The 72,089-nt window shown below is 44.9% G+C and overlaps 2 protein-coding genes, 1 long non-coding RNA gene and 1 pseudogene across 8 annotated transcripts in view; 2 read left to right on the top strand and 2 right to left on the bottom strand.

Annotated features, from left to right (window-relative positions):
- SH3BGRL2 (SH3 domain binding glutamate rich protein like 2) overlaps positions 1-3,175 on the bottom strand; it is a 45,920-nt gene extending 42,745 nt beyond the window's left edge. Inside the window, exon 1 of the mRNA XM_056565945.1 lies at positions 2,888-3,175. Coding sequence (XP_056421920.1) covers positions 2,888-2,932 — 45 coding nt within the window. The 5' untranslated portion in view covers positions 2,933-3,175. The remainder of the gene's footprint in view (positions 1-2,887) is intronic.
- A 17,659-nt stretch (positions 3,176-20,834) lies between these two features.
- On the top strand, positions 20,835-57,378 carry LCA5 (lebercilin LCA5). Of its 6 annotated transcripts, none has more exons than XM_056565935.1 (8): positions 20,835-21,051; positions 23,582-23,943; positions 33,538-34,067; positions 37,010-37,147; positions 52,853-52,949; positions 53,057-53,184; positions 54,506-54,689; positions 56,023-57,378. In XM_056565935.1, exons 2-8 carry the CDS (start codon positions 23,601-23,603, stop codon positions 56,802-56,804), a joined length of 2,202 nt encoding a protein of 733 aa, XP_056421910.1. In that variant the 5' UTR covers positions 20,835-21,051; positions 23,582-23,600; the 3' UTR covers positions 56,805-57,378. The 6 variants fall into 6 exon arrangements, with proteins under 6 accessions (XP_056421910.1, XP_056421906.1, XP_056421908.1 ...); XM_056565931.1 differs by having other exon boundaries at positions 20,835-21,170; XM_056565933.1 differs by having other exon boundaries at positions 20,835-21,269.
- Positions 45,707-45,884, top strand: LOC130363357 (U2 spliceosomal RNA; annotated as a pseudogene).
- On the bottom strand, positions 56,631-59,409 carry LOC130362044 (uncharacterized). The gene is made up of 4 exons (XR_008891256.1): positions 59,326-59,409; positions 59,144-59,215; positions 58,873-59,038; positions 56,631-56,769 (listed from the first exon to the last, which is right to left on the bottom strand). It is a non-coding gene; the product is annotated as an uncharacterized LOC130362044 (long non-coding RNA).
- Between the last annotated feature and the right edge of the window lie 12,680 nt (positions 59,410-72,089).

Here is a 72,089-nt window from a genome sequence, read left to right as displayed (position 1 = left end):
TTTTGTGCGTACGCCATTGACCGTGCGGCTTAATTAATGATATATTTTCATAGTTCGGACATTTACACACGCGGCGATACCACATATGTTAATATTTATTTTTATTGTGTTTTTTTATGGGAAAAGGGGGGTGATTTGAACTTTTATTAAGGAAAGGGTTAAATCACTTATTAACTTTTTTGGTTTTACACTTTTTTTTGCAGTGTTATAGCTCCCATAGAGACCTATAACACTGCACACACTAATCTTATACCCTGTTCACTGCAAAGCCATAGCTTTGCAGTGATCAGGGTTATCGGCGGTCGATTGCTCAAGCCTGAATCTCAGGCTTGGAGCAATCAATCGTCGAGGGGACACACCGGAGGCAGGTAAGAGGACCTCCACTCGTGTCCCAGCTGATCGGGACACCGCATTTTCACTGCTGTAGTCCCGATCAGCCCCATTGAGCAGCTGGGCAGCTTTCACATTTGGTTTAGACGCGGAGTTCAACTTTGAACGCCGTGTCTAAAGGGTTAATAGCGCGCGGCACCGCGATCGCTGCCGCACGCTATTAGCCCCGGGTCCCGGCACCAGATACATGCTGGGACCGACCAGATATGATGCGGGGTCACCGCGTTATATCGCGGGAGCCGGCCAAGGACGTAAATATACCTCCTTGGTCGTTAAGGGGTTAACGGGGTATTCCAAGAAAAAACTTTTTTTCATATATGAACTGGCTCCAGAAAGTTAACCAGATTTGTAAGTTACTTCTATTAAAAAATCTTAATCCTTCCAATAACTATCAGCTGCTGAAGTTGAGTTGTTGTTTGAAGTGCTCTCTGCTGACATCTCTGCTTGTGCCGGGAACTGCACAGAGTAGAAGAGGTTTGCTATGGGGATTTCCTTCTAAACTGGGCGGTCCCTGAGACAGGTGTCATCAGAAAGCACTTAGACAACAACTCAACTTCGGCAGCTCATAAGTACTGAAAGGATTAAGATTTTTTAATAGAAATAATTTACAAATCTGTTTAACTTTCTGGAGCCAGTTGGTATATTAAAAAAAAAAATAAATAAAGTTTTTTCCTGGATAACCCCTTAACGACGCAGGACGTATATTTACGTCCTGCGCCGGCTCCCGCCATATGAAGCGGGGTCGCGCTGCGACCCCGCATCACATCGCGTCGGTCCCGGCGATCATCAACGGCCGGGACCCGCGGCTAATACCACACATAGCGGCAATGTGCGGTATTAACCCTTTAGAAGCGGCGGTCAAAGCTGACCGCCGCTTCTAAAGCGAAAGTGAAAGTATACCGGCTAGTCAGTCGGGCTGTTCGGGACCACCGCGGTGAAATTGCGGCGTCCCGAACAGCTTACAGGACACCGGGAGGGCCCTTACCTGCCTCCTCGGTGTCCCATCGACGAATGACTGCTCCGTGCCTGAGATCCAGGCAGGAGCAGTGAAGCACCGATAACACTGATCACAGGCGTGTTAATACACGCCTGTGATCAGGATGAGAGATCAGTGTGTGCAGTGTTATGGGTCCCTATGGGACCTTTAACACTGCAAAAAAAAAGTTTAAAAAAAAGTGTTAATAAAGGTCATTTAACCCCTTCCCTAATTAAAGTTAGAATCACCCCTTTTCCCATAAAAAAAAATAAAACAGTGTAAATAAAAATAAACATATGTGGTATCGCCGCGTGCGTAAATGTCCGAACTATAAAAATATATCATTAATTAAACCGCACAGTCAATGGCGCATGCGCAAAAAAAATTCCAAAGTCCAAAAAAGCGTATTTTGGTCACTTTTTATACCATTCAAAAATGAATAAAAAGTGATCAAAAAGTCAGATCAAAACAAAAATCATACCGATAAAAACTTCAGATCACGGCGCAAAAAATGAGTCCTCATACCGCCCTGTACGTGGAAAAATAAAAAAGTTATAGGGGTCAGAAGATGACATTTTTAAACGTATAAATTTCCGTGCATGTAGTTATGATTTTTTCCAGAAGTGCGACAAAATCAAACCTATATAAGTAGGGTATCATTTTAACCGTATGGACCTACAGAATAATGATAAGGTGTCGTTTTTACCGAAATATGCACTGCGTAGAAACTGAAGCCCCCAAAAGTTACAAAATGGCATTTTTTCTTCGATTTTGTCGCACAATGATTTTTTTTTCCCGTTTCGTCGTGAATTTTTGGGTAAAATGACTGATGTCACTGCAAATTAGAATTGGTGACGCAAAAAATAAGCCATAATATGGATTTTTAGGTGGAAAATTGAAAGGGTTATGATTTTTAAAAAGGTAAGGAGGAAAAAACGAAAGTGCAAAAACGGAAAAACCCTGAGTCCTTAAGGGGTTAATGTATCCCATTCCTTGTTGGGTGCCATTGTCATAAATGTTATTCACGTCATCTTATGACTGATGTATGTGTGTGAGACTCTAAACAAATATGCCTCTATAAAAAATAAAAAAAAGTCTTTGCCAGCCGGGGTGCATCCAGCTCTTGACAAACTACAACTCCCAGCATGGCCGGACAGCCAACGGCTGTCCGGGCATGCTGGGAGTTGTAGTTTTGCAACAGCTGGAGGCACCCCGTTTGAGAAACAAATATAAAAAAATATATATAAAATCCTGACTAGAAAGGAGCCTGTAGAACCAGTCTAACCAGCTTCATATATGGTTGGGTCCCATAATAAAACATACGTCTCTTTACTGGGTCTCTCTGCACCTTTCACAGTAATAATAGCAGAACTACTACCCCTATCCTCCATGAGTGCACTATGCTCAGGTGTAGGGGATACACTGGATAGACCCCCACACACACATCCAGCATTACTTCTTCTTAAAGTGCTGAATGTTAGGAAAGCAGCAGTAAGGACTGTCTCCAGAGCCGTCACTCACCGTGGTGGAGCAGGAGGAGGATGCTGTGTACACTCGGGTCACCATCTTCACCTGTTACTGCGCACGATTACCGAGCAGACGGATCTCCTCCCGCAGATTACAGATGAGGACACCGGGGTGCGCGTCCCTGGTGCACCGGCCGACACTGCACTTGGCTACCTCCCCCTGCACCGCCCAGACCGGGGAGGAGGAGCCGGCCAAAGGGCGCTGGGCTAGTCACATAGCTGCACATTGCTTCCTGATCCTAACCCATTCTCACGGGAGTCACCGCACGGCTCCGGGAGTGAACGCATAACCGTGCGTCATAAAACGCGGTTATGTACGGCATATATTATGTAATTCAACGATGGCTCATGCGTTACCACCTTGTCATGCGTTAGGATGTAGTGCCACCTGCCGGATATCTCCGGCATTACAGCGCGGTGAGGTATAGGAACAGCACTGGAACGTGACCCTACAAAAAATACTGAAGACTGCACGTATGTTTTTTTTATGCAGTTTTTTGAAGCAAAGCCTGAAGTGAAAATTAGCAAGAAAACTTAGTTTTTGTCCTTCATTTATTTTCTCTCCCCCACCCCTTCATGACCCAGCAATTTTTTTTAGCTCACGTTTTTTTCCTCATCACATTCTTAGGGTGCATGCACACCACGTTTTTGCTGTACAGTTCCCGTATACGGTTTCAAGTCAAAAACCGTATGGAACTGTATAGAAAACTGTATGCATTGACTTAACATTGTAAACTGTATGTCAAACGCATCATCCGGTTAAGGCTGGGTTCACATCATGTTTTCTCCCATACGGGAGCGCATACGGCATGGGAGAGCTAAAACCTTGCGCTCCCGTATGCGCTCCCGTATGTCATTCATTTCAATGAGCCGGCTGGAGTGAAACGTTCGGTCCGGTCGGCTCATTTTTGAGCCATATGCGCTTTTACAACCGGACCTAAAACCATGGTTGACTACAGTTTTAGGTCCGGGAAAAAAAGCGCATACGGCGCAAAAATGAGCCGACCAGACTGAACGTTTCACTCCGGCCGGCTCATTGAAATGAATTTCATACGGGAGCACATATGAGAGCATACGGGAGCGCAGGGTTTTAGCTCCCCCCTGCCGTATGCGCTCCCGTATGGGAGAAAACGTCATGTGAACCCAGCCTAAGGCTGGGTTCACACTACGTTTTTCAACTAAGGTTCCCGCATACGTTTTCTATCAAAAACCGTATGGGGGAAAAACGGATGGAACAGTATGGGAAAAAGTAAACCGTATGGGTTTTTAAACAGTATACTGTTTTTAAAAGTGCATACTGTTCCGTCCGTTTTTGTAGAAAAAAACCCATACGTTTTTGAAAATTTTGTCCATTTTTAATGGGAGGGGTCTTGGGTGGGGACTTTAGGATTCAAATGCGCATGTGCAAAGTAAAAACGTATACGTTTTTCCCGTATGGAACCGTATACATGTGCGTTTCCCATTGACGTCCATGTTAAAAAAACGTATGCGGTTGCAGTACGGTTTTTAAACCGGAGACAAAATCGTGGTCAACCACGGTTTTGACTCCGGTTTAAAAACCGTACTGCAACTGCATACGTTTTTTTTAACATGGACGTCAATGGGAAACGCACATGTATACGGTTCCATACGGGAAAAACGTATACGTTTTTACTTTGCACATGCGCATTTGAATCCTAAAGTCCCCACCCAAGACCCCTCCCATTAAAAATGGACAAAATTTTCAAAAACGTATGGGTTTTTTTCTACAAAAACGGACGGAACAGTATGCACTTTTAAAAACAGTATACTGTTTAAAAACCCATACGGTTTACTTTTTCCCATACTGTTCCATCCGTTTTTCCCCCATACGGTTTTTTGATAGAAAACGTATGCGGGAACCTTAGTTGAAAAACGTAGTGTGAACCCAGCCTAAGACTTGCATCTTAGGCTGCATTCACTATACTAGGGTTTTAGGTCCGGTCACAAAACTGGATACGGGTCAAAAATGAGCCGACCGAAGTCACCGTTTGACTCCGGTCGGCTCATTAAAGTGAATGGAGTTTAGCGCTGGTCCGGCTGGGGAACGGGAGCGCCCGGTTTGCCTCTCCCCCAGCCGTATCCGGCACCCGTAGTGTAAAACCGCGATGTGAATGCAGCCTTATACGGGTTTGTCCGATTTTTTTACCCGTACCCAAAACTGTAGTCTACCACTTTTTTTTTGTCCGGGGGAAAAACTGTATTAAACCGTATTTATTTATTTATTTTTAACATGGGAGTCAATGGGAACCGTATAGAACTGTATGTGCGTATGGTTCCATCCGGTTTTTGAATTTGCACAGTTTTTTTTTCTTGGAATTTCTATCAAACAAGTGAAACTTTATTCAAAATGGAGTGAAAAGTTAAAAACGTATATGTTTTTTTCTTACAAAACGGATGCAACCGGACATCATTTTGCAAACCGTATACGGTTTTTAACTGTATACAGGTTGAAATTTGTACACACGTTTTGATACAGTTTAGTCAGGTTTTGAGGAATCCGTTTTTCGTCAAAAGCCTGATACGGAAACTGTATTGCAAAAACATGTTGTGAATGCGCCCTAAACCGTATGTCAAACGCATCATCCAGTTTAGTCCGTCTTGCATCTCATATGGTTTTGTCTGTTTTTTTTACCCGTACCCAAAACCGTAGTCTACCACGTTTTTTTTTTTTTTTTTGTCCGGGTGAAAAACTGTATTAAACTGTATACGTTTTTTTTTAAAGGGGAGTCAATGGGAACCATACAGAACAGTATGTATGTACGGTTCCATTCCGTTTTCACCATACGGTTTTTGACTTTGCACATTTTTTTTTCTTGGAATTTCAATCAAATAAGTGAAATATTCATAATGAAGTGAAAAGTTAAAAACGTAAACGTTTTTTTTTTCTTAACTCCTTGGGGACGGAGGGCGTATGCATACGCCCCCGTATCCCATCACTTAAGGACGGAGGGCGTCCTTTCCGATCACCACTGCTCGCCGGGCGGTGATCGGACCGGGATGACTGCTGATATTTATCGCTGATATTTATCGCTGCAAATCGCAGGTCAGACTTGCAATTTGCGGCGATCCGGGCCAATCGGGTCACTGGTGACCCGATTGCCCGGAAAATAAGAATGATCGGAGCTGTCAGAGACAGATCCGACCATACTAAAGGATAGGAGCGAGGTGGCAGTATTAATTTCCCCCACTCTGCCCAATGATCGAAGTCTGGCAGAGCGGGGGGGAACACGGGCGGCGAGGTGGGGGAACATGGCCGGCTTACCAGACCGACAGAGGCGGCAACCCGAAGCAGTGGCGGCAGCAGGAGGAGTGCGGCCGGAAAGTGCAGCGCGGTGAAGGCTGCAGCGAAAATAGCGGTAAGTGATCTTCACTGTGGCCTTCTAAAAGCTGCAAAACTACAACTCCCAGCATGCCCACACAGCCAAAGGCTGTGTGGGCATGCTGGGAGTTGTAGTTTTGCAACATTTGGAGGGTCACAGTTTGGAGACCACTGTGTAGTGGTCTCTAAACTGTGATCCTCCAGATGTTGCAAAACTACAACTTTCAGCATGCACTGACACTGTCTGGGCATGCTGGGAGTTGTAGTTTTGCAACATGTGAAGTGGCACAGTTTTGAGACCACTATACAGTGGTCTCCAAACTGTAGCCCTCCAGATGTTGCAAAAGTACAATTCCCAGCATGCCCAGACTGTCCAGGCATGCTGGGAGTTGTAGTTCTGTAACATCTGGCCCTTCAGATGTTGCAGAACTACAACTCCCAGCATACCTGGATAGTCTGGGCATGCTTGGAGTTGTAATTTTGCAACATCTGGAGGGCTACAGTTTGGAGATCACTACTTAGCAGTCTCCAAACTGTTCTTCCCCAGTTGTTGCATAACTACAACTCCTAGCATGCCCAGACTGTCCAGGCATGCTGGGAGTTGTAGTTCTGCATTTCCCTGAAATGCTGGTGTTACCCCAATTTTTTTTCACAAGGGGTAATAGAGAAATTGCCCCCCGAAATTTGTAACCCCATTTCTTCTTAGTTTATAAATACCCCATATGTGGGTGTAAAGTGCTCTGCGGACAAACTACAATGCTCAGAAGAGAAGTGGCGCCATTGGGCTTTTTGAGAGAGAATTAGGCTGGAATTGAAGGCCACGTGTGTTTACAAAGCCCCCATGGTGCCAGAACAGTGGACCCCCCTCCACATGTGACCCCATTTTGGAAACTACACCCCTCACGGAATGTAACAAGGGGTACAGTGAGCATTTACGCCCCACAGGTGTCTGACAGATTGTTTGAACAGTCGTCTGTAAAAAATAAAAATTTTATTTTTCATTTCCATAGCCCACTGTTCCAAAGATCTGTCAAATGCCAGTGGGGGGTAAATGCTCACTGCACCCCTTATTAAATTCCTTGAGGGGTCTAGTTTCCAAAATAGTATGCCATGTGGTGTTTTTTTTTTTTTTTTACTGTTCTGGCATCATGGGGGCATCTTAAATGCGACATGCCCCCAAAAACCATTTCAGCAAAATTCGCTCTCCAAAAGCCCAATGTCGCTCCTTCCCTTCTGAGCCCTCTAGTGCACCCGCAGAGCACTTTACATCCACATATGAGGTATTTCCTTACTCGAGAGAAATGGGGTTACAAATTTTGTGGGGCATTTTCTCTTATTACTCCTTGTGAAAATGAAAAGTTTGGGGTAACACCAGCATTTTAGTGTTAAAAATCAATTTTTAATTTTCATGTCCCAGTTTAACGAAAGTTCGTCAATCACCTCTGGGGTGTTAAGGCTCATTGTACCCCTTGTTACGTTCCTTGAGGGGTGTAGTTTCCAAACTAGTATGCCATGTGAGTATTTATTTATTTTTTTTTTTTACTGTTCTGGCACTATAGGGGCTTCCTAAATGCGACATGCCCCCCATGCCCGCAGAGCATTTTACATCCAAACATGGGGTATTTCCATACTCAGAAGAGATGGGGTTACACATTTTGGTGGGCATTTTCCCCTATTACCCTTTGTAAAAATGATAAATTTGGGGGGGAAATGCACTTTAGTGAAAAAAATTTTTTTCATTTACACATCCGACTTTAACAAAAAGTCGTCAAACCCCTGTGGTGTGATAAGGCTCACTGGACTCCTTGTTATGTGCCTTGAGGGGTGTAGTTTCCAAAATAGTATGCTATGTGTTTTTTTTTTTTTTTTTTAATCACTAAATTTACCACTAACATGAAGTAGAATATGTCAGGACAAAACATTCTCGGAATCAGAATGAAAAGTAAAAGCATTCCAGAGTTATTAATGCTTAAAGTGACAGTGGTCAGAATTGCAAAAAATGGCCGGGTCCTTAGGGTTATAATGGGCTCCGTCCCCAAGGGGTTAAAAAAACGGATGCAATCGGACATCATTTTTCAAACCGTATACAGTTTTCAACCATATACACATAAAAATTTGTAGCCACGTTTTGATACAGTTTAGTCAGGTTTTGAGGAATCTTTTTTTTTTTTATCAAAAACCTGATACGGGAACTGTATAGCAAAAACATGGTGTGAACCCAGCCTAACACACGGTTTGATAAATCTTGTTTAATATGTTCTAAAAGCCAAAGGGTGCCTTTAGTTATGTATGTTATGGCTCACACTTGAAATGCTCAAAGAGTGTGTTTACGGAATTACATTGTTAAAAATGTGATTTATTTATTTTTAATACGAAAACATACAACATTTATTTACATTTATTTATATCTGATAAGTTTAAGAATTTTAATAAATGAATTCTAATTGATATTGCACATTTATCTTTTCTACCATTACACAGGACAAAACTTTGATGACTGCTATCACGACCGCCAGCAAATGGGTGGATGTAAACCAAGCATAATTTCGCGGAGATGTTTTCAAGCCATCATTATTGAACATGAATAATAAAAGTTCAGAGCAGTGCATTTTAGATTATAAATGTAATTCTAATGATGCTGGGAGACAAGAAATCATTGAACCTTTCACATTCATATTAAAAGAAAAGGAAGACATGGAAGTGTTTCTACAGGAGATGAGGGATCAGCAAAAACTGTTTGTCCATGCTTCTCTCTATTAAATGAAAAACCTATTCTCAACAAAATTGTCATGGATAAAAGGCTGCATGGACAGTTTTCCCAGTATTCCATTATTTTTTGCATGTATATATGCACATTTTTATTAAATATCATGTCACTATGTCCCTCTAGTTGCCACAGCTCTCTCAGATGTATTAAATTTAGCTTCCTTGTCTCCTGTCTTAGGTTTGGTATCCTGCCTATAGAAGGATTGTGTCACCTCTGGTTATTTACCAGGACAAATACAGCCACCTCATAATAAAGGACAAGGGAATTAGAGGACTGTGCGGCACTGCGCCATCACCATTGGCGGCTATTCAGTGCTCGCAGACTTCCGCACAAAGAAGGAACATGTTCCTTCTTTGCTCTGAACAATTTCAGCAGCGGAATTGTCCGCTGCTGAAATTCCTCAGTGTGAACAGGTCTCACGGAGACCTGTTAACACTGATACTATGTTCATTGCGCGTAATTAAACTCATGGAATTCAGCAGTGTAAACATACCCTAAATGTACTAACCCATTTTTAGTTTTTTTTCTCATTTCATATCCATGTATCCTGTGGACTACTTAAGATTCAGTGGACAACAGTGACCAGCGTTTTTTTTTTTTAAATAATAATAAAATGGTTACTGAGGGCTGGTGGGGGAGTGTTTTTTTTTAGAATAAAAGTTTTTTAAATGTGTTGAGTTTTTTAAAAATTTTCTTTACAGGCTTAGTAGTGGAAGTCGTCTTATAGAATCCATTACTAAGCAGGGGCTTACGTTAGCCCAAAAAACAGCTAGCACTAACCCCCAATTATTACCCCGTACCCACCACCACAGGGGAACTGGGAATAACCGGTACCAACAGGCCCAGAGCTTCAAAAATGGCACTCATGGACCTAGGCAGTAACAGGCTGGCGTTATTTAGGCTGGAGAGGGGCTGTAACAATGGTCCTCGCCCACCCTGGTAATGGCAGGCTGTTGCTGCTTGGCTGGTATCTGGCTGAGAATAAAAATACAGGGAAGCTTATGTGTTTTATTTTTAGGGTAGGGTTCCCCATGTTTTAATTCTCGTCCATATACCAAAAAAGCAGCAACAGCCTAAATAACGCCAGCCTGTTACCGCCTAGGCCCAGGAGAGCCATTTTTTACGCTCCAGGCCTGTTGGTACTGGCTCTTCCGGGCACCCCTGTGGTGGTGGTTACCCAGGTAATAATTGGGGGTTAGTTTTTGTGGTTAACTCTAAGCCCCCGCTTAGTAATGGACTCCGTCTATAAGACGGCTTCCACTACTAAGCCTGCAAAGGAATAAAAAATTTTAAAAAACGTTTCAAAAATTTTATTCCAAAAACCACTCTTCCACAAGCTCTCATTAACCATTTTATTATCATTAACCAAAAATAAACAAAAAACGCCGGTCATCAATGTAGTCCACCAAATCTGAAATAGTCCACAGAATACACAGATCTGAAATGAGAAGAAAAAAAACGCACAGAAAATAGGTTAGTACATTTATTGTCACCTGTCTGCATATCTCCCACCTGTGCAGCACAACTACAATGCCTTACAGTAAGGGCATGCTGAGAGATGTGCGGGCGGGTGACAAACTTGTCACCCGCCCGCACATCATCTAGTCGAGGAGCACAACTACAACTCCCAGCATGTCCTGCGACTTTTTTTTGACTTTTAAAAATGTTGTCAAAAGCAAGTTTTTTTTAAGCTAGGTCTGACCTTGCTTACACTTGCGACTTTTTAAAGGGGTTTTGCAGCTTTTTTTTGCTTAAGTGTGACTTTTGCACTTGATAAATTCCCGACCACAGCAAAGTGAAAACTGAAAATTGCTTAGGTAGGGCTGATTGGTACATTATGCTTACCCACAAAAGTCGCACAAAAAATTGCTTCGGCACACATGCGACTTTTGTAAGCAAAAAAAAAAAAACTCTCCCTTGCTAAATGTCCCTCATGGAGTTCTTGACATGGAGATTTTTCTCCTTTCCAAAGGAGTAACCAAGGTCGCTTTTAGAGGGTGACAACAAGTGATATTTTGTAACGATACAAAATGGCTTAAGGGGCAAGACAATACCACAGCCACGCTCATGCCCAAGTGGAATGGGGAGGTGTTGGGGCTATACAGTGCAGGCAGATTTGAGCACACTCAATGAAAATTTCTCCTGGTGTAATACAAAGATGCCGTATAACACCAAAAAATAATAGCACTTGTTTTTTGGCCACTACCTTTTTGGATATAACAAAGGGGCCATTATTCTTCTTATTTCTTTCCTCACTTTAGTGACCCAATGGCGTTTAACCCCTTAAAAATCATTAGTTACTTATGAAAGTATTTCTCCCTGGGGATAGCTCTGGGATCATCCTTGACACCGCCACAGGACACGTTTCCACTTCAATCAGCAGGCAAACAACAGCAGTACTTTATGCAAGTTCGGCCCCTCGCCAGCTTTATTGGATAAGTTGCAGGCACACCTGCTGTGTGTCTCGTCCACACTTCTTCTTGGGGCCACTCACAGCTCGGGCTGTGTGTCCCTCACCAGGACCCCTGCCTATCGACCCCCCCCCCACAGAGCCACCTTGCTGTCTTCTGGAAAGAGCCCCAACTATTGGGTCTATCTTCTTTTTAATCTCACTTCCCCTTTCTGCTACCTCATTAATTAGGCCACAAGTAGAGGTTTCTCCAGGGTGAGCTAGGGAAATACACCCTTTCCTTGCCACAGTGTCACACTTATTCAAAATGTAGAAAATGTATTTAGTTGGCAAGGTTGGCACCTGTTTTCCTGCCAATCCACAGTTTGGGCCAGGCTGGATACAGCTAGGTATTATGGAGGGGTCCTTACTCTTTCTATTTCCACCCTTAGGTCAGTGGCCCAACAGCATTTAACCCCTTAAATTCCTCAGTTACTTATTGAAAATGTAGAAAATGTATATAGTTGGCAAGGTTGGCACCAGTTTTCATGCCAATCCACAGATTGAACCAGGCTGGATACAGCTGGGTATTATGGAGGGGTCCTTACTCTTACTATTTTCACCCTTAGGTCAGTGGCCAACAGCGTTTAACCCCTTAAATTTCTCAGTTACTTATTCAAATACTGAAAATGTATATAGTTGGGAAGGTTGGCACCTGTTCTCCTGCCAATCCACTGTTTGGGCCAGGCTGGATACAGTTGGGTATTATGGAGGGGCTTTTACTCTTTCTATTTCCACCCTTAAGTCAGTGACCCAACAGCGTTTAACCCCTTAACCTGTTCAGGACCCAAATCGTACCGGTACGTCATGGGACCCTGGTAGTTAAGGACCCATGACGTACATGTGACGTACATGTACGTCCGTGGGAATTTCGGTCCAGACCGGGGTGACTGCTGATATCGATCAGCAGGCACCCCACGCAAATGCCCCCCCAGGATTGCTGCTATTGGCCGACAGAGGAGGGGTTAACGACCTCTTGTTGCCGCTCTGCCGGCTCACTGAGTTCATTCAGCAGGCAGTTCTGCAAGAGGAAGCCAGGGACCCCCCTCTGCGGTGATCGGAGCCCCTCAGGAGAGAAAAAGCCATATTAGAGCAAGGACAGACTACATAACAGGGACAGGTAGGAGTAAAAAAATAGAAAAAGTTATAAAAAAAAGTAAAAAAAAAAAAATCCCCCTAATACAGTGGTTCTTAACCTTGTTGGAGGTACTGAACCCCACCAGTTTCATATGCGCATTCACCGAACCCCTCTTAATTGGAAAAATAAAATATGATTTTTTCAAATTCAAAACATAGGAGGTATATATTTAAGTATATATTTATACATAGGTGCACAAAATGAGCAAAACCAGTAAAGGGGTACTCCGGTGCTAAGACATATCCAAAGGATAGGGGATAAGATGCCTGATCACCTTATCCACCCAGATCAGGTGGGCTTCGTTCGAGGAAGAGAAGCGAGGGATAACACCCTCCGCACGTTCTCAATCATACACCAGGCCCGAAAGCAAAATACACCTCTTTTCCTGCTGTCGTTAGACGCAGAGAAAGCCTTTGATAGGGTGGACTGGGACTTCATGTCGGCGGCATTGTCTCAAATAGGCATAGGTCCCCTTATGAAATCGAGGATTATGGCACTATACGCAAACCCACAGGCTCACATTAAGCTCAATGGCCAGCTATCCCCCGCATTCATCATCTGCAATGGCACGAGACAGGGCTGCCCCTTATCCCCTTTGTTGTATGTACTATGCATGGAACACCTGCTAACAGCCATAAGGACGAACCCAGATATTAGGGGGCTGCCCACCCCCTCGTGCCATTGCAAATGTGCTGCATTCGCAGACGACCTCTTACTTTACCTATCCTCACCCCTCACATCATTGCCTTCCCTGCTTCGCACCATAAAACACTTCTCTGCCCTTAGTAATTATAAACTAAATATGTCTAAATGTGAAGCCCTGAACATTACTCTCCCCCAACAACTGGTCCAGCAACTCCAATCCGCATACTCATTCAGGTGGCAACCTACCTCTCTTAAATATCTAGGGGTCAGGGTCCCAGCGGATATGACGAACACCTACCGTCTCAATTTTCCCCCACTACTACTCCAGCTGGGAAATGACCTCACTAGATGGGACAAGAGAGACTTTTCCTGGTTAGGGAGAATCAATATCTTCAAAATGAATATTTTACCCCGCCTACTCTACCTCTTCTCCTGCCTGCCAGTCCTTCTCCCTCGCACCTTTTTTAAAGAATTAGTATCACTCCAATCAAAATTCATATGGGCACACAAACACCCCAGACTGGCCAGGCGAATCTTGGTCAGAAAGAAATGCGATGGGGGCCTTGCCCTACCAGAATACACCTCCTACTACCTGGCCTCGGTGCTGACACGCGTCCTAGACTGCTTCCACCATACGCAAGACAAGCAATGGGTACGTCTTGAACATCAGTCAGTGGGATGTGACCCAAGAGCAGTAATATGGAGCCCGAGAACAGCTAATAGCCGTATGACCCTGGACAATCTACCCCCGGTAATATCCTCTATTTGTAAAGCTAGGTCTAGATTCATGTCCCGACTTGAACTGCTTGACCAGAATGGCCCACTCTTACCACTGTTCAATAATCCACTGTTCCCTCCGACATTACACCAGAGCCAATTCCTTACACTCCATAAACAGACGTATACCACCTTATCATCACTCCTCACGCAGACGGGACTGAAGCCGTTACCGGACCTACTTGGAGGTCACCCCCCCTCAACGACTCACTTGTTCCAATATGCACAACTGACCCATTTCTACAACTCTACAAAAACAAAATTGCACCTTCACAGACAGCTTAGTGACTTTGAACGACTCTGTGTATCATCCGCGCCTGTCCAGAACGCAATCAGTATACTCTACCCATTGCTCTTGGCGAAACACTCCACCGGGCCTTTGCCTTTCAGGACGGGCTGGGAGAGGGACATGGGATCCTCGATTTCTGACATAGACTGGAGGAAAGCTCTCTATAATTGTCATAAAACCTCTATATCCTGTAAAGCACAGGAAACTAATTATAAATTGCTCACAAGATGGTACAGAGTTCCTACTTTACTGGCATCCATGTACCCTAATGTCCCGGACTTATGCTGGAGATGTCTCTCAGATAGAGGTACAATGCTACATACGTGGCTCACGTGTCCCTCTCTGGCCCCCTTTTGGTCAAGGGTGCTGGATGTGATCAAACGCATAACAGAAGTACGCTTACAGCGTACACCCGATATTCTACTTCTATCAATCATACCCTCATCGGTCCCCAGACACACGACCCGTTTGATCCTGTTCCTATTATTGGCTGCTAGGGCAGTGATACCAAGGTTATGGAAGACGACTGTCTCACCATCCATTTCATCATGGTTACAGGAGGTTTCTAGACTACACAGGATGGAGGAACTGTTAGCGGAATCCAGTAAGCAACTGACAAAATATCATTTAGTCTGGTCCCCCTGGGTGGCCTTCGCCACTTCCACAGATTATGAAACACTACACCTCAGTAACTGACAACTCTCTATGCCATTACGTCGCGCTGCATCTGCTGACCGTTCCTCACTCTCTGGACATTCTGACGCCTTGATCCCATGACTGACAGACAGCTCAGACCCGGGTGCTCCGGAGTTTCCAGATTGTTCCGGGCTCGGAGGTTAGTTCATAGTTATCTCTCTCTGGTCCTTACACCTTCCAACATATCCCCCCCCCCTCCATCCTCCACCCTTACCCCACACTCCTTCTTTCCTCCCACCCTCTCCCCCTGACATAGCCCCTTCTCTTCTTTTTTTCTTTCTCTCTCTCTCTCTTTTGTTTCTTCTTCTTCTTCTTCTCCCATCCCATTCTTATAGACAATGATGATACGGGAGTCGCCTCCCAGCCGCTTGGCCTTAGGCCACTCTGAACGGAGTGAGACTGCTCTAATACTAGAAATTTATTTTTGTGTGACTTCCTCCTACTAACCAATAGACACTCTGTTTAGACTGTTATTAGTTACCGAGTGAAAGGGCACTCCCTTGCTTACTTCTTGAACTGTTACCCATTTCGTGCTTGTAAAAGTTTATGAAAAACTTCAATAAACCTTTTGATTTGAAAAAAAAAGATGCCTGATCACGGGGGTCCCGCTGTCACGCCCCCTCCATAGGCTTGCATTGAGGGGGCAGAGAGTGACGTCACACGGGGCGGAGCCGTGATGTCACTATGCTCCATCCCCGCGATCGCCAGTAATCAGACCCGGAGCGAGCACGCTCCGGGGGCTGATTCTAATGGGGTGCGGTGTGGATGATCACGGGGTCCAACAGCGGGACCCCCGCGATCAGGCATCTTATCCCCTATCCTTTGGATAGGGGATAAGATGTCTTAGCTCCAGAGTACCCCTTTAAGAACAAAGAACAAAACCATGAAAACATGATTTTCACACAAAAACAATGAATATTTACTGCAAATCAGTGTGACTTCTGCTGTTGTCTTTCAGAGACCAGTTCAGAAATGCGCGGCTTTACCTTGGCAAGTGCCACTCTCATGTCATTTTTGCAACAATGCAGTGCTTCCCCACATTAGGCAGGCAGTGTTCCCCCACATTATGCAGATAGAGTTCCCCCACAATAGCCAGGCAGAGTTCCCCCACATTAGGCGGGCAGTGTTCCCCCACATTAGGCAGGCAGAGTTCCCCCACATTATGTAGGCCAGTGGTCTTCAACCTGCGGACCTCCAGATGTTGCAAAACTACAACTCCCAGCATGCCCGGACAGCCAACAGCTGTCTGGGCATGCTGGGAGTTGTAGTTTTGCAACATCTGGAGGTCCACAGGTTGAAGACCACTGATGTAGGCAGTGTTCTCCCACTGACATACAGCCTCCAGCCATATAAGTCTATGGCTGGAGGCTGTATGCCTGTGTACTGCCCACTTCAGTGCTCCGACCACCGCTTCGGCTATAGCAGTAGGTCTCGGGACCGGTTGTCGGAGCACCGAAGATGAGGTGCCGCTGGTCACTTACCAAGCTGGCCAGCGCGAGTCTTCCTCCTTCTCTATTATCCGGTCCTCGGAGCCTTCTTTCCATGGGCGCACGCACGGGACGTCAGTGATGTCCCGGCGTGCGCTATGTCCCGGCGGCCCTGCGTTTTTAATGTTAACGCGGGGCCGCAGGGAGTTAATAGTGATGGGGGGAATTGCCCCGTCGCTACAGGATGGGCAAACACCGGCTCTGCTCGGGGCCCCGGGCCAGATCAGGGCCCCAAGCAATTGCTTGGTTTGCCTGTCCTGTTGCGACCTCCCCCGCCGAACCCCCGGGACTGACTTACCGAACCCTTGGGGTTCGATCGAACCCAGGTTAAGAACCACTGCCCTAATAGGCCCCCAAATGCCCTCTGCAGTTTTTTCAGTGTGACCTGGGCCCTATTAGAGGTTCAGGGCCCTGCGATTTGCCCCCATTTTTGGCCACAGTGCTTTTTTTCCCCCCTATATAACGGTGTGGGATTTTTAATCACACACCGTTATAGATAAAGTTACACCAAACACACACTACATACTCCCCCACCCCACACACACACCATTGCTGGATAAGGGGTTACCATGTGTACGTGGACAACTTTTATACCAGCATCCCTCTGTTCACATCCCTCGCCGCCAGATCCATGTCCGCTTGTGGGACCGTGCGGAAAAACCAGAGAGGCCTCCCTCTAAATTTGATCCAGACACCTATGCCCAAGGGTGAGTCCCGTGCCCTTATCAGTAAAAACCTGTTGCTGGTCAGGTATAAGGATAAGAGGGATGTCCTATTCATGGTAACGGCAGCTCACCTGTCCCTGTGCGAGGTACCAAAACACCGGTCCTCAAGCCCGATTGTATTCTGGACTACAATCGGTATATGGGGGGAGTTGATCTTTCTGATCAAGTCCTCAAGCCATATAACGCCATGTGGAAAACGGGTATGGTACAAAAAAGTTGCAGTCTACATGGTACAGGTTGCCATGTACAATGCTTTTGTACTGTCCCAGCACGCTGGCAACACAGGTACATTCCTCCAGTAACAAGAAGAAGTTTGCTGACCGGGAAAGATCAGGCCGGACTTCCCAAGGAACTGAAGTTATAAGTGCCAGGATCGTCCCAGGCAAACACTTTTCAGGTGAAGTCCCCACACTGGAAAGAAGGGACGATCCCAAAAAAGATTGTGACAAGAGGGGGATACGGAAGGACACCACCACTCAATGTGACACTTGCCCTGATCATCCGGGCCTCTGCAATAACAACTGCTTCAGGGAGTATCACACTTCCATGCGGTACTAAATTTTCCCTTTTCATTTTAATTTTCCATAATTTGACCCCAATGTACCAAGTCCAGAGTACATTCCAAGTTTAACCCCATAAAACCACTAAATTGCCCAAAAAACTTTTTCATAAAAAAAATAAAAAATAAAAACCTGATAAGACCTCTGGTGGTATTAAAAAAAAAAAATGGGTCATGGGTCACTGAGTCACTATCATCGGGGACTTTTTATGTTGCCTAAAATGCGCAGCGTTCTCTCTCCACCTGAGTGGGGTGCGTATTTGAGGCAACAGGTTAGGGACGGCCACACACATCACATTCCCAGAATGATGATTCAGAGCATAGGGTTTGGGGTGGGCATATTTTTTTGTTTGGCTATACTCAGGGTCATCATTCTGGGAACATAACCTTTTTTATGATTTTACGTCCCACTGTACCCCATTTTAGTTATTTAGTGTACCCCATGTAATGCCCCTTGAGGGGGGGGTCCCACTGTTCTGGCTACATAGGCAGCAATGCAGAAGCTCAAGGCCCCTGAATGCACTCCTGCATCTCAGAGACCAGTATGCACCCTCAGAGCTCCTAAGGTCCAGACATGAGGTATGTCCTTACTCCAAAGAAATGTATTTACAAATTTACAGTGACATTTTTTCCTGTTACCAATTTTGAAAATGAAAAATTTGGGGTAACCCCTGCATTTTATTGAAAAAATATATCAAATTTTTCCTTTTCACATCCCACTTAATGAACATTTATCAAACACCTGTGAGGTATTAAGGCTCACTGTACCCCTTGTTACGTTCCTTGAGGTGTGTAGTTTTCAAAATAGTATGCCATGTGTTTTTTTTTTGCTGTTCTGGCATCATAAGGGCTTCCTAAATGCGACATGCCCCCCCCCCCCCCATTTCAGCAAAATTTGCAAATGTGACTCCTTCTATTCTGAGCATTGTAGTACGCCCGCAGTGCACTTGACGTCCACACATGGGGTATTTCCATACTCAGAAAAGATGGGGTTACACATTTTGGGGGGCATTTCTCCTATTACCCCTTGTAAAAATGTAAAATTTTGTGAAAAACCAGCTTTTAGTAGAAAATAAAACTAAAAAATAATTTACACATCCAAAGTCATCAAACACCTGTGGGGTGTTAAGGCTCCCTGTACCCCTTGTTACGTTCCTTGAGGGGTGTAGTTTCCAAAATAGTAAGCTATGTGGTTTCTTTTTTTGCTTTTCTGGCACCATAGGGCCCCCCCATTTCAGCAAAATTTGCTATTACCCCTTTTAAAAATTTAAAATTTGGGGGAAACCAGCATTTTAGTGAAAAAAAAATCATTTACACTTCCAACTTTAACAAAAAGTCGTCAAACACCTGTTACGTTCCTTGAGGGGTGTAGTTTCCGAAATAGTATGCCATGTGTTTTTTTTTTTTTTTTGCTGCTCTGGCACCATAGGGGCTTCCTAAATGGGACATATTAGCAAAATTTGCTTTCCAAAAGCTAAATGTGACTCCTTCTCTTCTGAGCATTGTAGTGAGCCAGCAGAGCACTTGACATCCACACATGGGGTATTTCCAAACTCAGAAGAGATGGGGTTCCAAATTTTGAGGGGCATTTTCTCCTATTACCCTTTGTAAAAATGTAAAATTTGGGGGAAAACTAGTATTTTAGTAAAAAAAAATAATAATAATTTGCACATCCAACTTTAACGAAAAATCGTGAAACACTTGTGGGGGTGTTAAGGATCACTGTACCCCTTGTTACGTTCCCTGACGGGTGTAGTCTCCAAAATAGTATGCAGTGTGTTTTTTTTATTTTTAGTTTTTTTTTGCTGTTCTGGCACCATAGGGGCTTCCTAAATGTGACATGCCCCCCAAAAACCATTTCAGCAAAATTCACTCTCCAAAATCTCACTGTCGCTCCTTCCCTTCTGAGCCCTCTAGTGCACCCGCCGAACACTTGACATACACATATGAGGTATTTTCTTACTTGAGAGAAATTTGGTTACACATTTTAGGAAGATTTCTCTCCTTTTTCCCCTTGTAAAAATTCAAAAACTGGGTCTACAAGAACATGCGAGTGTAAAAAATGAAGATTTTGCATTTTCTCCTTCAATTTGCTGCTATTCCTGTGAAACACCTAAAGGGTTAACAAACATTTTGAATGTCATTTTGAATACTTTGAGGGGTGCAGGTTTTATAATGGGGTCATTTGGGGTATTTCTAAAAAGAAGGCCCTTCAAATCCACTTCAAAACTGAACTGGTCCCTGAAAAATTTTGATTTTGAAAATGTTGTGAAAAATACGAAAATTGCTGCTGAACTTTGAAGCCCTCTGATGTCTTCCAAAAGTAAAAACACGTCAACTTTATGATGGAAACATAAAGTAGACATATTGTATATGTGAATCAATATATCATTTATTTGGAATATTCATTTTCGGAATCAGAACGAAAGGTAAAAGCATCCCAGAGTTATTAATGCTTAAAGGAAAACTGTCAGATATTTTCTCCCGCACTATCCACAGTACTAGTGGATAGTGCTGGAGACGCTAATTAAAACGAGCCCTACCTTACCCGGATCCGCCGTATATCTTGCTGTAACTGGCACGGGCGGGGCTTCTGCACTGACGTCAGCGCCGCTTATGAATATTCATCCCCCCTCCAGTTAGGAGCGGCGAAGAGAGGGATTGCTGGACGGAGGGGGAGGAATATTCATAAGCGGCGCTGACGTCAGTGCAGGTAGGGCTCGTTTTAATCAGCGTCTCCCGCGCTATCTAGCAGTACTGTGGATAGTGCGGGAGAAAATAGCTGACAGTTTTCCTTTAAAGTGACAGTGGTCAGATGTGCAAAAAATGTCCGGGTCCTACACTGTAAATTGGCTGGATCCTTAAGGGGTTAAATTCCTGTTTTCAAAATGCACATTTTTTTCATCCATGGTTTAATATTGTTTTTTACAGTAAAAACACAAACAATCTAGATTTTTTTTTTTTATTAATCTGATTGTTCCGAAATAATATTTAACATTTATATATATATATAAAACGATTTACTGCAGAGCAATGAGAGGAGAAAAGGTTTATTTGTCATAGTCATCTATAAGAAACTGGCCGAATAAGAAACCACCTTCAGCCTCGTCGGCGCTGACAGGTAAATGCAAGGCCGAGCCAATCACGTGGGCCCTTACATCCTCCAATGGGGAAGGCGTTTGGAAGACCGCCTGGTTGCCTGGAGCTGGTCACGTGAGCGGGATAGCGCTGGACGATGTGGTTGGAGAGCCGTTACCCTGGAGCTGCGTGTAAATAGAATGCGGGCGGTAGGTAGCCTGGGACAAACACGGCACAGCCTGGCAACACGCGACCTACCACACACCGGAGGCTCGGGCACGGCACGGACTGGAGGGAGACCTCGGCAAGAGCAGCGATAAGAAGCGGGGTACGATTACCTGCGGCCCGCCTGCCTGTGCGCGATCACGGTTATACGTGAGTCCCGGGAATGATCGTTTATCACCCGTTCCGATCACTGACAGATGTGGTCGGTGGGGCTCAGCTCTTTCTGTATCTGCTAGAATGTTAAGTGTCTACCTATAGATGGGGCTCTGTAAGTTTTCAGGATAACCTCATAACATTTTTTTTTAAACTAATGGAAAATTAGTTTAAAAAAATATTCTTGCAGGCTTAGACAGGGTTAAAAATCAATCAGTTAACCCTTCAGTTTGCTGCCGCTCTGGGATCTCCTGCAGGAATTGCCATGGTGATGATGTATACATTGGGGAAGATTTAGCAAAACCTGTGCAAAGGAAAAGTTGTGCGTAGCAACCAATCAGATTGCTTCTTTCATTTTACAGAGGCCTTGTTAAAAATGAAAGAAGCAAGCGATTGGTTGCTATGGGCAACTGCACAACTTCTCCTTTGTATAGGTTGTGATAAATCTCCCCCGCTGTGCCTTTTATCACTGGCCTCAGTCATCGCGTGCAAACTGAGGAATCTTTTTTTCTGTATAATGAAAACCTGTAAGGGTGGAAGAGTCGGGAGGCCCCCCGTACACATTGGCGGCTATGCCAACTTTTGCCTAAAGTGCATGGGCACGTGTGGGATTAGAGACATTTAAAGGAGATACAGAGATACACAGTCCTGAAAAACTTATTCTCTATCCTTAGGATAGGGGATAAGTTTCAGATCGTGGGGGGTCTAACCGCTGGGGCCCCCCCGCGATCTCCTGTACAGAACCCTGGCAGCCACTTGGGAAGGGGGCGTGATTACCACCGCACAAAGCGGCAGCCGACACACCCCCTCAATACAACTCTATGGCAGAGCCTGAGTCCTGCCTTCGGCAATCTCCGGCTCTGCCATAGAGTTGTATTGAGGGGGCGTGTCGGCTGCCGCTTTGTGCGGTGGTAATCACGCCCCCTTCCCGCGGACTGCTGGGTCCCCAGCGGTCGGACATTTCCCCGCCCCCCACGATCTAGGTAACTTATTAGGTCATTCAGAATATTTACATGTCTTTTTATGTGTCTAGCTTCTGTATTTGGCTCACAAATCATTCTTTTCTGCTGCTCACTTATTCTGACATCCACTGCTCAGAAACGCGCATGTCCGAGGCAAGCACTCACCATTCGTTCATTTCCTTCCTGAGTCTGCTGTACTGATTCTTTTCAGTAACTGCAGACTGATCTGTTACCCCCTCCTCTCTGTTTTGAGACAGGAGTCTGTTAGGACAGGAGTGAACAGAGAGGAGTGCTAGTCCCACCCTCACTTCCTGGACTTTATCCCAGCCTGTACCTCAGCTGGGACAAAGATGATGCTGCAGCTGGACAGGTTTATGTCCTGGATGGTATGGGGACCCCAAGTGTTTATTTTTTATAAAAAGGAGGAATATTAGAAAGGTTGATGTTTTGCTAAGATGAACAATATATAAAGTGTTTGATTTGGACAATGCTCAATAAAGTGTCCCAGTATTGTCAGCAGTTGTATTCATTGTGCACTTATACTGTTGTCTAAAGAAGGGAATCTACAGCTTATATGGTTACATGAGCTTACAGATTCCCTTTCTAACAGCAGCATGGTATACACTGGGCTTTTATTAAAGGGGTACTCCTCTGCTTAGCGTTTGGAACCAACTGTTCCGAATGCTTGAGCCGGGAGCTTGTGATACCATAGCCCCGCCCACTCATGATGTCACGCCCCCTCAATGCAAGTCTATGGGAAGGGGCGTAACAGTCTCCTCCCATAGACTTGCATTGAGGGTGCTGGGCGTGGCGTCATGAGGGGGCGTGGCTATGACATCATGAGCGCCCAGCGCCGACTCCAGCTTTCAGACCAGTTTGTTCCAGACGCTGAGCAGTGGAGTACCCCTGTAACGGTATCCAGTGATTTATTTAAAAAAAAATTCTATCTAACTGTGCGCAGGGCAGTAGAAAAAAAAAAGAATTTATGCTTACCCTACTGGCTCCCCCGCCATTGCCACCGTCTCCGTCCCTGCTGCAAACACTTCCTTATGTTTCCACAAGGACCTTCCCACTTAGTGGCTGAGGCGGAGCACCGCTGCAGCCCATGGTTGGCTAAGTTGGGAGGTCCTTGTGCTGACACAGGCACAAGTAAGTGCAGTTCAGCAAGGACTGACATAGAGCCAGTGGCGGCAGCAAGGGGGCGAGAAGGGCAAGTACAGTGAAACCTCCCAAATACCATACCTTACCCAGACCCTGCACTCCCAAAATACTTTTTATTTTTTATTTTATTTTTTTTCTTAAACCTTGGGTGGTTATCTCAGAGGTTTTACTTTGTGGTTGTTGGTTTTTGTTAGTTTTTAACTGCACCCTGATCACCCTTTTTTTTTTCCACTGCCAGAAATGCCTAAGTCACTGAAATGAATAGCAGGAGCCCATACTCCCAGGATGATGAGACTGACAGACGAAGAGGAAGGAGCCCTCCATCCCGGCAGGATGGCTTAAGCAGCACACAAAGCTACACTGCAAAAAAAAGCATGAAGGATGACCAGGATATGGCTAGGACAGAGAGAGCACGGACAAAGGGCAACCACCATAGAAGCCCAGATATGGATAAAAGCAGTGACTCTTATTATTCTGATGATTATGATAACACAACGTATGGATCTGATCGATCACCAACACCCAGCTCCAAGGCCTTGTCACCCCGTGTCAAAAAGGCTGGCTACAAAGTCAGATCTGTAACCCCTGTGCATAACAGAGGTAAGTTGTGGTTCTGCTTTTCTACCTTGTGCACCCTATTAAGTCAGTCTAGTTCTGTAGTCACATAACCCCCTTAAAGGGGCTATCCAGGATTAGAAAAACAGCTGGTTTATTAAAACACAGCACCACTATTGTTCTCAGGCTATGTGTGGTATTACAGCTCAGTTCCATAATACCACACAACCTGAGGACAGTTGTTGTGCTGTATTTACTATTCCTGGGTAACCCCTTTTTAAGTGAAATAGATGTTACACAATATTAAGTTTCATTTTTATTCTGTAAAGAAATCAAAATGTTCATTCTAATGTAAGACTTTATATTTTTACTGATGTAAAAAGGATGGGCAGCTATTTTAACCCCTTAAAGGGGTACTCCACCCCTAGACATCTTATCCCCTATCCAAAGGATAGGGGATAAGATGTCTGATCGTGGGGGTCCCACCGCTGGAGACCTCCGCAATATAGCATGCGGTACCCACCTGTTTCTGCTCAGGAAGCGCTGGACGGTCTGGGTCCCGACCACCGGAACGGAAGCCGTGACGTCACGACTCCGCCCCCGTGTGACATCACGCCCCGTCTCCTCAAAGCAAGTCTATGGGAGGGGGCGTGACCCCCGTTTTTTACGCTTTTGGGGGTAAAATGGGAAAAACTGACAATTTAAATTTTTGTGGGAGAAGATTTTTCACTTTTTTTACTTTTATTTTTTTTTCAACTTTTTTTTCAACTTTATATGTCAATATATCATTTGATTGCTAATACTGTGCAGTGCTATGTATAGGACACAGCACTGCTCAGTATTATCGGTCATCTTCTGCTCTGGTCTGCTCGATCTCAGACCAGAGCAGAAGACCCGGGAGACGGCCGGAGCCAGGTGAGGGGACCTCCGGCCGCCATGCTGGATGATCGGATCGCTGCAGCAGCGCTGCGGGCGATCCGATCATCCATTTAAAGTACCGCACTGCCGTAGATGCCGAGATCTGTATTGATCACGGCATCTGAGGGGTTAATGGCGGACATCTGCGCGATCGCGGATGTCGGCCATTACCGGCGGGTCCCCTGCTGCTGATAGCAGCTGGAACCTTCCATGTATGACGCGCACACCGTTCTTATGCTCGCGGTCATACATAGGATGTAAATGTACGTCCTGGTGCGCAAAGTCCCACCAAACCATGACGTACATTTACGTCCGTGGTCGTTAAGGGGTTAAAATTGTCATCTTCTGACATCTTTTTTTTCACCGTGAACTGTAGTTTTTATCGGTACCATTTCTGTTTTGATAGGAATTTTTGATTGCTTTTTATACATTTTATGGTATATGACGTGACTAAAAATGCACAATTTTGGACTTTGGTATTTTTTTTATGTGTACACCATCTACCGTGCGGTTTAACTACCCTTGTATTTTAATAGATATGCATGCGGCAATACCACATATGATTTTGTTTATTTTTGATTATATTATTTTATTTAAAAAATGGGAAAAGGGGGGGGGGGTGATTCAAACTTTTATTAGGGGAGGGGCTTATTAATATTTTCCCATATTTACTTTAATTTTTGACACCACAATCAACTTTGATCGCGGCATCAAAAGGGTTAATGCAGGGCAATGGTCCGATCAGTGATGCCCAGCATTAACCCTGGGTCCTGGTTGCTGATAGCAGTCGGGACCCACCAAGTTTGAAGCACCCTCAGTCTGTCAGTGTGCTTTAACCCCTTAAGGACCACTTTTCTTATTTTTTTTTTTATTTTTTTTTTTCACTTTTGTGTTTTTTCCTCCTCACCTTCTAAAAATCATACACTTTCAATATTCCAAATACAGACCCATATGAGGGCTTGTTTTTTGCGCCACCAATTTTACTGTGCAATGACATCAATAATTTCGCCACAAAATCTACAGCGAAACCAGAAAAAAAAATATTTGTGGGTCAAATTGGAAAAAAAAACATTTTGTGATTTAGGGGGCTTCCAATTCTATGCAGAGCACTTTTTAATATTTATATTCTGTAGGTCCATACGATTAAAATGATACCCAAATTATATACCGTATATACTCGAGTATAAGCCGAGTTTTTCAGCACGATTTTTCGTGCTGAAAACGCCCCCCTCGGCTTATACTCGCGTGAACTCTCCGCCTGTCAATCCCTTCTCAGTGGTCTCCAACCTGCGTACTTCCAGATGTTGCAAAACTACAACTCCCAGCATGCCCGGACACACATCGGCTGTCCGGGCATGCTGGGTGTTGTTGAAACCTCTGGAGCTCCTCATGTTGAAGACCACTGTGGCCTTTGTCATCATCCAGCCCCCCCCCCCCTCCCCTTTTTGTTTTGTACTCACCTCCCCTCGGTTAGGGTGAGCTGGTCCGGGCCATCTATGCTGCAGGGACTGTCCGGTGGGCATAGTTAGTTGTTCCGGGATGTCCCTTTTCACCCGGGGGGGCCTCTTCTCCTCTCCAGGCTAGCGACGTTGCCTTGCCGACGACGCACAGGGACGTTGCGCATGAATGTCCTTGTGCGTCGTCATCAAGGCAATGTCACTAGCCCGGGGCAGGCCCGAAGCGCGGAGAAGAGGGCCCTCCGGTGAAAATGGACAGCCCGGAACGACTAATCCTCCCCACCGGACGGTCCTAGCAGCATAGATGGCCCGGACCAGCTCACCCTAACTTCACGCCGAGAGGAGGTGAGTACAAAACAAAGGGGGGGGGGGGGGGGCTGGATGATGACTAAGGCTGCAGTGGTCTTCAACCTGCGGACATCCAGAGGTTTCAAAACACTGGGAGTTGTAGTTTGCAACATCTGGAGGTCCGCAGGTTGAAGACCACTGATGAGGGGATTGACAGGCGGAAATGATGAAGGGGGGGGATGATGATGACGGGGGTCTGGATGATTACATGGGGGGATGATGTATTTCCCACCCTAGGCTTATTTAGTATGTTTTACATTTATTCCATATTTTTTATATGGAATTTGGAAAAAGGGTAGTGATTTAAACTTTTAATGTGGAAGTGGTCAATTATTTTATTTATTTATTTATTTAACCCCTTAAGGACACAGCCCATTTTCACCTCTAGGACGCAGCCCTTTTTTGCACATCTGACCACTGTCACTTTAAACATTTATAACTCTGGAATGCTTTTACTTATCAATCTGATTCCGAGATTGTTTTTTCGTGACATATTCTACTTTAACATAGTGGTAAATTTTTGTGGTAACTTGCATCCTTTCTTGGTGAAAAATCCCAAAATTTGATGAAAAAATTGAAAATTTTGCATTTTTCTAACTTTGAAGCTCTCTGTTTGTAAGGAAAATGGATATTCCAAATATTATTTTTTTTTGATTCACATATACAATATGTCTACTTTATATTTTCATCATAAAATTGACAAGTGTTTACTTTTGGAAGACACCAGAGGGCTTCAAAGTTCAGCAGCAATTTTACAATTTTTCACAAAATTTTCAAACTCGCTATTTTTCATGGACCAGTTCAGGTTTGAAGTGGATTTGAAGGGTCTTCATATTAGAAATACCCCATAAATTACCCCATTACAAAAACTGCACCCCCCAAAGTATTCAAAATGACATTCAGTAAGTGTTTTAACCCTTTAGGTGTTTCACAGGAAAAGCAGCAAAGTGAAGGAGAAAATTCAAAATCTTCATTTTTTACACTTGCATGTTCTTGTAGACCCAATTTTTGAATTTTTACAAGGGGTAAAAGGATAAAATTTATACTTGAATTTGTAGCCCAATTTCTCTTGAGTAAGCACATACCTCATATGTCTATGTAAATTGTTCGGCGGGCGCAGTAGAGGGCTCAGAAGCGAAGGAGCGACAAGGGGATTTTGGAGAGTAAGTTTTTCCGAAATGGTTTTTTGGGGGCATGTTGCTTTTAGGAAGCCCCTATGGTGCCAAAACAGCAAAAAAAAAAAAAAACATGGCATACCATTTTGGAAACTAGACCCCTTGAGGAACGTAATAAGGAATTAAGTGAGCCAAATTTTGCTCTGGGGGCATGCCGCATTTAGGAAGCACCTATGGTGCCAGGACAGCAAATAAAAAAAACATGGCATACCATTTTGGAAACTAGACCCCTTGAGGAACGTAAAAAGGAATTAAGTGAGCCTTAATACCCCACAGGTGTTTCATGACTTTTGCATATGTAAAAAAAAAAAAATAATAATTTTTCACTAAAATGTGTGTTTCCCCCCCAAATTTCACATTTTTGCAAGGGTTAATAGCAGAAAATACCCCCCAAAATTTGTAACCCCATCTCTTCTGAGTATGGAGGTACCCCATAAGTTGACCTGAAGTGCATTACGGGCGAACTACAATGCTCAGAAGAGAAGGAGTCATATTTGGCTTTTTGAGAGCAAATTTTGCTCGGGGGGCATGTCTCATTTAGGAAGCCCCTATGGTGCCAGGACAGCAAAAAAAAATTACATGGCATACCATTTTGGAAACTAGACTCCTTGAGGAACGTAACAAGGGATAAAGTGAACCTTAATACCCCACAGGTGTTTCACGACTTTTGCATATGTAAAAAAAATAATTTTTTTTTTTTACCAAAAATGCTTGGTAAAATTTTACATTTTTAAAAAAGGTAATAGCAGAAAATACCCCCCAACATTTGAAGCCCAATTTCTCCCGATTCAGAAGACACCCAATATGGGGATGAAAAGTGCTCTGCTGGCGCACTACAGGTCTCAGAAGAGAAGGAGTCACATTTGGCTTTTTGGAAGCAAATTTTGCTCTGGGGGCATGCCGCATTTAGGAAGCACCTATGGTGCCAGGACAGAAAAAAAAAACACATGGCATACCATTTTGGAAACTAGACCCCTTGGGGAACGTAACAAGGGGTAAAGTGAACCTTAATACCCCACAGGTGTTTCACGAGTTTTGCATATGTAAAAAAAAAAATATTTTTTTTACACTAAAATGCTTGTTTTCCCCAAAATTTTACATTTTTACAAGGGATAATAGCAGAAAATACCCCCCAAAATTTGTAATCCCATCTCTTCTGAGTATGGAAATACCCAATAAGTGGACGTGAAGTGCACTGGGGGCGAACTACAATGCTCAGAAGAGAAGGAGCATCATTGAGCTTTTGGAGAGAGAATTTGGCCATGTGCATTTCCAAAGCCCCCCGTGGTGCCAGAAGAGTGGACCCCCCACATGTGACCCCATTTTTAAAACTACACCCCTCACGGAAGGTAATAAGGGGTGCAGGGAGAATTTACACCCCACTGGCATTTGACGGATCTTTGGAACAGTGGGCTGTGTAAATTAAAAATTTTATTTTTCATTTTCACAGACCCCTGTTTCAAAGATCTGTCAGACACCTGTGGGGCGTAAATGCTCACTGTACCCCTTGTTACATTCCGTGAGGGGTGTAGTTTCCAAAATGGGGTCATATGTGGGTATTTATCGTTTTGCACTTATGTCAGAACCGCTGTAAAATCAGCCACCCCTGTGCAAATCACCAATTTAGACCTCAAATTTACATGGTGCACTCTCCCTTCTGAGCCTTGTTGTGCGTCCCCAGAACACTTTGCGCCCACATATGGGGTATCTCCGTCCTCAGGAGAAATTGCGTTACAAATTTTGGAGGCTTTTTTTCTTTTACCGCTTGTGAAATTTTAAAGTATGGGGCAACACCAGTATGTTAGTGTAAAAAAATGTTTTTTCTTACACTAACATGCTGGTGTAGACCCCAACTTTACCTTTTCATAAGGGGTAAAAGGTGAAAAAGCCCCCCAAAATTTGTTAGGCAATTTCTCCCGAGTACGGCGATACCCCATGTGTGGCCCTAAACTGTTGCCTTGAAATACGCCAGGGCTCCAAAGTGAGAGAGCGCCATGCGCATTTGAGGCCTAAATTAGGGATTTGCATAGGGGTGGACATAGGGGTATTTTACACCAGTGATTCTCAAACAGGGTGCCTCCAGCTGTTGCTAAACTCCCAGCATGCTTGGACAGTCACTGGCTGTCCGGAAATGCTGGGAGTTTTTGTTTTGCAACAGCTGGAGGCTCCGTTTTGGAAACACTGCTGTAGGATACGTTTTTCATTTTTATTGGGGGGGAAGGGGTGGTGGGGGGGGCAGTGTACGTGTGTATATGTAGTGTTTTACTCTTTATTTTATGTTAGTGTAGTGTTTTTAGGTTACATTCACACTGACGGCGGATTACACTGAGTCTCCCGCTAGGAGTTTGAGCTGCGGCTGCTGCAGCTCAAACCTGAAGCAGGGAATTCACTGTAATCCGCCGCCAGTGTGAGTGTAACCTGTACATTCACATGGGAGGGGGGGGGGGGGCAAAACTACAACTCCCAGCATGCACTGACAGAACGTGCATGCTGGGAGTTGTAGTTTTGCAACAGCTGGAGGCACACTTGTTGGAAAATACTGAGTTAGGTAATAGAACCTATTACCTAACTCGGTATTTCCCAACCAGTGTGCCTCCAGCTGTTGCAGAACTACAACTCTCAGCATGTACTGATTGCCAAAGAGAATGCTGGGAGATGTAGTTATGCAACAGCTGGATGCACGCAAGTACAACTCCCAGCATGCCGAGACAGCCATTTGCTGTTCCTGAATGCTGGGAGTTGTAGTTTTGCAAGATTTAGAGGGGTTCAGGCTGGAGATCACTGACAGTGGTCTCTAAACTGTGTGCCTCCAGATGTTGCAAAACTACAAATCTCAGCATGCTAAGACAGCAAACTGCTGTCTGAGCATGCTGGGAGTTGTAGTTTTGTAATATCTGGAGGGCTACAGTTTAGAGACCACTGTCAGTGATCTCTAGCCTGAACCCCTCTAAATCTTGCAAAACTACAACTCCCAGCATGCCAACACAGCAAACAGCTGTCAAGGCATGGTGGGAGTTGTAGTTTTGCAACATCTGGAGGGCGACAGTTTAGAGACCACTCTCTAAACTGTCGCCCTGCAGATGTTGCTAGGCAACAGACTATGGACACGCGGCGTCATACTTACCTCCACCGCCGCCGTGATCACAGCCGCCGCCGCCGGGTAAGTGATCGCCGCCGCCGCTACTACACGGTTCCCCCCGCTGTGCCCGGACACCGATGGGCGGGCATAGCGCGGGGAACCGAACTTTAACCCCCCCGCCCCCAGTCTGCTATTGGTCGGCCGCTCCGCCGATCAATAGCAGGGATAGGAGGGGTGGCAACCCTGCCACCTCACTCCTATCTCTTCAAGGGGGATCGAGGGTGTCTTGGACACCCCCGATCCCCCTTATTTTATCGCGGCGCCGCGATTGATGGGCAGGGGGAGAGCGCTCCCCCTGCAAACACCATAGATGCCGTGATCCGACTGATCACGGCATCTATGGGGTTAATGCTGCCGGGACCAGCGCGATCGTGGCCCCGGCAGCTGCGGTGGGACTCCGGCTGTGATTGACAGCTGAGTCCCACCCGCGATCTCCTGCGCTGCCCGCGGCAGAGCAGGAGATCGCTTGGACGTATGCATACGTCCATTTGCGCGAACGTGTAATTCGCCTGGACGTATGCATACGTCCAATAGCGGGAAGGGGTTAAAACTTTTATTCAACCACAAAACTACATTGATCTGTGTGCTGTGCGCTCTATTCATAAAGCCTGGTCCAGCCAGGCGCTATCAATTACAGAGCCTCAGCCAGCACAGGATGAGAGGTAAGCCCTCCGGCTCCCTCAGAAGTGGATCGCTCCCCTGCAGTCACGCTGCAGGGGGTGATCGACCACCAGGGACTATCTAAAGGTTTAATAGCCGCCTGCGACGCTTGCCTCATGTCGGCTATTAGTAGCGGCTCTCGGCTACAGGAATTGGCTGAGGGCCACCCGCTATGGCACGGGCTCAAGTCAGGAGCCCACGCCATACACTGTTAACGGCACAAGGACATGTATACACATCCTTCTTCAGTAACAGGTTAAACACCAGTAACAGGACTAGGGCGTACAGGTACGCCTTTGGTCCTTAAAGGGGTACTCCGGTGGCCAATGTGTTTTTTTCAGTCTCTACTTACCCTTGCAGGTGAGTTTTCTCCTGGTCTGGTGCTTGTCTTTCTTTTCCTTTTTTTTTGCACAAGTGTGTCCATGTAGTGTAGCATATATTTCTGTTTTGCCATTGATTTAGAAACTACAGCTCCCAGCATGCCTCGTTGCCTGTCTCCTCTTTCAGTGCCTTGCCCAACTTGTTTTGCATTGCCGCCCAGCCCTGTTTGTGGCCAGCTTTTTTTTATAAAAAATTTTTTTCCCTTTAGCACGCCCTTTCCCTGCCTTGCTCATTAGTATACTTTGCATCTTCCTCTTCCTTTTTTTTTTTTCTATCTGGTCTGGATGTGTGCTTATCATTGGTTGTGAGGCAAGCATATTGTCAGCCCAATCATCTGGGTCCGTGACATGTGACCAGGATGTTGGCCAGTCAGCGTCGGTTACCATGCTTGGCTGTGACCTATCAGACTTGTCCTTGCCATCTAACTGTGTTTACACAAGATGACAGCGGGAGGATGGATGTCTCCTCCCGCTGTCAGGCAGCCCTGTGCCTGCGGCTCACAAAACATTCCCCGACGTCGGGAGAATATACAGCGGGGACATTGCTTTTTTTTTTTTTTTGGTGGGGGGGAAGAAGCAGAGCAGCATCCATGGGCCACATATGATTAGTTCCCCGTTGTGGGGACAGCGCACTGTGGCTGACAATTCATTCATTCCCTGATGTGGGGACTGTGGGGTGAGAAGCTGACAGTGCACCCGCAGGGGGAATCATGATAGCGCTGCGGCAGACATGCTACTAATCCCACCGCCATGGGGACCGTGCGCCTGCGGGGGGAATCATGATAGCCGATTCCCCTGATTATGCCCCACACACGGGCTCACGGTACCGATGGCGGGGAAGGGGTTACATGTCAGCCGCAGCGCTGATACAGGGTATTCAGTATACTGTGATCCGTGGGCACAGGGCTGGCTGATAGCGGGAGGAGACATCCATCCTCCCACTGCCATCTTGTACTGTTCGAAAAAGGAAGGGAGAGAATGGAACTCGCAACCAATCACAGAACAACAACAATTCAATGAATATTCATTACAGGGGGGGGTGTAAAAAGGGGCAAAACCATTTTAGAAGAAAAAAAAACAGCAACGCCTGCAGCACAGACTTCTTGTCCACAACAGTGAACAAACATGGCCATGAATGTGGAAGACAATAAAAAGCAACCAGAAAAACTACTGAACTTCCCTCACAGAAAAGAGGTCTGTAAAAATAAATTAAATAAAAAAGACATGCTGTGGACAGATGTAGAACATGTGAATTATAAAAGTGCTCAGCTCGTTACAAATACGCTAGATAACCAAAAAGCTGTGGTACCAGTAAGTACTAGGACACAAGGGCGTACCCATATGCCCATCATCCTTAACAGGTTAAGAACACTGTTTTGGCCTTGTGGACACGGCCATTTTCTATTTTTACTCCTTGCCTTTTAAGAGACCACAACTTTTTTTTTTTTTTCTCCAGCCATATGAGGGATTGTTATTTGCGCAACCAATTGGTAACATCTTTCATTTTACCATAAAATGTATGGCGAAACCTAAAAGAAAATGATTGTTTCTTGTTATTCTAGGTGTAAGAAAAATGAACACCAAATTATCATCAAATAAAAAGGCGCCACGATGGGGATTTCGTTCTCAGAGCCTGAACAAAGAGTCTCCACCCAAGGACATTGATGTGGTCACTAAGAGAGTTCTTTCTGCTCGGCTTTTGAAAATAAATGAACTAAGAAATGAGTTAACCGAGCTTCAGATGAAACTAGAAGAGAGTCAGAAGGAAAACAAGGCCCTAAAGAGGTTGCAGTTCAGACAGGAAAAGGCCTTAAATAAGTTTGAGGATACAGAAAATGAGGTGTCTCAACTTCTATCCCGACATAATAATGAGATGCGGACACTGAAAGAACGATTGCGCAAATCCCAGGAAAGGGAGAGGAATGCAGAAAAGAGGCTGAAGGACACAGAAGAAGAGCTGTACAGGGCAAATGTTGCATTAAAGAAGTTAAAGCAGCTTTCTGAAAATAAACATCTTGCTGAGCGTGAGGAGCTAACAAAGAAAGTGGATCTTCTAGAAAGCCGGCTGGATGATCGAGACAGAAGAGTCAGGGTATTCCACCTTCTCATGTTTGCTTTTTCAATTAAATTTAAGTGTTATTTATAGTGTATTTAGTTTGGCGGATGTAAATGAGCATTCTGGGTGCATACATTTTTTTTTTTTTTTTTTTTTTTTATTTAGTGGTAAGGCTGCTTTAAAAGTACAAAAGAAGAAAAATCACCTGGGTTTCCCTGCATGTGGTCACTCTTCTACTACTTCTGAGACGCTCTCGTCTGTCCTATGACAGACCTCTCAGCCAAAAAGCAGGCCACAGTGATGTCCCGCCTCAGTCAGTGGTTTCCATCACTGCATTGACAAGTCCCTTGCTGAAGTAGGAAGCAGAGTGTGGTGTTTTTATTTTTTTTTAATTTTTTTTTTTTAATAAATTAAATAGCAGCCCCAGAAAATAGTGTCAGTCTTCTAAAACTAGAGCTACATGTTGATGGTCATTTTTACAGCTAAAAAAACATCCCAAACAGGCAGTTTTAATCACTTGTTTTATTCTGTTGAACTGAATGGAAAAACAGCTGATAATTTTTAGGGTACGTTCTAGGGATCAACTGATTATTATCGGCCGATATTCACGATTTTGGACATTATCGGTATCTTCAATTATCATGCCGATAATGCCCCGCCCCCCGGCCAGAGACCGCCGCCGCCGCTGCCCCATTGCCTCCCCTATCCTCGGTTTTATAATTACCTGTTCCCGGGGTCCGCGCTACTTCTGGCTCCTGCGGCGACCTGCGCTATTGCTGTGCGCTGCGCAATGACGAGTGACGTCCTCAACTCGACATCACCGTCAGTGTGCACAGTGACAGCTCAGGACGCCACCGGAGCCAGAAGTAACGCGGACCCCGGGAACAGGTAACTATAAAACCGGGGATGAGGGAGGCAATGGGGCAGCGGCGGTGGTTGGACTCAGGACTGGCAGGGGTAGAGGAGCGGGCGGCGGCGGTCTCTGGCCAGAGGAGCGGGCGGGGGGGGGTTGGCGGCGGCAGCAGCGGCGGTGGTTGGACTCTGGAGGGCCCCAGGACAGGCAAGGGGAGAGAAGCGGGTGGTGGTGGCGGTCTCTGGCCCCGCAAAAGCTGCTGCAGTTCATTGATTTAAAGCGCACGCTTTAAATCATTGATCTGTGGCGGCTTCTGTCGGGCCAGGGGGGGGGGGGGGGGGGGCGGGGAGAAATAGCCAATAACTTATACCGGAATATCGGTATAAATTATCGGTTATCAGCCTGAAAGTTCACAGATTATTGGTATTGGCCCTAAAAAATTTATATCGGTTGATCCCTAGTACGTTCACACATACAGGATCCTGCGCAGATTTGATGCGCAGGATTTGTAAGTGCCGATTAGTAGCTGTGCTCAATCATTTAGTTTACATTGAAATCTGCAGCAGATTCTGGGCATCAAATCTGCGTACATGTGATCGTTCCCTAAGGGTACGTTCGCACGCGCGGATTTTTAGCGGGTTTTCCAGTGCGTATTTGAAAGTGGGCGGCTCTTCTCGGCTGTCCGCAGCAGATTTTCCGTGGCGGAATTTACGCTGCGGAAAATCTGCCACAGTGGGGCTTGCTGTGGATTTTCCGCAGTGTACATTCCGCCGCGGAAAATCTGCTGCGGACAGCCGAGAAGAGCCCGCCCACTTTCAAATACGCAGTGGAAAACCCGCAAAAAATCCGCGCGTGTGAACGTACCCTTAAGGTCTATTCCCACGTACACTATTCTGTGCAGATTTGATGCGCAGGATTTTCTTCTGTAGATTTCTATGTAAAGTGAATGACTGAACACAGCTTGAAATCCTGCACATCAAATCTGTACATGTGAATAGACCCTTAATCAGTAAAATGTTATGGGTAATTTTAGTGCTATAGCTTAGGTGCAAGGAGTGTTTACGGCTCCAAAACATTTTGAGACTGTATTGTTCCCCCAAAAATGGCCAGTTTTCGAGTTTCATGATAACATTTGCTATAGCAGATAAAATGGACGAAAAAACTTTTAAAAAATTGCCTTTAGAAAAAAAATATTTTTGTACGTAAAAATATATATATTTTTTTAAACGTGGACCAGAAAGCTCTAGCACATAGCCTAAAAGTAAAAAATACTGCAGGTACACTGTAAGGACATGTCAAGAATGAATCTAAAATGTAGCTCAACAATGTCTTTTTAGTTTGCCATATGATCCTGAGACTTTGAAGATATAGATTAACCATTTGCGCTTACCTCACAGCAGTACATTATTACTGTATACTGAGTGTGCACGTACCCTCCCACTTATTTTATGGTAGGAAAATGTATGTTTAGATGGGATCCAGTGGTTATGTACAAAGATCAGAGTGCAGCAATTAAAGTACTTTAATGTGTAGAGGAAAACATTGTAAAGATATTAAAAAAAGAGTTTCTTTAAAATATTAAAGAGTACGATCAAGGAAAAAACATATCCTGCACTCACCGCACAGTACTGGTATCGCGGCCTCGGGTTCCGGACCTCCTCGGATGGCGTGGGAGTAGCAGCCGCCGCTGACAGCGCTCAGAAATGGGCAACAGCCGGCGGTTTCGCGTTAAGGGCCGGAAGAAGCGTTGATTGTAACGCGAAACCGCCGGCTGTTGCCCATTTCTGAGCGCTGTCAGCGGCGGCTGCTACTCCCACGCCATCCGAGGAGGTCCGGAATCCGAGGCCGCGATACCCGTACTGTGCGGTGAGTGCAGGATATGTTTTTTCCTTGATCGTACTATTTACTGAAACTTACTCTCTGTCCTAGCACCGCCGCGGGTTGTTGAACTTAGACTCCTATAGCTGCCCTTGGTCCATAGGTGGATTCAGATATGGTTTGCTGGTGCCGCTTATCCTTTTGTTCTCTGGAATAGTCTTTGTTTAAAATATTAAAGACCTGTTTGTTTCTTCATGAAACACTGACCATAGTTCTGACCTTAATAACCAGATGTTCTGTCCTATAGGAGCTGGAGAAGAACATTGAACTGACACACAGCAGTTTTCAGAGGCAGTTAGTAGTTGAGAAAAAGAAAGTCCATGAAGTTCAAGAGGAAAACAAAATGCTGAAAGAAGAGCTTCAACGGTTGACTCAAAAATTAAGGGTATGTGTCCTTTTTCCCCATCTGCAGTGAATAACAATTTTGAAGCTAGTGCTCTGTAAATCGAGGTGGTATCTACATGATGCTGCTGAAAAGATGAACTTGAAAAATGTATAGATTGTTGTCTGTATGTCCCCATATTGTAAGCCGCTGAACTGGATGGCTGGGAGCCTTCATTTTCCAATCCACATTACATATAACAGACTGATTAACCTCTTAATTATTGTGATATGCCTTTTTATGGCGCTTGGAAGTCCTTTTTAATATAGAGAGGGCTCACAAGCTGAGATGGCCCTATATGAGGCGGGTATCAGCAGTATCTTACAGCTGACACCTGCCTGTATTTACCATTATCAGACTTTTTCTCGGAAGTTTAACCCACTGCATACTTCAATCAGTAGCGATCACGACATGTAGAAGGTAAACTAACAGGTGCTACACCTGTCAGGGGTCCGATCGGCAACCCTGTAAAACAGTCACAGGGTGCCAGTTACCACGACAGCTAAAGGCCTCTGTGCCTGCCATAGGGAGATCTGCTTGTACTGTCTGTTTCATTTGTATGACGGTGAACTGCAAAAGCAATCTAAAAGTCCCATAGAGGGACTAACAGATGTAAATAAATGTAAAAAATAAATAAAAATTAGGGTGGGTTCACACTACGATTGTAATGTGCGGGTGCTGGATTCGGTTTTAGGTCCGGTCAGAAAACCGTATACTGGGCAAAAATGAGACAACTGGAATCAGCGTTTGACTCCCGTCGGCTCATTGAAATGAATGGGGTTCGGGCCGGATCCAGCTGGGATACGGGAGCGGACGGTTTTCGCCCCTCCCAACCGGATCCAGCACCCGTACACTACAAACGTAGTGTGAACCCACCCTTAAAAAAAAAAAAAAAAAAAAAAAAGTTATAAAAATATTGAATCATTCCCCACTCCCTTTTCCATTTTTCACATAAGAGTGTAAACTTCCCAAAAATTAACACATACATGGTATCGCCACATGCGGAAATGTCCGAACTATTTTAAATATCACTTTATTAAAAAATAATAAAAAAATGCAAATTACTAGTTTTTGATCACATCCCATAAAAATGTAAAAGAGAGATCAAAAAGTCCAATTGACATCAAAATGGTACTGATAAAAAGTACAAGAGGAAAAAATTAGCTATCATCTAGCTCCTTAGACAAAACAGAAAAGAAATTTAGGGGTCAGAATATGGCGATTCAAAGCATTTTTATTTATTTTTTGTAGTAAAACATAAAAAAAATAATATAAATTGGGTATAGCTGTAATCATACCAACCTGCAGAATAAAGATAACATAATCAGTTTTACTGCAAAGGGAATGGTGCAAAAGCTCAATTCCTCAAAAGTTGCAGAATTGATTATTTTCTTCTTTATTTATTCTTTTTCTTTTTCAGCACAAATATTTTTTTCAGTTTTACAGTAAATTTTATGACAAAATGAAAGCCGTCTCTGGAAAAGTACAATTGGTTCTGCCAAAAAATACAAGCCCTCATATTTTTTATGTATGTAAAAAAAAAAATAAGTTATTGCTTTTACAAGATGAGGAGTTACAAACATGGCAAAAGTCTGTGCTGGAGGAAGCAGTTATGTATTAAGCCTGAGTATTCCCCTCCCCCTGCACTTCTAGGTGGGGCGTTAAATAGTTGCGGGTAGGGGGCGGGGGGTATATAAAACGCCCCTGCACCTATTGGTGGGGCGTACGTGATGTTTTGCATTTGTTGGCAGGGAACTGTCGGCGTTTGAATTCCCCACCGTTTTTCGGAGCTCTGGTTGCTCAAGCTACTGCAAGATCGCGGTTTGTGAGTCCAAGTCGGGTAGCGCAGTCTCTGCATCCATTGTAGCCTACAGGCTGCCTCACGGGGGGATGCGTGACTGCCCACTACTAGTGTAGTAAGGTATTGGGGTATGCACTGCGGCAGGATGGCTCTGCCAGTGGCACTAGCGGGTCGTAGCCGGAAGGCCGTTAGTGTGGGACATTGTGCAGCATGTTAAGGTCGAGGAACGGCACTGCGTACCGCAGCGGGATCAGGTCCGGTGGGACTGGTTTAAGTGAGGCCGTTTCTTGCCGCCCGTCGGCTATGCCTGCAGCGCTGAGCACTGCCCGTGGTAGGTTTAGTATTCGGGCAGTTTGTACTGATATGGACACGAGTCCTGATTTATAATTGAGGCCAGAGGTCAATATCAGTGCCGCGCTATCAGGCTCAGCTGGGCTGCTCAGTGCGGAGGCACCAGCAGTCATTAGCAGGCTGCGTTTCATCAAGTGCTGACAAACACTTCGGCACCATGCTGATTCTGCTAAGCTGCCATTTCTAATCTTCCTGTTGGTATTAAATCACGGTCTCTACCTCTAGTGACATAGGCTTTCGCTCTGGGCAATTTTACAGGTCATGATGTTGAGACCTTTTGAGACCTTCCTTTTGTGTGCATGTTTCATACCACTAATATTGTGCATTCCAAGTATTTATACTGTGCGTGACCAAGCGGAGAAGCCGCGAAACGGGACCGTCATTGCACGAGCTTGGCCGAGCTCAACTTTCTTCCTCTCCCCGACCCGAACCTTTGTATTCCATGCCACTTTGGCATGAAACCGGGTGAGTGTGTTTATGTACCTTCTTCCTCGCTGTATATGTTATACTACATGTTTCATGTAAGCGCACCCCCCGACACCACTGCCGCATCACCCGTCCACACGCACACAGTCTAGCTTCAGCATTCACAGGACTGCTAGAATACACTACAGTGCCAGCTCTCTATCTATTGCTACCCACAGTATTTATAGTGCTTACAGTCATAACATCTTCAGTGTATACGGTCATAGTATTCTTAGTGTTTACGGTGTTATTATACAGTACATGTGGTCATAGCATTTATACAGGACTTACAATAGTGTTCATATACACTTATAGTATTTATATGCAGTGCATACGGTCATAGTTTTACATGCAGTACGGTTATAGTTTATATGCAGTGCATACAGTTATAGTCATACATACGGTCACAGTAATTGTATACAGTGCATGCGGTCATAGTATCTATCTTTATGCAGTACATACGGTCATACGGGGGGGGGTTGGTACGGGGGGGGGGGGGGGGTTGGTGTGTGGGGGGGATAATTAGCCGCTAACTTATACCGAAATATCGGTATGTTATCGGCTGTCGGCCTGAAAGGTCACAGATTATCGGTATCAGCATTTATACTGTTCTAACGCGTATAGTATTTATACTGTTCACACGCTCATACCATCTCTACTGTTCTTACGCTCATGGCTTATACTGATCATACGTTCCTGGCATTTATAATTTTCACACGCTCATTGCGTTTATACCATCGATATGCTTATGACCTTTATTCTGGTCCTACGCTAATGGCATTTATTTAGTTCATACGCCTATCGTATTCATACTGTTTATACGCCAATGGCATTTTTCTCGGTCGCTCTTCATTGGGGGACACCTAACTGATGAGTATATGCTCTTGCCACTAAGAGGCGCTGACACTAGGAAGAAAAAAAGTCGGCTCCTCTCTGGCAGGATATACCCGCCCACTGGAAGTGAAGTAATCAGTTTTAGCTAGTGTCAGCAGGAGGCCAGACCTGGTTGTTTTTCTTATTTTCTAGTAAGGGCTCTTTAGTTAGGTTCTTTACTCCCTTTTGTTTTACATAGTTACATAGTTAGTATGGTTGAAAAAAGACATACGTCCATCAAGTCCAACCAGGGGATTGAAGGGAAGGATGTAAGGGGATAAGGGAAAGGGATGTAGTTTTATAATTTTGCATAAGCATTAATGTTATTTTGTTCCAGGAATGTATCTAACCCTGTTTTAAAGCTGTTAATTGTTCCTGCTGTGACCAGTTCCTGAGGTAGACTGTTCCATAAATTCACAGTCCTCACGGTAAAGAAGGCGTGCCGCCCCTTTAGACTAAACCTTTTCTTCTCCAGACGGAGGGAGTGCCCCCTCGTCCTTTGGGGGGGTTTAACCTGGAACAGTTTTTCTCCATATTTTTTGTATGGGCCATTTATATACTTATAAACGTTTATCATATCCCCCCTTAAACGTCTCTTCTCAAGACTAAACAATTGTAACTCCTTTAATCGCTCCTCATAGCTAAGATGTTCCATGCCCCATATTAGTTTAGTCGCGCGTCTCTGCACCCTTTCCAACTCCGCAGTGTCCCTTTTATGAACAGGCGACCAAAACTGAACAGCATATTCCAGGTGAGGCCGTACCAATGCTTTATAAAGGGGGAGTATTATGTCCCTGCCCCTCGAGTCCATGCCTCTTTTTATACATGACAATATCCTGCCGGCTTTGGAAGCAGCAGCCTGACATTGCATGCTATTTTGTAGTCTGTGATCTACAAGTACACCCAGATCCTTCTCTACCAGTGACTCTGCCAGTTTAATCCCCCCTAAGACATACGACGCATGCAGGTTATTAGTACCCAGATGCATAACTTTACATTTATCCACATTGAACCTCATTTGCCAAGTGGATGCCCAGACACTTAGTCTATCCAAGTCATCTTGTAACTTATGCACATCCTCTATAGACTGTACCGTGCTACAAAGCTTGGTGTCATCTGCAAAGATAGAAACAGAGCTGTTAATACCATCCTCTATATCATTGATAAATAAATTAAACAGCAGCGGGCCCAGTACTGAACCTTGGGGTACACCACTAATAACCGGGGACCAATCAGAGTACGAATCATTGACCACCACTCTCTGGGTACGATCCATGAGCCAGTGTTCAATCCAGTTACAAACTAAAGTTTCCAAGCCCAAGGACCTTAACTTACATGTCAGACGTCTGTGAGGGACAGTATCAAACGCTTTGGCAAAATCCAGAAACACTATATCCACAGCCATTCCTCTGTCAAGGCTTCTACTCACCTCTTCATAAAAGCAAATTAGATTGGTTTGACAACTTCTATCCTTAGTTAAACCCATGCTGGCTATCACTTATAATACTATTATCCCCTATGTATTCCTGTATGTAATCCCTTATAAGTCCTTCAAACAATTTACCCACAATGCACGTTAGACTTACCGGTCTATAATTGCCTGGCGAAGACCTAGAGCCCTTCTTGAAGATTGGTACCACATTAGCTTTGCGCCAGTCCCTTGGCACAATACCAGACACCAGAGAATCTCTAAATATCATGAACAAGGGTACAGATATTACTGAACTTACCTCTCTAAGAACTCTTGGGTGTAGTCCATCCGGCCCTGGAGATTTGCTTACATTTACTTTACTTAACTTACCTTGTACCATCTCTACATTAAGCCAGTTCAATACATTATATGATGTGTTACCAGCACTGACCTGGCCAATGTCAGCTCCTTCTTCCATAGTATATACAGAACTAAAGAACCCATTCAGTAGCTCCGCCTTCTCTTGATCGCCCGTGACAACCTCCCCATTATCATTATTAAGGGGTCCTACATGCTCTGTCCTTGTTTTTTTTGTATTTATATATCTAAAAAAATATTTAGGATTAGTTTTGCTTTCTTTGGCCACCTGTCTCTCATTTTGAATTTTTGCTGTTTTTATTACATTTTTACAGATTTTATTAAGCTCCTTGTACTGTTTAAATGTTATAGCTGACCCATCAGATTTGTATTTTTTGAAGGCTATTTTTTTGTTGTTTATTGCTCTTTTAACCTCATTTGTCAGCCATGTAGGATTTAGTTTTAATCGTTTATATTTGTTCCCCTTTGGTATATATTTAGCTGTATAGTTATTTAGAGTTGATTTAAAGATGTCCCATTTACCTTCTGTATCAGTATTTGAGAACACCTCCCCCCAGTCTATGTCCTGTAGTGCAGCCCTCAACCCAGGGAAGTTTGCCTTTTTAAAGTTATATGTTTTTGCTTTCCCCGTCTGTCTTTGTTTTCTACATTTTAAGTCAAAAGTAACTATATTGTGGTCGCTATTACCAAGGTTTTCCCTCACAGTTACATTACCAACCAGCTCTGCGTTGTTGGAAATGATCAGATCCAACAAGGCATCACTTCTTGTTGGGTCCTCCACAAACTGGCCCATAAAATTATCCTGCAATAAATTTAGGAATTTTCTCCCCTTTGTAGTTTTAGCCAACCCCCGACCCCAATCTATATCTGGATAGTTAAAATCTCCCATTATTACCACTGTACCTGCCCGGGCGGCCCTCTCTATTTGTTTATACAGCCGACCTTCTATCTCTTCAGTGATATTAGGGGGTCTGTAGATTACACCAAATATTATTTTTTCAGTATTTCCCTCCTTTTGTAATTCTACCCACAGTGATTCCACATCCTCAGAATCATCACACACTATGGCATCGTTCACACTGACTTTCATACCACTTCTTACATACAGACAGACTCCACCACCTTTTCTGTTCATTCTATCCTTGCGAAACAATGTAAACCCCTGCAGATTAACAGCCCAGTCATGCGAGGAGTCCAGCCATGTCTCAGTGACCCCAACTATATCAATATGTTCCTCCAGTATCAAGGCCTCAAGCTCCCCCATTTTATTTGCTAGGCTTCTGGCATTTGTGAACATACACTTTACATTTCCATTAAGTTTTACACATATAGTCTCACTAATGGGATTTTAAGAGTTATTGGGGTTAATGTCATTTTTTGAGTTGTAAGGGCTAATTGTACTATTTAAGTTATTGGGGCTAATGGGATTTTTTGAGTTATTGGGTCTAACGTTATTATTTGTTATTGGGGCTAATGGGATTTTTTGCGTTATTGCGTCTAACGTTGTTATTTAAGTTATTGGGGCTAACTGTATTTTTTGAGTTAATGGGGCTTATTGTAGTTATTGAGTTATTGGGGCTAACAGAATTTTTTGAATTATTGGGATTACAATTTTTGGGGCTACATTTATTTTTACAGCTGGTTTGTAACGCATGAATCTCCTTATCCACTGCTCTTAACCTCCCCCCACAGGACTCCTCTCCACCCGCCATTATGTCCTGACCCCTCTCTAACCTATCCATCCCACTGTCTGCTTTCTTTGCTTTATTATCCTCCCCCCCACTCACCTAGTTTAAATACTCAGCCACCCCTTCCAGGATTCTCTCCCCCAGCACAGCAGACCCCCTTCCATTCAGGTGCAAATTATCCGTAGAATAGAGTTTGTACCCCAATGAAAAGTCAGCCCAGTGCTCTAAAAACCCAAACCCTTCCCCCTCACACCACGACTTAAGCCATGCATTTAACTCCCTAAGCTCCCACTGTCTTTCCTGCGATGCGCATGGCACAGGAAGTATTCCAGAGAACACAACCTTAGAGGTCCTTCCCTTCAGCTTGGCACCTAGTTCCTTGTAATTATTCTTCAAGGACCTCCACCTACCATGTATTCTGTCGTTGGTTCCCACATGGACCACGACAGCTGGGTCATCCCCAGCCCCCCCTAGTAATTTGTCCACCCTTTCCACCTTTTTTAGGTGGGGGTTCAGGAGAATGGGGCTACCTGTTCCCCCATATGCGGCTAAGGGGCACAGGACATAAAAGTATGCACCTTTAACCCCTTCCCGCCAACGGCCAGCGCCTGGGGTTGCACCTTGGGTCCAAGTCCCCCTATCTTCCCTGCTCGACCTGTCTGTCGCAGCATGACGTGATGCAGGTGACTTGAGGTGAGTATAAGAAGACAGGTGAATACATTCCCCCCCCCCCCCCACACACACACCTTTGTCATGCAGAGAGACTCTGTCCTTTATTGGGAAATTATGTTGGGGCTCCCTCAGGTCCCCTAGGGGCGGCTGTGTTTCTGTGTACTTGGTCACTCTCTCCACAGGAGTTCCTTTCCGGCTCTCCTCTGAACAGCCTTGCTGTTCCTACTTCTGCCGGCAATGATTTTCCCCAATGGGAGTCTGCAGGGCGCTGAGGGCTCAGCCGGCAGGGTCCAGGGCCCTGGCGGCACATGGCCACCCTTCTTTTGGCCCTGAGCCAGCGTGCCCTAGGAGGCAGACTACATCTCATCTACATTTTTCAGGGGGCTATGGCAGTACATGGCTCCGCCCCTTCTCCCCGGGAGGCCAGGCAGCACCTCCTCTCCTAGTTCGCGGGTCACACACTTCATGCCTGATAGCCCGCAGATCCTGTAGATCTATGGTGGGTTCCTCTGGCGGCATCTGGCTCCGCCCCTCCACCGGCATTTTTGCTCCGCCCTTCCACTGGCATTTTTGCTCCGCCCCCTCCTTCCTTGCATGGGTCAGCGGCGCTCCGTTGCCCTGGATCCGGCCCGCTCTGATCCCCTGCCTCGGACCCTGCAGCATGAATATTCCTAGTTTCCCTGCATGAGGGACATTGTGTGGGCTTCCTAGTCCCTTCTACCTTCGGGGATCTCTAGATTAGGGCAAGGCTCCTTGTTTCCAGCACTTACTGTGTGCATAAAAAAAAAAAAAAAATCTCTGCTGCTGGTCTCTCAGACTGGTTAACGGTGTTTGGCGCCCTCTTGTGGACTATAGTTAAATTGTGCCTTATTTTTATGCAGCCTGGTGACCTCTAGGGCACATCATTTTAGCCTGTACTATTTATCGCTTCTTGGCCTTTTGGCTAAGATCAAGTGTACTCAAGTGAACTCATAAGTGATCTTATGAGTTTTTTATCTCTCTTTTTTTTCTAGGATTGTATACTGGGGCCCCCTTATTGCCTCTATCACCATGTACGGGACCTGATATGACATTGCATTAAGTCGACCGAGGTATGCCTCTGGCATACCTGCTTTCGCCAAGCAACATGTGTGACTAGCTGTGGCGGGTCATGCCGAGAATGTTATGACCACTTAGAAGATACCGGGGTTACAGTCAGGACTGTTTCTCCCTACTCCACAAGCTGCCACATCCACGGCTGCTGTACCAGATCCCCTTGTCCAGGGAGAGTTCTCCATGGAAGTGTCCCTGCGTGGCCATGGATTGCACCTGCTCTCATTAGGTCAGACAGAAGTCTCACCTATCGCTCACTTCTCCACTGCCACGGCTTCGGCTGGATTGCGGTACCCCACTATTGTGCGAGGTGACCGCTGGAGTGCCCTGGTTTGCATGGTTTTCGCTACCACCTGCCAACTTCTTTGAGGGCTAGAGTATTTTTGGCTAAAGTTCCGGTACCCCCCTGCCAGTGCGAGGTGTCCGCCAGAGTGCCCCGTTTTCTAAATGGACCCATACCAGTAAGCCAGACAGTGGTCTGCATGGTTTTCTCTGCTGCTTGTCAACTTTTCCAAGGGCTGAAGCTGTGGCTGAAGTTCCGGTACCCCACTGCTAGTGAGCGGTGTCCGGTGGAGTGACCCGACGTGTCCTTTGGACCTTAGGAAGGGCGAGGGGGGGGATACATTCCACTGCTCCTAAGCCTCCCCCGATCTCTCAGGGTGACGGGGTCATGGTTCCCAGACTTCACTGTCCTGCTGCATGCATCAAGGGGCACAGTTATTGCCTATCTGACTGTGTCCCCTTATCACCAGCGCATGAGGGGGCTCTCATTGCACCAAACCGTTGTATGCTCTGTTTCCGCCGCTGTCCGTCCTCCGTCTCTGGCCTGCTGCGCTCATGGCTGTGGTTCCCTGTACCTCACTGTTGGTGTGAGGACTCTGTCAGAGGGTTCCTGCAGGCACGAAGGACTGCTGCCAGTCAGCCAGGCATTTGTCTTCACGGTCTCCTACATATCCGGATTGCCCATGAGATTGGCCGCACTCCGTGCCCCACTTTCGGTAGGAGGGTTCGAAGGAGTGTCATTTGCGTTCAGGAATACTCCAGCAGTCAGCCGGATCGCCGTTCCTGCGGTTTACTGCTACATTGGGTCAACTGACATACACTTCCCACAGCGTGGTGGAAGTTTAGGTAACCCACTGCCAAGTAGTTCCGAGGGGGTCTCTCCATGTTGGGCCCTCTGCAATGTGCCACATGCTGGTTTGTGGGGTTTCCTACTTTACCAGGTCCCTCTCCACAGGCCTGCCATTCTCTTGGCTTAAGGCTGGTAGCCAGTTTTTTTTTTTTGTGTGTGGTTCTGTATGCGGGACCAGGGTGCATGTCCCTATGCCAGATAGTCAGACTGTGTCTGCATGGCTTTCTAGTACACCAGGTCTCCTCCCCCATTCCTGCCGCTTCTGCGACGGCAGTCCGGTGACTCCTTCCCTATGGGGTTCCACAAAGTGTGCCTCTATGGGTTCATGGGCCCTCTTCTCTGTCTGCATGTTTCCGGCCCCACATGCATCCCTCGTCTTTTGCATCTGCGCCTGCAGCCCTGGTGTGTAGCACCATTAGGTGATGGGGTGTGGGCATCTCCTGCAGTGCCCATGATTTTTCAGGACTACAGCTGCACTCTGTTCCTTTTTTCCTGAGTGCCACATTGGTCTGCTAGGGGCATGGTTTTGACACACCGTTGGGTGCTGAGTCTGTCTTCCATTCTGCCAGACTCTTGGATGCCTGTGGTTTCCTTCATGTCTGGGTCCTTACGTATGCTAGGTCCTCTGCACCTGTAGACTCCACCCTCCCTTCTTTCGGCTTGGTGTACCTCGGGCTTTCCTGTGACCTTGTTCTAAAGAACTGTGACAGTGGAGCACCTCTCCAGTTCTGGCAGGGGGCCGGTTGGGGAGACAGTCAGTTCCGCCCCCTCTGCTTCCAGGGATTTTCCTGGTTTCCTGTGCTGGGTGTCTCGGGCATCTTCTCTGTTGCCTTGAACACATCTAGGATGGCTCAGTTGGCACACATCTGGTCCAGGGTTTCACCCCGATGGGGTGTTCCTCTCAACGCTGTTGGTTGCTGTGTGCGTGGGTTTCTTACTCGCATTCATAGCTATGTCTTAGTTTCTTGTCCAGCACCTGTATCTGGGTTTCCGATCCCTCCATGTCTCTAGATGTTGTCATAGGGTCCCTGGGGGACTCCTTCTGCCCAGTACTTTGTCCTGTCGCCATAGGGCGGTATTTCCTTGTTTCAACGGTCCTTGGCGCACTGTCAATCCATCTTCCAGGGGGTTCGGGGATCAGGGTGCTGCTGTGGGCGGTGCCTTGGTTTTCTCTTGACCATCCCTTACTTTTTCCGCTCCACTGGGGGACTATTTCGCTGAGCGCTCTCTTCTGCCAAGATGGAGCCATCTCTTTCTTCCCACTATATAGGTGGGGTGTCTGGCTGGGCCCTTGTTTTTTTGCTAAAAGCATTTAGTTGAGCTTTTTCCTTGTCTGTGCTTGTGAGCTTACTGCCCACCATTTCAGCCTGGCTCTCTTCCTGTATTTTTCTTTTTTTTTGTTATCTTCTGCTCATGGAGCCTTGGGATTCTCCTCTGTTGGAGGAGTTTACGCACTCATGTATGACTCATGACGGCCAGTCTAGCCACTGTCTGTTATTTGTGTCCTGCCTTTGCTCTTTTCCTCCCTTGGCGCAATCTCCCTGGAAGGGTGTGTTTTTATCCTTCCCTTGGCAGGTTGTGCGACACTGACACCACTGTCTTTTTTTTTTTTTTTTTTTTTTTTTAGGGTGCCCTTCCTGTGCCCCGTATCTGGGAGTCTCTGCTGACGAATTGCTTAGGAATGCTCTGATCTTCTCGGACCGTTGGGGTCCAACTCTGGTGTCTCCTTGGCTGGGACACTATCCTAGACTGTGGTGGCATACCTTCCTTTTTTTTGGTTGGCCCTACGGGTTCTTCAGGCCCTAGTGATGGTTGGGGTCTCGGGCATAGGTAGTGATCCTGCCCAGGTTTCTCCGCGATCCCTTGGTGGAGTGGTCTTTCTGTACCCCTCTTCTTCTTGGCCATTTATCCTGCTGTGTCAGCCTTCCAGGTGACTCGGGAGCCTCCAGTTCCCATGTCTGTCGCTCCAGCTTTCGGGAAGCCGCTTTTTTTTCGGGGCGTTCAGTTTCCTTTTTTGGCTGTTATTGCTTCAGTCTCCTCCTTCGGGCTTCATCTACTCCCGAGAGGAAGGGCGTTCAGGTCTACCAGATTACACCAGTAATGCAAATTTTGCCTTCTGGGTGCCCGCGGGGGCCCCGGAGACAGTGGTTTTGGGTCTCCAGATGTTCAGGTCATTGATCTTATGCGCCAGACCTGTCTAGAGCCGGGTCCGTCTTTCTTTTTTCCAATGGGGTTCTGGTCTCCACCTTCGGTGATTGCCTTCTGTTCAGGCGTACGCTGCTCTCTCTGACTTTGGCCTCCTCTCCTTCCTACCACCTTCCGAGATGGTTCTGGCCCATCTGTCTTCCTAGTTGACTTTTTCTTGTCTCCATATATGGACCGTAGGTTAGTGTATCGACGAAGGACGGTCTCTTACTTTTGGCGTCCTGGTCCATCTCCATGGATGGGAGATCTTTCAGTTGCTCAGTTTCTGGGCCCAGGTGGTCTCTGTCCTGGGGTCTTGTTCGCAAGCTTCACAGGCGAATGGGTTTGGTCTCTGTTTCCCTTTCTCTAGTGGTTGTTATTCCCACTCTAGGGGACTGCTTTGGTACGTCCAACGGCTGTCCGGACATGATGGGAGTTGTAGTTTTGCAACATCTGGAGGTGCGCAGGTTGAAGACCACTGTATTCTTCCCCTCCCTCATCATTCCCCCTTTTCCCTGCTTTTCATAGTTTTTTTTTAATTTTTCTTACCTGGCTGCGCTTCGGCTGTCTTGTGGGCTGCGGTCAGTGAAGCAGATGAGTGATGTCCTCTCCCGGCTCCTCTGTGCGGCATCAGGGTTGTCACACTTCGTCGGCGACTACAGGAAATGAAAAGTGACATCACTGATGCTGCGCAGAGAAGCCGGCAGAGGACGTCATTCATCTGCTTCTCTGCCCTCAAGACCCCCCACCTGACCTGACCTGCCGAAGCGCAGCCAGGTAAGGAAAATAAAAAAAACCTATCAAAAGCGGGGAAAAGGGGGAATGATGAGGGAGGGGGAGGTAAGAAAGATTAAAAGTAAAACTGTCACTTGTTTTCTCCCGCACTATCCACAGGTACTGGTGGATAGTGCGGGAGACGCTGATTAAAAGGTAGGGCAGATCCGGACAAGGTAGGGCTCATTTTAATCAGCGTCTCCCTCACTATCCACCAGTAGCTGTGGATAGTGCGTGAGAAAACAAGTGACAGTTTTCCAGAGCGGGGAGGAGACGGCGCTGGTCACTGATTTAAAGTGGCCGTGGCCGTGCTGCTAATACTTAACAAGCAGCCGCTGCTGCGGCCGCTTTAAATCAGTAACCAGAAGATTTATCGGCGTATAACACGCAGGCAGGCTTTTTGCCTTAAATTTAAGTTTTAAAAGTGCGTGTTATACGCCGATAAATACGGTATATATAAATCAAGAATTATTATTGATACCAAAATAACAGTAAGCCATTGGTTTTTAGGAAGTTAAATCAAGGGCAAACCAATATGTCGACATTTGACACTTTTGCAAAAATGGCTTCAGCAACTGAATAGAATACAGTGGTCCCTCAACATATCATGGTAATTCGTTCCAAACGACCCATCGTTTGTCAAATCCATCATATGTTGAGGGATCCGTGCAATGTAAAGTGTAGGAAGCTGTACTCACCTCTCCCCGCCACTCCGGACCAGGTCCTCACCGCTCCCGATGCTGTCCAAGGGGCTCCCGATGCTGCCCCGCTGCTCCGGTGTCGTCTTCGCGATTCTCCAGGTTTCTTCCGCATCTTCTGCAAGGTCCGGGCCTCGCTTTCTGGTGACGTTATTACGCTGCTGAGCCGACGCGGCGTGCGTAGTGACGTAATAACGACGCCGGAAAGCGAGGCCCGGACCCTGGAGAAGATGCGGAAGACGCCGGAGGATTGTGAAGTGGACCCGGAGCAGTGGGAATAGGTAAGCAAACCTGCCCGGGATGCTTAAACTGCTATCTGACAGCAGCTTAAGCATTTTGCGCTGTCGGATAGCAGTTAATGCGATGGCCCCGACATATAAAAGCATCGTATGTCGATGCTGACATCGACATGCGATGGCCTCTGAGAGGCCATCGTATGTCGATTTTATCATATGTCGGGGCCATCGCAGGTCGGGGGGTTACTGTACATTTTAAATCTTGAAAAGTAAAAAAAAAACACATAATTAATAATTAAAGGGGTACTCTGCCCATAGACATCATATCCCTTATCCAAAGGATAGGGGACAAGATGTCTGATTGCAGGGGTTACGCCGCTGGGAACCCCTACGATCTCTCCAGCAGCACCTTGTGTCATGTGCTGCATGGAGCGAACTTCGCTCCGTGCCTGATGACGGGCGATACGGGGCCAGAGTATTGTGATGTCACGGCCCCACCCCATCAATGCAAGCCTATGGGAGGGGGTGTGGTGACCATCACTGCAGGAGAGATCGTGGGGGTTCCCAGCGGGGGGACCCCCGCTATCAGACATCTTATATCCTATCCTTTTGGATAGGAGGATAAGATGTCTTGGAGCAGGGTACCCCTTTTAAGTTGAACCTTCTGATTAACTGATATATACTACCTTTTTGACCTGCTCAAGGCATGTAATGTGGAAATGTGCTTATTTATGATCCCACCAGAAGATGATCCAAGCTCCTGCATAATAAGGGTACACTTAATTGTTACGGAAATCTCTGAAGGTTTATAAGACACCCTGCTATATAATTGAGAATTTAATATGGCATGATTTTAGAGAATCTGTTGTTTATAATGTTATGTTAGAAATGTCACATTTAAGTATTAAATATATCTGCTATCCACAGGGTGTATCTGATCGGTGATGGGGGGGGGGGGGCAAGGTTGTCTGTTGAGGCCCTACCATAAGGAGAACTGTGATTCCTTGTTCTCCAGGTGAATGGTACGGCAATGCATATGCTTGGAGTCTGTAACATGGTAACATAGTTCATAAGGTTGAAAAAAAGACCAGAGTCCATCAAGTTCAACCTATAACCCTAATGAGTCCCTACTGAGTTGATCCAGAGGAAGACAAAAAAAAACCTCATAATTGAGGTAAAAATTCCTTCCAGACTCCAAATATGGCATCAGAATAAATCCTTGGATCAACGTTCTGTCCTGTTTTAGTAGTTTAAATGCTTTATTATTGTCATTTATTGTCTGCTCACTTCACTCTCTCTGGACCTTATAAAGATAGCCCAAGGCTGGATAGGTGATAATCCTAAATCTTGGGAAAACCCCTTTCAATTAATATAAATAGTACTGGAAGGGTTAAATTGATGCCAGAAAGTTAAACAGTTTTATAAATTGCTTCTATTTAAAAATCTTAACCCTTCCATTACTTATCAGCTGCTGTATGCTCCAGAGGAAGTTCTTTGCTTTTTGAAGTTCTTTTTCTGTCTGAACACAGTGCTCTCTGCTGACACCTCTGTCCACGTCAGGAACTGTCCGGAGCTGGATATGTTTGCTATGGGGATTTGCTACTACTCTGAACAGTTTCTTAAATGGACAGAGGTGTCAGCAGAGAGCAATGTGGTCAGACAGAAGGGAAATTTAAAAAGAAAAGAACTTCCTGTGGAGCTGATAAGTACTGGAAGGATTAAGATTTTTTTAATAGGAGTAATTTACAAATCTGTTTAACTTTCTGGCACCAGTTGATTTAAAAAAACAAACATTTCCAGCAGAGTTTTTCTTAACTTGATTTTAATAGGTACCTTTTTGTTAAGTTGAACAAACTTCATCAGTCTATGAAATCTGGAAGCATTCAGCTTTACATTTATTTGCATGCATATTACAGTGAGCTTTTTTTATTCTTTTATTTCCTTTTCATGCAGGACAAAGAAAGAGAACTTGATGCAAAAAATATCTATTCTTTGCGTTTGTCAAAACCTTCACCTAAGAAGGACACAGAGATAACACCTAGGAAGAAAGGTAAGTAATTTCTTTTGTGAAAAACTTACAGGAATTCTGCTTTAAAAAAGCTGATTTATGGTGTATAAGAGAAGTGTAACTAATAATTACTGCTGTTTTCATCATAGGGACTAGTCATAGCACTAGCATAGGTGTTCAAACAAATGACAGTGCCTCATGGCTGGACTTTCCTTCTCCACCTCCCCCACCTCCAGTTCCAACTGAAGACAACCTGGAGAGCGAACAGGAAGTTCTGGTAATATATGTATACAAATATCCCCATTGATCTGCTATTAGATGTATTTCAATGTTGGACATTGCAGTTTTAAAGCTTAATTTTCCCATTACTTACTGACATGCAAGTTTCTATGTATTTATTTTTATTGGCTAAAAATGTCCTATTTTTTTCTCTTAAAATAATGGAATATCGCCATCCATGTATGATCAGTGAGAGTCTGACCCCTGATGGTAGTGCTGCATCTTCTTCTAGATTTTTTCTTGCTCAGCAGTGCTCCTGGCCACTGAGCATTACAGTCCCATTCACCTTAACAGAGCCCAAGTGGGTGCCTCAGGCCCACTATACAGAGCGAAATCTGTGAAGGAGATGCAGCATTACACCCAAAGTGTGTTCCCTTTGTTCTCACGATCAATGGGAACCCTAGAGGTCAGACCCCCAATTATCATAAAGTGATGGCATATCCTCTGCTGTATGACATTTAATGCCATCATCTGGAACCTAATGTTGGTTGTTGTGGAGTTATAGAAACATTGTAACTCTGTAAATTATGGACAGGAGTAGACAGCCTGTTCTTTCACTTAGTGGTAATTCAGTTGTGACACAATGAATCCCCATTCCACTTCCTGATCATTATGTCCTCTGACCTGTATTAGGTAAATGCTTCTTTCCCCTCTTTGTCAAATTTCTAGAATTAGGTTAAGGCGACATGGTTGCAGTGTGGCACTTCTACGTCATCATCATAATAATAATACTACTAAATGTGAGCGTGTTAGACCTACAAGCAACCCTGACAGTAGAAATCCAAACGAGATAGATTTTTAGTGTAAATATGTTTGTCATTTCAGGTGTATTTACTGCCTACCCGCCGCAAATGAAAAACTGAAATAAAAACAAGTTTGTCAGATGCTGATGAACAAGTTTTAGGATATGCAAGAGTACTTTTAAAAGGCAGTTCGCATCATATTTCAGCTGAATGTTGTTGGTTTACATTGGGATTCCATAAAAAAGTATTTCAGTGTGTACTGAAGCATGCCCACAGGGTTCAGAAGACCAAATATTGTGTACTTGTGACTGCTTTTAGTCTGTTGTATGCTGATTATACATTCTATTTACCATGCACAGAAGTGCAGTCTAGTCTACATGTTTTTGTGTCCCACAAATAACATTGGCATACACCATACCATAGGTAATTACAAGTAGACTGTTTGGTGTATTGCACCCTATGGACATGCTGTAGTATACGTCAGAATACCTTTTTGACAGTATCATGATGATAAGAAGGAAAACCTTTTTTTACATATTACTAATTAATGTATTTTTGCTTGTTAATTTTCCAAAGGCAGAAGATAATCTAGCAAAGCAGCTCAAAGAGGAAGCAGAAAAGATTAAAAGAGAAAAACACGAAGCAGAAAGGCTTAAAAGAGACAGAGAACAGGCAGAACGAAAACAAGCTCAAGAAGAGAATTTAAATAGAAATAGAGAGCAAAAGCTTTTGGAGGATAAAGCAAGGAAGCTGCGGGAAGGTAAGATCACCAATATTAAAATAAAAACCAATAAAAAAGCAAATTGGACCTAATGTCACACCAAACTCCAAAAAAATGGGCTGGACAAAATTATTGGCACCCTTAACTTAATATTTGGTTGCACACCATTTTGAAAAAATAACTGAAATTAGTCTCTTCCTATAACCATCAATAAGCCTCTTACACCTCTCAGCCGGAATGTTGGACCACTCTTCCTTTGCAAACTGCTCCAGGTCTCTCTTGTTGGAAGGGGGCCTTTTCCCAAAAGCAATTTTAAGATCTTTCCACAGGTGTTAAATGGAATTTAGATCTGGACTAATTGCTGGCAACTTCAGAACTCTCCAGCGCTTTGTGTCCATCCATTTTGGGGTGCTTTTTGATGTATGATTTGGGGTCATTGTCCTACTGGAAGACCCAAGATCTCGGACGAAAACCCAGCTTTCTGACACTAGGCTGTACAGTGCGACCCAAAATCCGTTGGTAATCCTCAGATTTCATGATGCCTTGCACACATTTAAGGCACCCAGTGCCAGAGGCAGCTAGTTTAGTGTTGCCAGTAAGGGACAAGGGACATACAATACTTCCACACCATGACCATGACTATATTGTTACCAAATTAAATCTATTGTACAAAGGACCAATATTCCCACATACATTGACGATATCGAGGTAGCTGTACACAGGTTGGACAGACCATATGTGATTACAGTTATATCTATTGACTGGCAGGTGACCACTTGGTGTGACAAATACAGTAAAGGTGATTATGTTAGTAGGCCATTAAGTAGCTATATCCCCCACAGTAGGCAGGAAGGTCCCACATTAGGTATGCCCCACAGTAGGTAGTTCACTTATTAGGTAAATACATCCTTACTGTAGGTAGGTAGATCGATCTCAAAGCACACCGCCCCCCCCCCCCCCCCCAACAATAGGTTGGTTGGTAGTTAGGTAGCCAGGTAGTGAGGTAGGTAGGAAGGAAAAAAAAACAACACATACACCTTTCCTGTCCAAAGCAGCAATCTCCCTTACAGAACAGCCAGGCCATATCCTTCCTCCACAGTGCAGGTGCCAATGAGTGGCGTCATCTCGCCTGCACTGCAGGGGACAAAGGTCACGGTCTCCTGTGTGTGGAAACTGCAGGTCTGACACTTTCTGCGGCTTACACTGCACATACAGCTGAAAGCAATGCTTGCTTGCCTGGGGATCCCAGGCAAGAAGATCTGACCAACCTCTTTGCTAAGTGAGACCTTTGCTATGTTTCTCCTTTACTAAGTTTAATTTGTATTATTTTGGCATATCTGAATTTGTCAATCTTTTTCTTACACTTTTGCAGAATGGGAAAAAGAAGAATTTGAAAGAAGGAGCAAAGATTTGTTGAATGCGGAAAAACATGTAAAGGAAGAAAGTATAAACAGAAATGAAGAAGAGAGGCTCAAAAAAGAGCTCTTATTAGCAAAAATGTTTGAAATTGATCATGAAAACAAAGACCCATTTTACTCAGACAACTCTAGACCTGCTCCAGCACCACTTTTGGATACCTCCATAAAAACACACACAACAGATACAAAACATAAAACATACAGATTCTCAGAGCCAACTGAGAAGCTGTTCAATGGCCTTCCAGTCCATGGAGGACAGGAGTCAAAAAGCGATGCCCTGAGTCATAAAAACACTGGGGACACCAGTGGGGACTTCACATTTGGAAGTTATACTCCATCTTTTGGAGCAGGAAGATCATCTGTTCATAATCAAAGAAAAGAAGTGTTGGAGGAGCCCATTATAACCACCTCAAAGCTGGACATACACAAAGATAAAAAATCAAGTTTAATGGAGCAACTCTTTGGAAACAGTTCTACTGCTACATTGCCTTCCATTTCCAAATTTAGTGACCAAGATGGACTCCTTTCAAACGGCAGTAGAATCCCAGATCAAGAGACCAGCAAATCATTGCCTTGGGAACAGAGCAGCAAAATCAGTGGAAAAAATGATGTACTCTTATCTGGTGGCGGAAAAATCTCAAACTCCAGCAAAAGCCGCTTGAAAAACGCACCAGGGAGAACCACAATAAAGGCTGTTAACTCTGTAGAAGACGAAATTGAAGAATTAGCATTATAGATTATGTAAATGTGCCTGTTTAATATTTATAGTACAGTAAAAATGTATGATTTCTTTAAATGTGCCCTTAATGTATTGTACATTTTTAATTGCTACTAGTTTTGTTTTTTTTAAGTAGTTTTATTAAATTATTTTTTTCATGCATCAAGTCCCGTATAAAGATTTTGGCTGGGATGTTTTTAAATATCTTTAGGGTCCTTTTTTTCTGGGTTTTAAATTTTAACTTAATCTAACACCCCTTTTTAAAATTGCACTTCATCTAAGTAAAATGTACAATGTCCCCTTGCTAAATTTGTCAGAGGGCTACACTCAATTGCAGCTGAATAGCATTCAACAGAAAACTGCAAGTACAGCCTATTGTTTTTGCTATGTACTACATAGTAAATAATTAGTTTAACCACTTACCGACCCACCATAGACTTTAAAGGGGTTCTCCGGTGCTTACACATCTTTTCCCCAATCCAAAGGATAGGGGATAAGATGCCTGATCACGGGAGTCCCGCCGCTGGGGACCCCCGGGATCATGCACGCGGCACCCCGTTTGTAATCAGTCCCCGGAGCGTGTTCGCCTCAGCCCCCGTGTGACGTCACGCTCCGCCCCTCAATGCAAGCCTACGGGGGGGGGGGCATGACAGCTATCACGCCCCCTCCCGTAGGCTTGCATTGAGGGGCGGAGCGTGACATCACAATTAACTCTGTACAACCATTCTAAAATGGTTGTGCAGAGTATAGCAGCGCTACAGAGATCATGCTGCTGCTACTGACAGCCAGCTCGCCAAAGTTTAGGCAGGAATAGTGTATTACAGTCTCCTGCAATTCAAATCACTGTACACAGAGCGATCAATGAGCTCTGATCATCAGAAAGCAAGAATACTACCTGTCCAGAACAAAAAAATGGCCAAAACTACACTCCTAGCGCCATCCCCTATAAAGTCATTACTGTAACGGAAAGGGAATGTAACTAAAAAAAAAAATAGCAAGACTTGTGCTATTAATAAAAAAAAAAAAACTGACTCTCACAAAAAATGACTAAGATAAAAAATGACAAACAAAGCCTTGTGTGTACATCTGACAAGTGTTAACTTATTTGATTATTAAATTGATTAGTTAAAATTATTATTTAATCAACCAAGAAGACACTTAATAGCTTTCTGATTTACATCTCTGAAAGTGTCTGGTCAGGAAGCGTTTAATGAGCCTAGTTTGGAAGGAGTTACATGGGCTTGGGTTCTGCAAATGTAATGGCTATTTTGTTACAGCTATTTAACTGAGCATTTAAAGCATAACAATTCTGATGTTCCATACAAGGTATTAAATTGGAACATAGTTTGTAGAAAAGTCCATCAAGTTCAACCTAAAACCTACTGTGTTGATCCAAAGGAAGGGAAAAAAAAATATCCCATGACGCCTATGATGCGGAAAAATTTCTTCTCAACTCCAATATGGCAATCAGAATAAATCCCTGGATCAATGTTCTATCCCCGTAATTCTAGTATCCATAACCTGTAATATTATATTTTACCAGAAAATAATCCAGACCCCCTCCCCCCCTTCCATTGTTTATTTAACTTTATTGTTTATAAATAAGAAAGCAATGTTGAAAAATAAATTTATAACAACTTAAATTTTATGAATGAAACATTAAATGATCTTTAGCCTATTCAGTTTCTATAGCCTAAAATATTTAAACGCCATCTGTGATAAAATGCACTTATAATTTACAGTGACTTAATAAATGTATTTTGCACTATGTGAAAGTAATTTTGTTTAAATCGCTTAAATTCTGATTCTCCTGCATTTTATCATTTTGCTACTGAGAAATTAGTATTTGTGATCCTACCCTCGTCCAGGGCTAGTAGAATACATTTTTAGATTTTCTGATAGTTTGGTAGCCTCATATTTACTGTTGAATCATAATGGGGGGCATTTATCATTGTTGTCTTTGGTAAGCGAGTTCTGAAGGCATTTTTTTGCCTTAGTTGTAACTTTTTTTTTTTTCCCCCTACATGCGACATTCGCACATCATAAATTGAAAACCATTGCAAATTGATAACTGAAATTTGCTTACAAGAGGTAGGTGGAGAACAGCACTGAACCCATCCGATGTTCCAGTGGTCACCTTGACTGCCAATCCAGCAAACAATCATAGGAAGTGCAAAGGCCACAGCGCCACTCTGGAGGCTCCGGTTTAGTGAAAGTAGGTTATTGGTTACAAAAAGCGATTTCATGTGAGCCTTTATCAAGCATACAATACAAATGAAACAGTGTTCTATATATTTGTCTCAAACAACATTCATTGGTCAATACACATTTGTGAGTAATTAACAAATCACACCCACCCTCTCTTTGGTTCAGAGTTTTCCAAGACAAATCGTCATAGCAACCACTATAGTGTACAACAGTGAAAGGTCCTTAATAATACAAATACACATATGTAAATTAGTTATTTATGCCAGAATACCTGTAATATAACAGTCATCTCCATTCATATTATATATATGCGATCTTTAGATTAACTTACTTGTTGTGCATGTATGGGGAATGCCGTCTGGCCGGCTTGTAATTAAATCGTGTGCACAGACATCGGGCGTCACTTCCACTCCGGACCTGTCAAAGCATACTATGTCATGCCAGTGCCCAAGCTATACACATATAATCAACTTGCATGCGCAGAAAATTTGCGCGTGCGCGATAATACTACTATGTTCTTATCACAAAGAGTCGGAACATAGCAAAGATCTATTCAGAATCTCTGTCTAGCAGGCATCAGAACCGTCAAAAAGGGTTCAATGACGCTGCAATCATGCTCAACAACTAGGAATATGAATTTAGTTAATAAATACATGCAAGTGAGCTGTCAGCATCCCCAATATATGCAGATCATAAAGATAATTATTCGAGACAAAGAATATAAATTTATTTTTATGTTTATTACATATAATTCATCATAGCAAATTTTTACTACACATTGAAACAGAGATGACTGTAGATGACAAGGATCCTTGGCATGTGGTATAAGATTTAAATAGCAGCAGAATCTCCGATCAAGAGCCCAGCAAAACTTTACCTTGGCAACAAAACAGCATAATCAAATAAAGATGATGGGGGGAATTTACTAAGACCGCCTTTTTAGTGTAGGATTCCATTGCATTTAGTAAGGCTGCTTTCACACTATAAAATTCATCAGTTTAAAAGATCCGTTTGATGTTCCATTATGAAAACCCTGAAAATCGTCTGTTAAAAGGCCGTTAGAAAATCGCATTATAGTCTATGGGATTTTTACATTTTCCGTTTTAACCTGTTATAGCCCGTTATTAATAACTAATGTCATTTTATGACGGAAGATAGTAACGGGGGTAGTAGTGCATGCATTATTTCTTCCGTTCATTCTCCCGTCACAAAATAACATTCGTTATTATTGACTGGTTAAAACGGATAATGTAAAAATCCCATAGACTATAACGGGATTTTTTAACGGCTGATTTTTAGGGTTTTCGTAACAGATCATCAAATGGATCTTTAAAACGGATGAATTTTATAGTATGAAAGCAGCCTAAGAGATACACGATTTGTAATCCAGAAGCTTGTGAGGCCCAGAGCTGGCGCAGATTTCCACTACAATTTACATCTGCCAGCAGCCCCACCCCTTCACAAGAAACCATGCCTTTTTGCGCTAAGCCTCACCCACTGGGTGAGTGCTGTGGAGATGTATGCTTTGTGCAAAAATTTGCGCCTTTTAACCAATCTGCACAAGGCACAGACTATCCCCCAATGTATTTTTATCTAGTGATTGGGAAACTTTCAAGCACCAGTAAAAGCCACATTAGGAAGGATAACAATAGAGATTGCTAACTCTGTAGAAGATGGAATTGCAAAGTTAGCACTATATATTTAACTTTTTAAATATTTTGAGATTTCAAATACATACATAACATATACAGATTACAAATTAATAAGATTACCCAACCATATAAACAAACATTCTCCCTTACACCCAAGTTCAGCCATCAATTACCATTCAAACCGCTTTTCCTCTTATCCTCTCGGTGTATATTAGAGAAATATTTTTTCAGCCTGGTGTACCTGTTTCCAAAAATGTTTTCAAAAGTTTATAGTATCTACTTTTTTGTTTTAGTATTTTCTAACCTATTTTCATAAGCTTTACATAACACATATTTGTTTAAGAAAACCTATTACCTGGGGGATACTTGGTAAATTCTGACTTTTCCAACACCTTGCAATAGCGTTCCTTGTTACTGAGAGTGAGTGGAAAATTATAGTTGTTTTCATCAGCGGGAATACTTCTAAGCCTAGCAATGCTCTTCAATGAGCAATTCTCTGTTCTACATCTCCAGCATAAAGTGTGAATTCTAGGATTAAATCTAGCCAACCTAATCGGGGCGAGGTACCATCGATAAAGCAATCTATGGGATTAAAAATGCATTATCCCATAATGCATCAGAGCTGGGGTGACCCAGATCATTCTCCCACTTTACCTGGCAAGACATTTTTTCCGTTGAACACATTGATTGTAGAGCTTTACATGCTCTAGCTATTCCTCCCCTTTCCCCTTTTAGATCTCAAAAAATAATTGTTGTATACTTTTCTCCCTTTATCTTCTCCCCACTTATAGGAGGCTATGCAGTGGCACACTTGGAGATATTTAAATAAATCTTTAGGAGGTATTTCAAAATGCTTGGAGATGGTTTTGAATGGTAATAGAGAACCTTTCTCACTGATTTCCCCAAGAGTACTAATACCTCTGCTAACCCAACTGGAGAAGTTAGTTGCTGCCAGTAGGTGTTGACATCCTTGAATTTTAAGGGGCTAAGAACTTAATGTTTAAGGGCGTATAGCCATACTTCCAAGCTTGCAGAAAGGGTTGGACTATTATAGGTCTGAGTTTTGCCTGAAAGTGTGGCTTCCCATGAGATCAAACTAGGCCCGACTTAATTGTGTTTCCAGTGCCACCCAATGCATCTCCAGGTCATTATGCCACAGTCTCTGTACCTGGGTGAGTAAAGTTGCCAAATAATAAGCCTCTTTCTTAATAGAACGATATAGTATTTTCGATGCGGTTCTTGGTTTGTTATTTTGCCAAATATACCTTTGAATAATCAGTTGAAGAGCCTTGATCACATGCCTTGAGATCTTAATTGCTAGATTGCGAAAAAGGTACAAAATATTTGGTAATAACTCCATTTTGATAATCGCTATCCTCCCTACCCATGATATTGGGTATTTAGAGTAACCGACAATATCGTTGTTCAACTGATGTTTTAATTATTCTATATTAGTTCGTAAGGAGTGGACTCAACAGGACATTAGTTTGATGCCCAAGTAAGTTAAAGAATCACTAGTCCATACAAAGGGGTATTTCATTCCTAGTTGGGTTCTGATTTCTTCACTCATACACAACGGAAGTGTGACTGACTTTGATGTGTTCAACTTATAGTAGCTTACTGTACTAAAGTGTGACAGCAATTCTTGTAAAGATTCAACTGGAGGTGTACATGAAATTAGGATATCATCTGCAAATATGCTAATGCGATTTGGGCTTTATCCCCTCCGAATCGCTGACCTGTTGAGCCAGTGGCTCTATCGCCAAAACAAATAACAATGGGGACAAGGGGCAGCCCTGCCTCATACCATTAGATATGCCAAACCTCCTTGACACTGCCTCCCCCGCACACACCTTTGCAGTAGGCGCAGAATAAAGAGCCATTACTGCCTAGATCAATATCGGGGGGAAGCCAAATTTTTCCAGCACCAACCTCAGATACCCCCAGTGAACACGGTCGAATGCCTTCTGCGCATCCAAAGCAAGGACCAGAGAAGGCATCCGACTATGCACTGCCATTTCTATAAGATTTAAAAGCCGCCTGGTCCCATCCGATGAATGGCGACCTTTCATGAATCACACGTGATCTGTATGGATCAGATTGGGGAGAGTATAAGTTATTCTTTCTGCCAATATTTTAGCGTATAATTTGATATCTCCATTTAATAGGGAGATTGGTCTATAATTCATGGGAGAGGACAAGTCCTTTCCTTCTTTTGGAATCATCACAACTACTTCTAACATCTCCCGCATAACAGAACCTGTTGTCAGAATTTTATTAAACAGGTTTGTAAGATGTGGGGACAATTTATCTAGCACTATATATTTAAAAAAAAAAAAAGATATAAATGTGCCTGTTCAATATTTATAGCATAGTAAAAAAAATAAGGATTTTGTGAACATGTCTTGGTGTATTTTTTTGTTTTGATAATCCCTCGCCAGCTTGTCAGTAGTCCCCTGGTTTGGAGCCATCCTTTGTTAGTCCTGTCTGCTCAGGCTGTAATCACGCACCCTCAGTGTGATTGACAGCCAGTGTCTCCCTCAGGAGACTGCAGAGCGATGATGTTGGCCGTCAATCACGCTGAGTGGGCGTGACTACAGCCTGAGCAGACAGGACTAGCTAGCAGAGGATGGCTCCCCGTCCAGGGGACTACATACAGGCCGGCAGGGTACACCTTTAAAAATGCATATCCTCACTATTGCTGCCGGCAAGAACATCTCCCGGGCATGGTAAGCAAGTAGATTTTACCACAGATAATGCATTACCACACGTTATATATGGTAAAATCTGATGCAGAGTAATTTTTTATTTTTGCTTTCTTGTTTTTTTTTTTGTTTTTTTTCCTATCCGCCATAACACTTTCACATGAGGGCTTGTTTTTTGTGCTACCAATTTTGTAATGGCACAGTGTACATTTCTGTAAAGATTATGTTAGCTTTATTCTGTAGGTCCATATGTTAACAACAATCAGTGGCGTTGCTAGGGTTGGTGTCACCCGGTGCGGTAGAAAATGGTGTCACCCCATACCTACCCCCCCCCCCCCCGCCCCCGCCCTTCCACATAACAGTTTTTAGCCAGTTGTGACGGATACCACTGGTGTAGCGCATTGTGAAAAATTCCAGTATAATAATTAAATATACCAATTGCCACAGAATGGAAAAGCGCTAAAGAGGTTTTCACCATTTAAAACTACAACTCCCAGAATTACTTAAATGGGTACTCCACTGGAAATTATTTTCTTGAATCAACTGGTGCCAGGAAGTTAAAATCTGAATCCTTCAAATAAGTAATTTACAAACCTGTTTAACTTTCTGGCACCAGTTGATTCAAAAGAAAATGTTTTCCAGTAGAGTACCCCTTTAAGCAGTGGTGAGGTTATGCTGGGAGTTAAGTTTCACTCATCTTAACTGCAGAACTTACAAGTGACTATAGCTCTGATAGGACATAATGAGGACAATACACAATAATATCAGTGACTACAGGTGACGTCTTCTCTATAATGAGGACAATACACAATGATATCAGTGACTATAGGTGACATCTTCTCTATAGTGAGGACAATACACAATAATATCAGTAACTACAGGTGACGTCTTCTCTATAGTGAGGAGAATACACAATGATATCAGTGACTACAGGTGACGTCTTCTCTATAGTGAGGAGGATACACAATGATATCAGTGACTACAGGTGACGTCTTCTCTATAGTGAGAATACACAATGATATCAGTGACTACAGGTGACGTCTTCTCTATAGTGAGGAGAATACACAATGATATCAGTGACTACAGGTGACGTCTTCTCTATAGTGAGGAGAATACACAATGATATCAGTGACTACAGGTGACGTCTTCTCTATAGTGAGGAGAATACACAATGATATCAGTGACTACAGGTGACGTCTTCTCTATAGTGAGTAGAATACACAATGATATCAGTGATTACAGGTGACGTCTTCTCTATAGTGAGGAGAATATACAATGATATCAGTGACTACAGGCGACGTCTTCTCTATAGTCTTTCCTTATCTAATTCAGATGGTACATACCACCAGGTCCAGCTAAATGTTCTCTCTGCAGAATGTGACGCCCAGACGGCTCCACACTATGTCAGCGCATTCTGATCCTCTATATGAAAATAATTATTATAAACCTGCCAGACACTGTATCCTCTAAATATAATAAACTAGTATACACTAGGGCTGCACGATATATCGCAAAAACAATCGAATCGCGATTTTTGCTTTTTTGCCATATATCGATATGGCCCCCGGGAAAATTTGCGATTATCTGCCCGGGCGGATCCCGTGTGTGGCTGCAGCGCGGGCCGGCCAGGGCAGATAAAAACAAATTTAAGACTTCCGGTTCCGGCACCATGCAGTGAAGACGCACGGAGAGCTAGCTCCCGACCTGCACACCGTTCCACGGCTCTATTTACCTGCAAACACCGAGGCTGCAACCTCTCTGGCCAAGACTACGGGTGGCTAGCTCTATGGACAAGTTCCTGCTGCCTATGGGGCGCACAGATTCCAAGAAACGGAGGCAGAAACCCGGGGGCTCCCGCGGCAGCACGCGCACCATGGCGGCGTCCCCCACCTCCAGCCGCGCTACTTCCCCGTCCCCTTCTGAAACGGGGTCTATGGATGGGGGCGAAGACTTTGACCTCCCACAGCTGGACTATGCCAGATTGGCGACTGAAGTGGCTAAATCGATTGTCCCTAAACTGCAGGAAGCCATCATTGCCACTATCCAGACGATGCTGGCCCAATTGCAACAGCAAGCAGCACAGCATGAGACCCGCATGGCGCAGATTGAAGACCGGGTGGGCTCTTCTGAAGATACCACCTCTAACGCGGTGAGCCGAATTCTCACTCTAGAGACTGAATGTAAAAGACTTAGTGACAAGGTCAAGGATCTGGAAAACAGGTCCAGACGGAGCAACCTGCGGATCGTAGGGCTTCCTGAGACGGTCCCATCCAGAGACCTGGGCTATATCTGCGAAATTGCTTTACCGAAGGCTCTGGGCTTGCCGCGGCCCTGCAAGGTGGAGAGAGCCCACCGTCTTGGCCCTGACCTGCGCGCCGCTCGCGAGCAATCTACACAGCCGGGACTTGACAACAGACCCTGACCCCGCCAGGTAATTGTCAAATACCTGGATTTCACTGACAAGGTCGCCATACTGCGAGCATTCCGCTCAAGGAAGGGTCCTTTGATATTTGATGGCGCGAGGCTTTTGATCTTTGGCGATTTCTCAGTGGAGATCTCTAAACGGCGCAAACTATATGCCCCTACCTGCACCGCTCTACATCGCAAGGGTATGCGGTTTGCTCTCCTCTACCCGGCCCTATTGAAGGTCATCTACCCGGACGGCACGCAATCTACCTACCAGACCCCTGAGGAAGCATCGACGGCTCTCCGGGCGTTTCTTCACTCCCCGACTCGCACACCATCTTCCCCGCCAGGGAATGGTGGACACCAACTGCGACTGCCACCTGACCCTCTTCGCCTGGATCGCATCGACGCCCCGGACCCTCACACGACTCGGGCCCCTGAGGAGGACTCATGGCAACGCTCGCAACATTCCTGGGATTGGCAGCTCTCTCCGAGAGGCAGTAGGAACAGGGGACCGGCACTGCCTGATCAAGGTTGAACTGACGCACATTACCGGGACTGTACGGTACTTTTCCACTGTCTGAGTTGTCCTTTTTCTTTGGAACTTTTACTGAGGGTTGTGGACATGTTCCTCTGATTGGGGCCTATATTACCGTTTGATTTTACCCCTGGAGTCCTTCGGTCTGTCACACTGGACACTGGTTCCAAAGTTGCGGGAGGGGGGAGGGTTGGGGAGGGATGGGGGGAAGGTGGCCTTTTTTGTATGATCTCATGCTTTATTTCCTTACCTGGTTGTTTTACGGTTATGTTTAGGGGAGTGGGAGTCGAGGGGGGGGGGGGGTAGAGGTTGGGGGAGGAAAAAAAAAGAAAATGATGACACATTTACCCTCTTGCTTATTCTGCACTCTGCGGTTACTATATTGGGTTGGTTGAGGGCTTTTACCTTATACCTTGCTTGATGAGCTGGGAACAGGACTTCCAGACTGGGGGTGTTTAGTGTACATGTACTGGTTCAGACGGGAAGGAAGGGGCCACTGGGAGGTATGGGGGGCCCTACACCCTTCCGTTTGACACATTGCATGCTCCTTCACGGGATGTTTATTGTAACGGTAAGGGTGGTCTCCTCGGGGCATAACTCAAGAGGGATTGGGAGGTTTGGGGATGACAGCCGTCATTTTACTGCCGTGGTTCAGATGGGTGGATATCCATTTCCTACTTGTATACCTTTCCACAGGGGGGAGGGGGCGAGGCTCTCCGGTGGGTCTCTTTTGTATGGGAATAGAGGAAGTCTAATAGGCAGGGAGAATCCAGGAAGGATTGGTTTATTCCTGGTGTCTGCGAAAGTTTGATCCCCTTATTGCGGGGTAGTTGGGGGGAGGGGGGGAGGAGGAGGGTCAGGCTTGTTTTAGTAGTTTAGTTTCTTATTTGGGTTTTTATTTATTTTCCTACAGCTCTCTAAGTATACTAGAAATGCGCATTGTTACTTGGAATGTAAAGGGTCTTAGATCCCCTCAGAAGCGAAACATGGTCCTACGGCACCTTAAAAGAATGTCTGTCGATATTGCCCTTCTCCAGGAGACACATCTTGACAAATCTGACTATTTCCGTATGTGCAAATGGTGGGTAGGGAGAGTGGAAGGCTCACCAGCGGTGAACCACAAAGCGGGGGTTTTGATATTATTTCACAAGGCCTTTCAAGGGGAGGTGTTACGGGTTTCCAATGACGAAGAGGGACGCATTTGCTCTGCTACTATCAGGACAGTTTCGGCAGATATTGACGTTGTTAATGTTTATGGTCCTAACCATGATACTTCCTCTTTTCTAGACAGTTTAGAACGACGAATGGACACTAGCGCTGTGTCATTGAAGGTGGTGGCTGGTGACTTTAATGCGGTGATGCATGACCTGGAGGACCGACGTAGCAACCGACCACACCCTCCTATACGACGATCAGGTGACTCTCTTTTGACTGGGTGGGCGACCCGGACTGCTCTCATGGACGCATGACGAGTGCTGCACCCCGAGGCGAGGGAGTTTAGTCATTACTCCCACGCACAGGACTCGTGGTCCAGGATTGATTACTGCTTTCTGTCTGGCTCGTTGCTCCCAAAGGTGCAGCGCTTGACCATGGAGGACATGGTGATATCTGATCATTCCCCTATTTCATTGCACTTGACTGACTTCACTCCCCGGGGCACTGATTTTATATGGAGGTTCCCTTCCAGATTAGCTAGGGATGAGCAGTTCCAATCCCTGCTTAAGGGATGGTGGCTTGAGTATGCTGCTGACAATGCGGCACACGCTTCTTCCCCCCAATTGTACTGGGATGCGGCGAAGGCTGTCTTGAGGGGTAGGGTTTTGGCCTATACGGCTACGTTCAAACGCAAAGTACATGCTCAGATTGCTGCTCTTGGGACTGCCCTTAGATCAGCCTATACTGCCTTTGTTGCATCTCCATCTCCAGTCACTAAAGAAGTCTGGCAAGCGGCTAAACTGGCCTATGGCATGTGGCTCGAAAAGAGAGACAACCTTCATAGGAACCAGTTTGAGCGGTCACTATTCCGACACGGTAACAAACCTGGCCGACTGTTGGCCAGGTTTGCGAAGGGTGCGATGCCTCGATCGCAGATTCCAGTATTGAAGGATCATTGTGGCACGTTGCACAGGGATCCTAAAATAATTTTGGATATCCTGCGCTCGTACTATAATGATCTCTACACGCGGGAGCCCTCACCTGCTCCAACGTCTAGAGATTGGTTAGGGATGGCAAACCTGCCTACTCTTTTTGCTGATGAACTCTCTCACTTAAATGCTTCTATCACAACTGATGACTTGCACTCAGCAATCAAAGGGCTGGTGGCTGGGAAAGCGCCGGGACCTGATGGGTTCACCGGCGACTTCTATAAGATTCTAAAAGGGGAGATAACTGCTCCTCTGTTGTCCCTATTTAATTCATACCTACAGGGCGCCCCCATCCCGCAGACAATGAACACGGCGTACATTAAAGTGTTGCCGAAGCCCGGAAAGGACTGGTCATCTCCAGATGGCTATCGCCCGATATCCCTAATCAATATTGATTTGAAGCTTGCTTCAAAAATTCTGGCTGACAGATTGGCACTGATCCTAACCAGGATCATCTCGCCACTCCAGGTAGGATTTGTTAAAGGTAGATCGGCAGCAGTGGCGTCGCGACCCGGGTGCGGGGGGTGCGGCCCGCACCGGGTGACACCAACCTAATGGGGTGACACCAAGATGCTCCGCAGCACCCCCCCCCTGCTACACAGACACCCCCCATCTGTGCCTGACCGGCCACCCATCCGTCAGCACCCCCCCCCCCCCGCGCTGTGTGTGCGGTGCGCCCTTCCGTCCGTCAGCAACCCCCCCTCTTTCACCTGCACTGTGCGCCCGTCCGTCATCACATCCCCTCGCCGTTACAAGCACTGTGCCCGGCCTCCGCTCCCACGTCTGCGCCGGCCTGACGTCACACTGCATGGCCGCGCAGGAGGACGTCAGTGACGTCACTCGCAGGGCGCCAGGTGAGAAGGAGCGCTGCTGGATGGGTGAGTGTGTGTGTCTGTCTCTCTGTCTGTGTGTGTATGTGACTCTGTGTGTGTGTGTGACTGTGTGTGTATGTATGTGACTCTGTGTGTGTGTGTGACTCTGTGTGTGTGTGTGACTGTGTGTGTATGTGACTCTGTGTGTGTGTGTGTGACTGTGTGTGTATGTGACTCTGTGTGTGTGTGTGTGACTGTGTGTGTATGTGACTCTGTGTGTGTGTGTGTGACTCTGTGTGTGTGTGACTGTGTGTGTATGTGACTCTGTGTGTGTGTGACTGTGTGTGTATGTGACTCTGTGTGTGTGTGTGAGACTGTGTGTGTATGTGACTCTGTGTGTGTGTGTGTATGTGACTCCGTGTGTATGTGACTGTGTGTGTATGTGACTCTGTGTGTGTGACTCTGTGTCTGTCTGTGAGTGTGTGTCTATCTGACTGTGTGTGTGTTTGTGTGTGTGTGTCTCTCTGTGTTGTATGTGGTTTTTTGTGTGTGTGTGTGTGTGTGTGCGTGGGGGTGGGGATGGGGGTGGGGGGGGGGGGGTTGAACCAGCGATCTAATGTGGGGAGACTTTGACCCATTGTGGGGAACCTGCGGCCTAATGTGGGGAAACTACTACCAAGTGTGCGGAGTCTATGCTACCTAATGTGGGGAGTCTATGCTACCTAATGTGGGAAATCTGTGCTACCTTATGTGGGGAGTCTATGCTACCTTATGTGGGTAATCTGTGCTACCTTATGTGGGTAATCTGTGCTACCAAATGTGGGAAATGTATGCTACCTAATGTGGGGAAACTGCTACCTAATGTGGGGAATCTGTGCTACCTAATGTGGGGAAATTGCTACCTAATGTGGGGTAACTGGTACCTACCTAATGTGGGGGAACTGGTAACACGTGGGGAATCTATGCTACCTAATGTGGGGAAACTGCTACCTACCTAATGTGGGGAAACTGCTACCTACCTAATGTGGGGGAACTGCTGCCTACCTAATGCTCCCCCCTGGCAGTAGCACCCTCATCATCCACCAGCAACACCCACCCCCCAGCAGCAGCACCTCCATCAGCAGATCCTGGTGGTGGATGATGGCGGTGCTCCTGCCAGGAGGATGATCCTGCCGATGGATGATGGGGGTGGTACTGCCAGGGGGGATGGCCAGTAGCACCCTCATCATCCTCCAGCAACACCCCCCAGTAGTAGCACCCCCATCATCCACTAGCAACACCACCAATACCCCCCCTCCCGTGGTAATAGCATCAGCTAACGGATGTTGAGGGGTGTTACTGCGGTTGTGGTATTATATTCAGAGGGTGCACTGTATGGCAATGTTATTCATAGGGCGCAGTTTGTGGTAGTATTATATTCAGAGGGCGCAGTTTGTGGTAGTATTATATTTAGAGGGCGCAGTTTGTGGTAGTATTATTAGAGATGAGCGAACTTACAGTAAATTCGATTTGTCTCGAACTTCTCGGCTCGGCAGTTGATGACTTATCCTGCGTAAATTAGTTCTCCTAGGACTGTATCCACCTTTTCCAGCCCACGGGAGCACCTGAAAGCTGAACTAATTTATGCAGGAAAAGTCATCAACTGCCGAGCCGAGAAGTTCGTGACGAATCGAATTTACTGTAGTTCGCTCATCTCTAAGTATTATATTCAGAGGGTGCAGTGGGTGGTAGTATTATATTCAGGGGTACAGTATGTGGCAGATTTATATTCAGGGGTACAGTATGTGGCAGATTTATATTCAGAGGGTACACTATGTGGCAGATTTATATTCAGGGGGCGCAGTTTGTGGTAGTATTATATTCAGAGGGCGCAGTGGGTGGTAGTATTATATTCAGAGGGCGCAGTGGGTGGTAGTATTATATTCAGAGGGTACAGTGTGTGGCGGTATTATATTCAGGGGTACAGTATGTGGCAGATTTATATTCAGGGGTGCAGTATGTAGCAGATTTATATTCAGAGGGTACACTATGTGGCAGATTTATATTCAGGGGGCGCAGTTTGTGGTAGTATTATATTCAGAGGGCGCAGTGGGTGGTAGTATTATATTCAGAGGGTACAATATGTGGTAGTATTATATTCAGTGGGTACAGCGTGTGGCGGTATTATATTCAGGGGTACAGTATGTGGCAGATTTATATTCAGGGGTGCAGTATGTGGCAGATTTATATTCAGAGGGCACAGTGTGTGGTAGTATTATATTCAGAGGGTGCAGTGGGTGGTAGTATTATATTCAGAGGGCGCAGTGGGTGGTAGTATTATATTCAGAGGGCGCAGTGGGTGGTAGTATTATATTCAGAGGGTACAGTGTGTGGCGGTATTATATTCAGGGTTACAGTATGTGGCAGATTTATATTCAGAGTGTACAGTATATGTTGGTATTATATTCAGAATGTACAGTGTGTGGTAGTATTATATTCAGTGGGTATGGTGTATGGAAGATTTATAATCAAAGAGTATAGTGTATAGTAGTATTATATTTAGAGGATACTGTGTCTGGCAGGTTTATAATAATAACTGTTTTCATATAGAGGATGAGAATGCGCTGACATAGAGAGGAGACGTCTGGGCGTCACATTCTGCAGACAGAAGTTTTAGCTGGAACAAGTCCTGGCGGTATGTACCATCTGAATTAGATAAGGGAAGACTATAGAGAAGACGTCGCCTGTAGTCACTGATATCATTGTGTATTCCCCTCACTATAGAGAAGACGTCACCTGTAGTCACTGATATCATTGTGTATTCTCGTCACTATAGAGAAGACGTCACCTGTAGTCACT

The sequence above is a fragment of the Hyla sarda genome, chromosome 3 (assembly GCF_029499605.1).
Source record: "Hyla sarda isolate aHylSar1 chromosome 3, aHylSar1.hap1, whole genome shotgun sequence".
NCBI lineage: Eukaryota > Metazoa > Chordata > Amphibia > Anura > Hylidae > Hyla > Hyla sarda.
Note: the sequence above shows the minus strand (reverse complement) of the source record. Positions and strands in the feature narration are given on the sequence as shown.

Bases quoted from the DNA above. Each gene is read 5' to 3' on its own strand.
- LCA5 (XM_056565935.1), top strand. From the start codon at position 23,601: ATGAATAGCAGGAGCCCATACTCCCAGGATGATGAGACTGACAGACGA. The intron at 53,185-54,505 runs GTAATATATGTA...AATTTTCCAAAG, and splicing joins AGAGCGAACAGGAAGTTCTG to GCAGAAGATAATCTAGCAAA. The intron at 54,690-56,022 runs GTAAGATCACCA...ACACTTTTGCAG, and splicing joins AGCAAGGAAGCTGCGGGAAG to AATGGGAAAAAGAAGAATTT.